Genomic DNA, 72,089 nt, shown 5'->3' on the forward strand with positions numbered 1-72,089 from the left:
TCCTTCCTTCCTTCCTTCCCTCCCTCCCTCCTTTCCTTCCTTCCCTTCCTTTCCTTCCTTCCTTCCTTCCTTCCTTCCTTCCTTCCTTCCTTCCTTCCTTCCTTCCTTCCTTCCTTCCTTCCTTCCTTCTCATCCATTCAGATTTCCACTGAAATCTAATCAGTTCTCTACATTTTTGTTATACATGTAATTTTTTTCTAGTGTTCTCACATATATTCTCTTTGTAGTATCATAGATTTCAGACTGGAGTGGAAGTTAGGAATCCAGTTATTTCCACCCTCTCATGAAGATCAGAGAAGGTCAGTAGTTTACCTAAAGTCACACAGGATAATGAGAGGAACTGATTTCTATCCCAGGTCTCTGACACCAAAACCATTGGGCTGCACTGCTATTCAATGTTTACTGAGATTTCATGAGTTGGTTTACAATAGGCTGTAATATACTTATTTTAATAATTGGGAAACATTAATAATCAGTCAAAAATCTATAAACTTTTATGAAGCAACCATGACATGCCGGCACTATGCTAAGCTCTCTTCCAGCAAAGGGAGTACAATAATTCATTCAAATGTCAGTTACTTGATACCAAGACTTGAACCTGGGGCTCTGGTCTCTAATTTATTGCTCTTTTCCCTTTTCCTTCTCTTCCACTCTCAGCCGTGTTAGGGATCAGACTTCTATAAATGACTGATGGAAGTTTTCCTGGGCTGTTATTGGGGAGGGGGTTGCAGGTTACTCTCACCAGTTCTATCATTCCGCTACCCTGAAGACAGGCACATATGGGCATTTTCCCCCTCCTTGGGTTCCCATTTCAATACTGAGTTGGGTTCAAGAGCAGTGTTAGGATAGCAATAAGCCTTTTCTGCAACTAAACCAACATGCTCTGGCTCAGATCTCTGAAGCTCCACGTGTTGGATATTCTACCGTAGCTTTTTTGGTTTTTTTTTTTGTTTAGGTTTTTCAAGGCAATGGGGTTAAGTGGCTTGCCCAAGGCCACACAGCTAGGTAGGTAATTATTAAGTGTCTGAGGTTGGATTTGAACCCAGGTGCTCCTGACTCCAAGGCCGTTGCTCTATTCACTGCACCCACCTAGCTTTTAGGGTAGTCATGGCAACTCATACCACACAGCTCCCCCGTCTAGCTTTGGATGACTCTCTTTGCAGACTGCCCAGACTCTATTTTCAGGAGCTATTGTGACAACTTCTGCCCAAGTCCCTGAGCCCTGAGGTTGCTTCTGAACTCTTTGAACCATCAAAGAAAAAGTCTTATTTCTGACAGCCCCATTTTGCTCATCCATTCTTTAAGGACCTCTGCTGAGGGGGCAGCTAGGTGGGGCCACTCCAAGTGGCCTTGGAGTCAGGGGGATTTGAGTTCAAATTTGACCTCAGACACTTAATAATTACCTATGTGAGTTTGGGCAAGTCACCTAACCTCATTGCCTTGTAAAAACGAACCTCTGCTGAAGTTGCCAATGCAAAGAATCAGGATATTTGCCCGTTAACATTTGGGGTCTGTGATATCTCTGGTGTGGAGCTTTCATTGCTGGTAGATTGGAATTCCCTTCTAACCCTCATACACACTTTTCTCAGTTGCTGGGGCTGAAATTCCCTCTTGATCAGTCTTTTGGTAAGGAACATCTCCAGATGAAATGAGAACTAAATGCAACCTTAAATGTTTCGCAGACCTTAAAATGGTGTATAAATGTATGGTGGCATTATTTTTTAGCTTGGGCAACAGACACAATTCATGGTCTATCACCGAAGCCTTTCTAGTTTGATTGTGTCTGCTAGAAATTGAATACTATGGCATAGCCTTGCAAAGCTCAGTGTCACAGTCCAATGGCAGAGAAACTTTATCATAGAAATAGGTGTAGAATGATGGATTAGAGCCCCGAGGATCGGGGGTTTCTGCTATTTACTTGTTGAAATTTGTACAAATCCGTTACCTATTAGTCTGTTTCCTTTCCTTTAAATTTAGGGTTTTGTACTGGAAGAATTTCTAATGTCTTTCCCCCAAATCCTTCTAGACTCCTTGAAATGAAACAGCACTTTAAATGACCGCTAGGTAACTTAGTAGTTAGAGAGGTGAGCTGAAGACCTGAGTTCAAATCCAGATTTAGACCTTACTTAGCATTGTTACATTGGATTTAAATTACTTCTATTTGTTTCACCTTTACCTATCTGTTGAATGGGCTTAATAATAGCATCTATCTCCCAGGGTTTTTGTGAGGATCAAATGACTCGCACATTCAGCACAGTGTTATACAGAGAATACACACTATAGAGATGTATATGTGTTTTCACAAATGTGAATTTTTTAACGAATGTATTTTAATGAATATTCTGTCACCTTCTAAGACTGGAGATAGTGAGTCTGGGTATTTGAATGTCATGCCATTGGGATGGGAAGTGGTGAGGAGGAACTGACCTTTAAAATAAAGATCCAGGTGAGGGAGGTTGTTATAGTGGTTAGAGCTCTGCAGTCAGGAAGAGGTGAGTTCAACTAGAGCCTCAGTTTCTTAACTAGCTATGTGAACCTCAGCAAGTCATGTATCCTATGCCAGCCTCAGTTTCCTAGAGTACAATGAAGATGATAATGCCACCTCTCTCATACTTCTTCCACACTTCTTAATATACTTGATACACAGTAGAACTTATTCCTACTTCTTCCTTATTGAATTTGAATCCTGCCCCTGATACTTCCCAGGTTGGTGAATTTAGATAAGCCATTTAACCTACATGGGCCTCAGTTTCTTCATCTGTAAATGAAGTGATGACACTGAATAACTTTTAAGATTTAAGGTTCTTTCTTTCTCAAAATCTGAGATTGGATGTCTAAGAGCTAAACCTCTCTTGAGACCTTTCCACAAGTAAAGGTATCTAGGAAGGTAGTCAGGATATAAAAAAGGGTCTTTTGTTCTAGGATCACCATGAAGCTTCAGAGAAGCTCCATTGCTGTTTGAGCACAGAAGAAAACATTTTATAGCCATAACAATTTCTTTAGACCAAATCCTATTTGTACAGGGGTGGGGGTTGTCATTTAGACTAATAAAACCATAGATGCTTGAGACATTTAAATAATGGAGTTGGAATCAGGAAGACCTGACTTGGAAAACCACTGCTATAATCCTGAGCAAGCCATTTAATCTCTCTGTCTCAGTTTCTTCATCTGCAAAATGAGAATAATAATAGGACCTACCTCTTCGGTTTGTTGAGAGAGTCAAATAAGGTATTATTTGTAAAGTGCCTTGCAACATTAAAACACTATATAAATGTTATCTTTATTATGATCGTTTCCATTGTTCTAACTGTACAGCATCTTCAGCGATAGAACAGATTCAGATTAGCCAACTGACCTCGTTCATCAGACAGCTATGTTCAGCTACTCATAGCCGGCCATCATGTTGACCTCTCTCCCAGCCTGGTCGGACCGATCTTGTCTATTAGGCAGCTCTTTTGAGCCAGGGCAGGGAGGAGCAACTCCAGAGTACAGAGTAGCAATTAGAGCAGGCCTGCAGGCTCCCTGGTGCGATGAGCTGGGACAAAGGGTAGCCTGGGTAGGAGGGCACTTAGGGCTTAACCCACAGGGGGCTCACCAATGGAAATTTCTTTTTTTTCCTTTAGGTTTCTTTTTTTCAAGGTATTGGGTTTAAGTGGCTTGCCCAAGACCACACAGCTAGGTAATTATTAAGTGTCTGAGGCTGGATTTGAACTCAGGTACTCCTGACTCCAGGGCCACCACTGTGCCACCTAGTCACCCCACCAATGGAAATTTCTTAATGAGTTTTTATGTTTACATTTAATAATGACAAAAAATTCAGCTCAACCCTCTAATGGGATTCAATTTTGATAAATCAAATTATATTTGAAGGCTCAAACCTTTTTTATAAATAGAAATACATAAGATACCATTTTCAGTGACTGATATTTTGTTAATAAATTAAAATTATAAGAACCTAAAAATTTTACTTTATCAAGAACTGGGTAGGGACATTAGAGTCCATCTAGATGAACCTCCTCATTTCACATGAAGAAACTGAGACTTGGAGAAGTTAGTGAGCTTGCCCAAAGTCACGTAGATGACTGGTATCACAAGAATTGGAAATCAAGTCTTTTTCACTAAAAGGGTATCACTCTCTGCCACACCATGTAATAACTATTTCCCTTAATTAAGGGGAGGGGGAGGATATTGTTCTTAATCATCCACCAAAACAGGGAGATTTGTAACTGGAAAAACAGGATATTTTGACTTAGAAAAATAAAATTTTCATACAAATGAAAACAATCCATCCAGAGCTGAAAAAAATGTTGAATGTAAAAAAGTTTTTATTGTATCTCTTATAAAATTTTCATGTTGAACAAATGGATAAATTTCAGACTATCAAGAAATATCAATTTTCTCTTTTAATATTTTCCCAGTTGCATGTAAAAACAATTTTAAACTTTCTTTTTTAATGTTTGAATTCTGAAATTTTTCCCTTCCTTCCTCTTTCCCCCCTATTGAGAAGGCAAGTCATTTGGGTTTAGGTTATACATGAATAGTCATACTATACATATTTCCGTGTTAATCATGTTGTAAAAGAAAACAGCCAAAAATATACTAAGAAAAAAAAAGAAAAAGCATATTTCTATCTGTAGTCAGACTCTGTCACTTTTTTCACTGTAGATGGGTAGCATTTTTCATCATAAGTCCTTCAGAACTGTCTTGGATCATTGGATTGCTGGGAATTTTTAAGTCATGAACAGTTATCTTACAGAATAGCTATTAATGTCAATAATAAATTCCTGGAAACAGGGAAACTTAAAAGAAAAAGTTTGGTTCATTCTTGTCCTTTGTTATCAAAGAAGACCAAAATGGCACCACTATGGTTGAGATAAATAACAGTATGTCTGACTATGGCTGATCAGAGCAGTACAAGTTCTAAATGCTCTACCCACAGTTTGGGCACACATAGTCCATGTGAACACCTGAGGTGGGTACTCTAAACTTATATACGTCATTTCCATTGAGCTGCTTCAATTCTGCCTTCCTCATGGAGTGCAGTCCCGTCACTGATGAAGGCATGCCATTCTGGTGGCGCTATGCCAGTGTCTCCCAAGCTGTACAATCAACTCTAAATTTCTTCAATGAGACCTTCAGGGTGTCTTGGTATCGCATCTTCTGACTTGTGTGAGTTCTCCATAAAATAGTTTTTCTGACAAATGTGCATCTGGCATGCCAACAACATGACCAGCCTGTTGTAGTGGCATTCTCTGTAGTGATGTTGGAACGTTCGGCAGTTTAGCTCGAGAAAGGAACTGAGTGTTTGGTGCCTTTTGGCTTGTGATCTTCAGAATCTTTCTAAGACAATTTAAATGAAACTGATTTAGTTTCCTGACATGACACTGGTAGACTGTCCATGTTTCACCGGTAAATAGCAATGAAGCCAATACAACGGCTCTGTAGACCTTCAGTTTGGTAGTTAGTGTCATATTTCTTCTCTCGCATGCTTTCTTTTGGAACCTCCAAAATCCTGAGCTAACTCTGGCAATGTGTGTGTCAACCTCATTGTCAATGTGTACCTCCTTGGAAAGGACACTGCCAAGGTAAATGAACTTGTCCACAGTCATCAAAACTTCTCAATTTGCTGTAATTGATGGTTCCACTTTTGGATGATGTGGTGTTGGCTGATGGAACACCCGTATTTTCTTGGTGTTAATTGCTAGACAAAATTAGCACAAGGAGCAAAGAATTGATCCATACTTTGTTGTATCTCAGCTTCAGAGGCTGCATTGATGCACAATCATCTGCAAACAGAAGATCCTGTTCCAACACTCCCTCCACTTTGGTCCTGGCTCGTAGCCTTTTCAACTTAAAGAATTTGCCTTCAGTGCAGTAGCTGACCTTGAGGCCATATTCATCCTCATGGAAGGTTTTTGATAACATGCCTGAAATCATCATGCTAAAAAGTATTGGAACAAGGACACACCTTGTTTTACTCCATCAGTGACAGGGAAATCTTGAGAGTATCATCCACTATACAGACCCCAAGCATGCATGCCATCATGAAATTGATGAACAATACTGATGATCTTCTCCAGGCAACCAAATTTTGACATAATTTCTCGTAAAACCTCATGACTGACAGTATCACGGGCCTTGGTCAGATATACAAATGTTGTATACAGATATCTGTTCTGTTCTGGGCAATTTTCTTGGACTTTTTGGGCAGCAAACACCACATCGACAGTTCCTCTATGCTTTCTGAAGCTACGCTGGTTCCCAGGAAGGTAACCAAAATACAGGTGAAGGATCAGCCTATTGAGATGGACTCTGACAAGAATCTTACCAGCAATGACTAAAAGAGAAATACCTCTGTGATTGTCACAGGAGAATCTATTCCTTTTACCTTTATAGAGATGGAGGATGCAGGCATCCTTTAATTCTTGGGGGATAGCTTCTTCATGCCATATAACCTGGAAAATTTCAGTCAGTTTTTGGATGAGGAATTGACCCCCCCCCATCTTATCGATCTCAGCTGGAATAGAATCAGCATCAGGTGTTTTGCCACTTGAAAAGAGCCTTAATATCTGATATTTTCTCTATTTGAGGACAACATATTAAATGGAGTTTTGAAGCCAGAGCTTGCTTCCTCCACTTCACGCCTCAACCCAGTACTGCAGTAACTCTGGGAACAAAAAAGGTAAGCTGTCAATGACTATTCAAAAATGTCAGAAAAATAAATTTGAACTAACTCCAGTATTATTATGTCTATATAACTGAAAGAAAATGTAAGAGGTAGCAAAGCTGATTGCTTACTGGAGATTTGAGAAAGTAGACAAGGAAACTGACTCCACCAGCAGGTGGAGATATTAACTTATTTTGTCATTTTAAAGAATATTAGGCAATATTCTCCAAATCTAAATATCCAAAAGATTAAAAAAATATCAAGATTTATACCCTTTGGGTCAATAATTCTTATTTAAATTTTGTTCTCAAAAGGTTATTGAAAGGTAGAAAAGTTTTTTTATCGCGTAAAAATGTTTGTACCAGGTCCTGTCATAACACAATTCAAACATCAAGTAAAGACAATACATTAGATGTCGTTTAATGTGTTGGAAATTTCTTGTGCTGTAAGGAATTCCAAATATTAAAGATTGCAAAAAAGGGCCAAGCATGGGGAGAAATAAGATGTGATACAGTGAAAAAAAAGAAAAGCAGAAATTACTTTGACTAAAGCTATGCAGAGAAAGCTAACATCCACAAGAAAAAACAGACAAAACCCAGAATGAATATCGTGAACAAAAGTGGTGCTACCTTGTAAAAAATCAAGACAAATAGATTTCCTATATGTCTTCCAAATCACCACTACATTTGATATTGTCTTCCTTTATTGTTCCAGAAGGATTTATTTTATTTTATTTTTGTTAAGACTTTTTTTTTTGATTGGGAGGTTTTGTTGCTGTGTTTTGATTTTATGTAAGCTATCTTCCTACACTGTTGGACTTATTTATTTGCTTTTTTTGTTATTCAGTTGTTTTTTAATTGCATCTGAATTTTAATGAGCCTATTTGGGATTTTCTTGGCAATGATATTAGAGTGTTTTTACCATTTTCATCTTCAGGCCATTTTAGAGTACTTGGACCATTTCCATCTTCAGTTCATTTTACATCTGAGGAAGCTGAGGCAAACGGTGATTTAAGGACCAAAAAATTGTTACTTCATGCAGGATTTTAATTCATGAAGATGCACATTTTTGAGTCCAAGGGCAGTGTGCTATCCACTGTGCTGCCTAGCTGTTTCATTTATTTGACTGCCTAATTGTATTAATTTATCAATAATAAAAGGAAAAAAGAGTTCAACAGAGGCAGAAATGTAAGCAAACTTGTCACTGGTGTATACTTCAGACAAAATGAGGATATATGTGAGGAGTTATCGAAACACATCAGAAACCTTGGAATTTAGATATAAAGTAGTGACTACAAGAGAAGGAGACAATGCTCACTTATCCTGATATCTCCTGGAATTCTTTATTTGCTCAAATAAGAATCGCTAATAATTGATTGCTTGCCATTAATGAAAAAAATTCATTCTTTGAAAGGTAGAAAAATTAACAATGGGGCTCAAAAGTCAAATATAAAATAGGTTTTCCTCTAAATGATCTTTCATTATGCTAGGACATATAATATGTAAAAAGATAGTTTTTCATAATTCAAAGAAGAAGGAGAGAAAACTCATATAACCCTTGAGGACATTGCTGGCCATTAATCTGATCCAGTTACTCATAAAATTTAGGCACACTCAGAAATATACAAAAATTGAACGAGGTCTCTGGGGTCTCTTCCAAACACACTTATTAACAATATGAAAATAGAGTCAGTGAGTAGAAATATTTGGGGAGTGGAGGAAGCCTTGCTGTGAAATCCAAAAGCATAACATTGAGGCTGCCATACACATCTCCCTGCAATCTGGTCCATCCACTCTATTGATGATTTTCCGACAAATGACTCTACTCCAATTCTTCCCTCATTGGTCACTCTCCTTGAATTCTGTATTACTTGACACCCTCTTTCCTTTTGAATTCTCTTTCTTTCTCCTATGCTTAAACACAGAGGGCTGATTTCCCATTATTATATTGGTTGAAAGGGATTTTCTGATTATGGAACACAGTGGAGAATCATGTCCAGCCAAAATATGAATGCTAGATAGAAGAATAAGGATCAAAGTTACAGAATCATAGAATGTTGGAGATCGAAGAGATCTTAGAAAACAGAATGGAGAACATCAGAGTTTAAAAGGGTGTCTTTGAAAGTAGAAAGAGCCTGAGAAGAGAGATTGGCAGGATTAAAAGGGGTCAGCTTCTTCTCATGCAGCTCTCTGAGTTTACGTCTCCTCATTTCTAAAGCAAGGGTCTTGAACTGGATGGCTTTTAAGCTCCCCTTCCATTTTTAGATCTGTGATCCCATGGTCCTAAGTGAACAAAGATAAATCCGAGAATGTGGAATCTTTGAATTAGAAGGGGCCATGGCTCACAGAGTCCTAGATCTTGGAGAAACTTTAAAACAGAGAATGTTAGAGCCAGAGAGGATCTTAGCAAAGAGAACTCTAGAATGTTGTAGCTCAAAGAACCTTCGAATAAGACATTTATGGTCAAAGGATAAGATCTTGAAAGGCATCTTGTCTAACCCTTTTCTTTTCAAACGAGGAGCTGTGACTGCTCTAGCCTGAGTGACTGTCTTAGTATAGCACAGCCAGTAAATTCCTGAGATTGATTTAAACCCAGGTCCTCCTGATGCCAAGTCCAGTGCTCCATCCTATACAACATTATATAACATTAAGAGCAGTGAAGCATGCTGGTAAATATTTAACATCTGGTTCTCTGAAGAATTAGAAAAAATTATATACACAACATTTAAAATTTAGTCTGAGTTATTCCTTTTAAAATGAAGTGTGGTACACTTGGGAAAATAATGGCAAAAAATGCAAGAGATAGAGGAGATTTTAGAGACCTTATCCCATTTTCAGATGACATTAGACTAATAGGGACAGTTTAGGTACAGTTTAGATAGAATGATAATAAAAACAATCAAAATAATTAACAAAAACAGTAGCAGTGGCATCAACAATAATGAACATTTAGATAGTCCTTACTATATTACTGGAAGCCCTAAGCTAATTGCTTTCTAATTATTATCTCATTTCATGCCTAAAACAACATTGTGAGGTAGGTATTATCATCATTTTATAGATGAGTAAACAAGCAAATAGAGTTTGAACGATTTGCTCAGGGTCATATAGTAATAAATGTTGGAAATTTATTTGAACTCAGATTGAAGTCCAGATACTGGCTTATGGTTAGGGTCCCAAAATCAATTCACCATTTAGAAAATAAGATGAAATTGGGTGACAAATTAGCTTCACAAGTTTAAGGTGGGGAGAGAGGACTAGATTTCAGTATATCTGAAAAAAGATTTGAGGGGGAGGAGTTAAATTGTGATCTCAATATGTGTCAAAAATATGACACAATAGTTAAAAACCCCAAGTACTTACAGATTTAATTCTGAGAGATACAGTGTCCAAAACCAGGTGATCCTTTTGCAGTCTGTTGTAAATATAATTCACTTTAATCTCAAGCCCCATATTTTAGGAAGTGTGTTGATAAGCTCAAGAGTGCCTAGTGGAGGACAATTAAGATAGCTATGAGGTTGGTTCAGGGAGTCAGTGAGATTTCTTTTTCCTTCAGATTTCTTGATTTTGATAAATGGATAGAATAATGGATGAACATGGCAGTAGGATTGTTGGTAGAAGAGGGTTTGGATCCAATCTTTCATGTTGACTGCATGGTTTTGGACAAATGGAAACTCAGAAGAAACAAATTGAGATTTTTGAAAAATTTCCTAATGATCATGGAAGGTGTTCTTAAGAAGGCTTTCTAGTCCCTAAGTGTCTAAGTATAAAAATCGGGTAGTTCTTTAACTTGGAACCTTTATAATCTTGATAATTGAATTTCAAAATAACTAGTTTCAATTGGAAATCCTATTTTTATAATTAATTTTAATTATGTAGACATAATATAATATAATGTAGACATAATTATAATCAATAGACATTCCTTTGAATAGGGATCTACCAATGAGGTCCAGGACACAAAAATGATTAAGAATCCTGAATTAGAGATGTCTTATAAAGGACTGGTTTTCTTAGGGAGGTAATAATTTGCCCTCTTGAAGGTCTTCAAGCACAGACTGGATATGTAGATTTTCTGTTGAGAGGATTCTGGTTTGAGTGATGCTTGGATTAGATGACCTCTAGGATCCCACCCAACTCTGAAATTCTGTTATCCCATACTTAGGAAGTTGTCTAATTTCTCTGAGAGTAAATTTTCTTTTATCATTTGCCTTAGGTCACACAGGGAGTGGGTGGTATGATCACGTCTCCTGATTCCCATGGCATAGTCTTTTCTATTTTTTGATTGTTGTGTTTAATATAGATATTCTTTGAATGGAGGAGGACCTTGCGTGCCTTTTCATCATTTTATGTACCTTGATTTTTTTTTTATTTTTGCAAGGCAATGCGGTTAAGTGGCTTGCTCAAGGCCACACAGCTAGGTAATTATTAAGTGTCTGATTCCAGATTTGAACTCGGGTCCTCCTGACTCTGGGGCATCACTTAGCCGCCCCTGTACCTTGCTTTTTGATGCTTCTTTCACCTAAAAGATCTAGCAAAACTTTTGCTGTAATGATGGAGGAGAAGTAAATGTCTGCAATGGATAGATTTCAGAACAGGAAATCAATTGGTATGGGGTGAGACTCACATGTCACAGTGAGCATGATAAGACAATTTCTCAGCACAATTATTATATATAATAGGAATATATTATAAAGGAATATATGGGAATAAAAAAGAAACAAGATGTGGTTCAGTCTTGGAGACTGGGTAAGCCCCCCCCCCCCAAACCAAATTCCTTCACCCTGTTATGATTTCCTAGTTCTGTTTGCTCATGCTCTTTTTTCCTTGGCCTCATGTTTCATTTTCCTTTCTTCTTCCTTCTTTCTACCTTGGGAAAAATTAATTCATAAAGAACATACACATTTACTGTTCTTCAATTAAAGCCACCAGCTGCTATTTTCACTCCCACTTCTGTGCCGCTTGAGTGAAGGCAGAGAAAATCATAATACAATATTGACTGGACCTTCTCTAAATTTATATGATTTTATTCTGAACTGGACTCTTATTTAGGCAAAACAATACTAACCTTTCTAATTGATTGCTACTAACCACATCAGACTCCCCAATCTTTTCCTCAAACCTCCCATAGCTCTTCCTTCTTCCTACTTGTCAGATGAGAACTTTGCCTCATATTTCACTTTTACAAATGCTATCATTCACCAAGAGATCTCTCTTCTCCCCTCTTTCTTCTCTCACATCACTCAGAAGCCTCTTCCAATTCTATCTCAGATGATGAAAAGGTCCTTCTTCTTCTTCACAGGTCCGACCTTTCTCCATGCATATAATTCCATTCCATGATGACTTTTCTGCCAAATCGTCCACTTTATCATCCCTACTTTCACTTTTCTAAAGTCTTTCCATCTACTCACTCCTTCCCTACTGCCTACAAACATGATGAGAAGATTTTATATATATTTCTCCCTCATTGTCAGAAAATCCTTTTTGCCACCCTGTCAGGTCCATCGCCAGATAGAGCCAACCCTTGAGAGCAGGGCCCAATCTGTTAGACTATTTGAGTTGTTTTAGGAAGATTCTGAAGATCACCTGGCAGGAAAAAATACCAGATCCTGAGGTCATGTCTTGAACTAATCTCCCTAGTGTTCCAACATTACTAGAGAGAGTGAGACTATGATGGGTTGGACATGTTAGAATGTCAGAAACACGCTTGCCAAAAAAGTCCGTTTTTTAAAATGGAGAACTCACCCAGGCCAAGCACTCCCAAGAGGGTCAGAAGAAGTGATACCGAGATACCCTGAAGGTCTCATTGAAGAAATTTAGAATTGATTGTATAACATGGGAGAGACTGGCACAGGACCTGGTGTGCCTTCATCAGTGAGGGTGCAGCATTCTCTGAGGAAGACAGAATTGAAGCAGCTCAAAGGAAACATGACATCGGTAAATTTAGAGTCCTCACCCGAGGTGTTCGCATGGACTATTTGTGCTCGATCTATGGTAGAACATTCTAAGCTCATCTTGGTCTGATCTTTTAACATTCTGTTATTTATCTCAAAGAGAGTCAGGTCATTTTGCTCTTCTGTGTTGTATATTTCTCCTTATTTTGGCTAAACTTGTTAAGAAAGCAATCTACAATGGGATCCTCTACTTGCTATCCTTATCTTTGCTTCTTAACTCTCTATAGTCTGACTGCTAACCTCATCATTCAACTGAAATTGCTCTCCTCAGACTACAGGAGGGTTCTCATAAGTGCCAAATCTAATAGCTTTTTATCAGTTGTCATTCTTAACTTTTCTGCCACTAGTGATGCTATCAATCACTTTGTTTGAATTGCTATCTTTTTTAGCTTTTTGTGTTGCTGCTCTCTCTTGATTCTCTTACTTATCATGAGCTTTTCATTCTCCTTTACTGGATCTTTACTGAAAATTGCTGACTAATCCAGAGTGTTTTTTAAGGTTCTGTCTTGTGCCCTTTTTCCTTCTTTCTCAAGAAGAGCTCTTAGTGATTTCATTGGTTCCCAAGGATTCAGTTATCATCTTTGTAATTTCCTTATTATTGTTGCTGGTGTTACCATTTTTTCAAGTAGGGTCATCCTCACCATCTCTCATTGTCAGGAAACTGTCCCTAACTAACTTTCTGCAGATGATTCTCAGATTTATTTATCCAACCCTAACATTTATTCTAACCTTTAATTTCATATCTGTGACTGCTACTGAACATCGCAGACTGGTGCCCCATGAACATACTACATTTGAAATGTCCAAAATTGAACGCATTATTTTCCCCCAAAACTTCACCTCTTTGTAACTTTTTTTTTATTACTGTTGAGGATGTTCCTATTGTTCCAGTCAACACAGTTCTCAGGGTGGGAGTCATACTTAGCACCTCCCTTTCTCACCTGTAACAACTTTGTTTTGCTGAATCCTATTGAATTTATTTTTACATCTCTGATATATAGATATGTATATCTATATATCTATATATCTATATGTACATCTATATGTATATATCTCATTTTCTTCTCCTGACATTTCCACCAACCTTATGGAGATATTTATCACCTCAAATGTTGTCGTTTTCCCCTTGATTTTGGAGGATACTAATCATGGGGATTTAGCTAATGACTCATCATTCTTGATCTGAGTTTTGAAGGACCCTAGCGATTATAAAATGTAGACATGGCAGACTATACAACATAGGTAGGAGATGGAAATGCTAGTTATGAGGCAAACAATAGCACATTGGTCAATTTCTTGGCAAAGTCACTCAAATGGTTTGCCATTTCCTTTTTCCAATTCATTTTATAGATGTGGAATCTGAGGCAAACAGGATTACATCACTTCACTAGGGACTCGGAGTTATTAAGTATCTGAGGTTGAATTTGAACTCAAATCCTCCTGATTTCAAGGCAAGGACTATATGCAATGTACGACTTAGTTGGTCAAAGTGTAGGATACACCAGATTGTGAAGGCTTTTATATGCCAAAAGGTGGATTTTGTAATTTTTCTAGAAATAACATTTGGCAATTAGTTTTAGGACTTAGTTTGCAAGTTTCTTGGGGACACTGAGTGTCTAGATTTAGACTCTGTATATGTCAAACAGCAGGAGTTTAATCATTGCTCCATGACTGATTGATTGATTAGTCAAAATGCAATAGGCTTGGATCTTCTGAAATCAGGGAACTTTAAATCCAAGCTCTTTCCAATTTTATCCTTTATTTCCTGTCTCATATACTCAAGGTAGATATAATAGACCATGCCCCAGGACTTCTGTGTTGACCTCAGTCTCCATCAAAAGAGTCACTTCTGTTCAATGAACTGCACTTGGACAGGTGGCTTCAGAATGAATGTCAATTGGAAGAATTTTGGGTCTGACTTTGGGTTAATCCATTCCCCATCTCAGAAGAAACTGCACAAACTCTCTCTCTCTCTCTCTCTCTCTCTCTCTCTCTCTCTCTCTCTCTCTCTCTCTCTCTCACACACACACACACACACACACACACACACACACAAACAGATGCATGAATTCACAGGCACAAGTCTCCTTGCGTATAATGCCCATAATCTGCCCTAGTCTCAGATTCTGACTGATGTTACTTTGTATTTTCATTTGAGGGGACTTGGAGGAGGTTGAGGTAGGGCTTTGGAATGGAAGTTTTGGTTACAAGTGAGACTGGAAATAAGAGAAAAGGAGTGAAAAAAGAAGTAAAATAAAGAGTAAGAAAAAAGGATCATATGGAACTTCTGAAAGGCTTGCTCCTCTTCCTCTCCAGGCTTTTTCCAGCCTGATCTTCCTTTTGCTTGTATCCTCAAGAATATTTTGAGATCAGGAGGCATTTCCCCCCAAGTTGATAGTAGCACAATCATGGAAATTCTGCTGAAAGATTTACCATGTATCTGTCCATTTAGCAAGAGTAAAATAATCATTTTCTTTCGTCTTCATTTCTCTGCAACGTTTGGATATTTTGTAGAACCTCCTGTTCTTGGTCTTTAGAGATCATTTACCCCCCCCCCTTCCTTGCCCAGACATTTAGGAATCCATTCCATTATTTTGAGAAATCTTTCCTTTGTATCAAACTTCTCTAGGGATTGAGTCTGACAGTACTTTTCCTCTATCTCTAGTGTATTGTTTGTATTCAATAAATAGCTCATTATTCCTAGACTAAGAATGAGAGGGTTTCCTTTTAGATTTTGTGCTTGAATTAGATTTTGTGCTTGATCCTGGGGACAAGTCAATCAGTCTTTCTATTTTAGGATAATCCAATCTTCTGTTGTACCTGGTTATTCTTGTTATCATTTCCTCAGTCTTCTCCTTGCCACACTTACCTTTCTTTTTTCTTTTTTTCTTCCTTTTTCTTCTCTTTTCTTACTCATTATTTCCTACAGTCCCTTCATCATCATCTTTCTTCCCTTTTCATTCTGTCTTCTACATCTGTTCTAATAATTGTTATTCTGGTCATCATCAACTTCTTCATCTTTCATTATCTTTTCCTTCCGCTTATTTTATCCTTCTCTTTCTACTCTGCTTCTTTTTCCCATGTCCGACACTTTCTTTTTTTGTTTTATTTATTTTATGTTATTACAATAATTATGTTATAAGAGTAAACATAAACCCCGCCTCCTCTCCCCCAAGAAGATAAGAAACCTCAAGAATAGTGAGAGAAAATAATGTACTTCAGTCTGCATTCAGATTCCAATGGCTCTGCCTCAAGTTGTTTCAATATTTTTCCCACAGTTGCTATTACTAGCTGTATTTTCCTCCATTCTATTCCTCTCCACTCTTATTTATTCTATTTTCTCTCTCCTTTCACTCTGTCCCTGTTCAAAAGTGTGTTCTGAGTACCCTCTCCCACAATCTTCCCTCTCTTCTATCACCTATCCCCCCCCTTCCTTCCCTAATTCACCTTATTCCATCCCATTCTTTTCATTTTTTCTCTAGGGTAAGATAGGTTTCTATACCCTATTAAGTATGTATGTTATTTCTTCTATGAGCTATTTCTGATGAGAATGAAGGCTCACTCATTCCCCATGTCTTCCCCTGTTCCACTCCATTGAAAAAGCTTTTTCTTGACTCTTATGTGAAATATCTTAGTCCCTTCTTCATTTCCTTTCCCTTCCTCTCAGTACTTTCCTTTATTACCTACTGACTCCATCTTTTTACTATGTTATACCATTATATTCTGCTCCTTCCTGTGTCATGTCTATAGATGCTTCTTCTGACAGCTCTTATAAATGCAAAAGTTCATAGGAGTTATTAGCATCTTCTTCCCATGCAGTAATACAAACCATTCAATATCATTACATTTCTTATAGTTTGTCCTTCTCATCCACCCCCTCTATGGTTCACCAGAATCCCCTATTTTAAGATCCAACTTTCTGTTTAGCTCTGGTTGTTTCAATAGGAAAGTTTGAAAGTTCCCTGTTTCATTGAAAGTTCATCTTTTCTCCTGAAAGAGTTTTTTTTGCTGGGTAGTTGATTCTCAATTGTAAACCAAAATCTTTTGCCTTCTGGAATATCATTCCAATCCCTATGAGCCCTTAATGTAGATGCTGCCAGATCCTGTGTAATCCTGTCTATAGTGCCACGGTAGTTGAAATGTTTTTTTTTTCTGGAAGCTTTTAGTATTTTCACTTTGTCTTGGGAGCTTTGGAATTTGGCTATAATATTCCTGGAAGTTTTTCTTTTGGAATCTCTTTCAGGTGGTGATTGGTGAATTCCCATAATTTCTATTTTGCCCTCTGCTTCTAGGATCTCAGGGCAATTTGCTGCATTGTTTCTTGAAAAATGAAGTCTAGACTCATTTCATGGTCATGACTTTCAGGTAGCCCAATAATTTTTAAATTATTTCTCCTGGATCTCTTTTTGAGGTCAATTGTTTTTCCAATGAGATATTTCACATTTTCTTGTAATTTTTGTCTTTTTTTGGAAGATTTTTATTTCTTCCTGATTTCTCACATAGGCATTCACTTCCTTTAGTTCCAATCTGCATTTGAAGGAGTTATTTTCTTTGTTTTTTTTTTTTTTTAAGGCTTTTGCAAGGCAAATGGGGTTTAAGTGGCTTGCCCAAGGCCACACAGCTAGGTAATTATTAAGTGTCTGAGACCAGATTTGAACCCAGGTACTCCTGACTCCAGGGCCGGTGCTTTATCCACTCTGCCACCTAGCCGCCCCATTACACCACCTAGCCTCCACTACTATGCCACCTAGCTGCTCTTGAAGGAGTTATTTACTTCAGGGAGCTTTTTTATCTCCTTTTCCAGCTGGTCAGTTATGCTTTTTAAGGCATTCTTCTCCTCATTTGCCTTTTGTTTTACTTTTAACATTTGGCCTAAACTGATTTTTAACATTATTTTCTTCAATATTTTTTTGTATTTCTTTCATCAAGTTGTTGATTTGGTTTCCTTGATTTATCTATATTGCTCTCATTTCTCCTCCCAATTTTTCCTCCACCTCCCTTAATTGCTTTTCAAAGTCTTTTATGAGTTCATCCATAGCCTGGGCCCATTTTCTATTTCTCTTAGAGGTGTTGGATACAGAAGCTTTGAATTTGTCATCTTCTGAATCTTCCACGGAACCAAAGTAATCTTCTATGGTCAGATTCTTCTTTTCCTTTTGTTTGCTCATTTCATCAGCCTAAGACTAATTTACAGCACTTCCAAGGCTTTGGGGTTTTTTTGGGACACCCCACTGGGACCTTTATTCTTCCAAGGTCTTATGTTCTCTTGCCTTTGCTTTGATATGTAGATGACCACAGGTGCTCCACTCTGCCCTGGAGCTATGAAGAGGATCCCAGCTCTCTTAGTATGGAAAGTCAAACTGCAACCTAGATCTGCGTGTGGGCAAGGAGCATAGTCCTGTTCCAGAGAGAGCAGAGAGATTTCTGCAGTCTCTCCTGAACCCCTTACCATCTGTGGGTTGTGCTCTGGAGGTGCAGGCTGGTTTCCCCAATTCCCGCTGCAGTTTCTTGCTACTGGGCTGCTCTGAGGCCAGTGCTGCTCAAACTGCACTCATTCTGGTGCAGCAGAGTTCTCTTACCACCTCTTCAAGCTGTTCTTGGTGATCCCTGGACTGTCCTGTGCTGTGCTGTGGCCGCCTGTTTTTTTCTAAACCCCATCCCAGTGGAACAGACCTTTTCCACAGAACTTCTAAGTTATCTTGTCCTGGGAAATTGTGTCACTCAGTCTTTCTGTGGGTTCTGCCCCTCTAAATTTTGGCTAGAGTCATAATTTGATGGCTTTTGGAGTTTTTTGAGGAAGGGGTTTCTGGGAAATGCTGCCTTCACCCTGCCATCTTGGCTCTACCCCCTTACATGTATGACATTTTCAAGTTTCCATATTGATTTCACATACATGATTTTATTCCACCTTCATAACAACTCCATAAGGGAGATTATAATAAATCTTGAATCACTAAGTTTTACAAATGTGAGCAAACACAGTATATATATCTTAAGGTACTTTCGTTCAGTCAGAATCAAGAAAAAGGACATTTTTACTTGAAAGTTAACCAAGAGTAGAACTAAGAAACCATGTTGTTTAATCCACTATTTCTTTCCATGTGTCTCATTTCCAGAATATCTTTTGGAGATCAGACTCATATAAACATGAAAATTGATGCCCTCTCTGGAAGTATGTGGAAGAGGCCATTTTCTTCCCTTATCAACTATACAAATTTGTTTTAGGCAGTAAAACATATTAGTATAAGATTTTGTATGAATTAGTTTAAGTATTGGTTTAATCAATACCAATAGATAGAAAGATTAGGGTCCCCTCAGCATATGGCCTAACATTTGCTAACTCGATTCCAGGATTCCATTCCATTTATATTTTGTTCCCAAAATACAAGCCTTGGCCTATCCTTCTCAGTAGAATAGCTCCTAGTAAGGTCTTGTTGATAGACTGTCCCTCCATCACACCTCCCCTGCCCCCAACCCCTAAAGGATCAACCTAGCTATGTTTATTGAAGTTTTTCACTTTCCTGGGGATAGGAACTTCATTTTATGGTCTTAACTCTTAGAGACCAATTGCTAACACATAGAGAGGTTGTCATTTGTACGGAGGGAATACCCACAGCAGTGAAATTAGGAATCCTTGAAAGCATGTGTGTGCTTTTATGTTTGTTCATATGCAAGTATATACGAGTCAGTCAGATGGTTCAATGGATTGACTTCTTGGACTGGAGCTAGGAAGTTGTTCAATTGATTTGAATTGTGCTCATCTCTGTGTCACCACATTTAGGGTTTTCTTGGCTTGTCATTTCTCTAGTTCATTTTATAGATGAGGAACCTGAGGGTTAAAGGATGAAAATGAGTCTTCTTGACTTCAGGTAATCTAAGGAGCCAGGAAGACCTGAGTTCAAATTCAGTCTTAGACATTCATATTGTGAACAAGTCACTTAACCTTGTTTGCAGCATTTAGGAAATCTGTAAAATGATCTGGAGAAGTAAATGGCAAATCACTCTGTTACTGCCAATAAACCCTACACAGAGTCCTGAAGAATTGGGAATGACTGAACAAAGGATTATGTGTTATATGTGTACATATATATGTGTTTGTGTATATATATATATATATATATATATATATATGTGCATGTATTTTAGAATCTTTCAACAAATCTTTCAGTCATTCAGATAACAGTTTTTGGGGGACCCAGCCCTGGAAGATACTCACAGTCAACTGGTACACTGACAGTCTTCCCGGATTAGTTGGAGGCTGCTACCTCTTCTGCATTACAATTCTTCTGAATCAGGGCAGGAGAACTTCCACAGGGCCAAATCCCATATTGTTGGTAAGGTTACTAGGCAATTAGAGACTTTTGGTAGCATTCCTAGTGGATCTTTGTGCAGAGCTGAGACTGGGTGTAGGCTAAATTAGCAGATTTTTGGGCTTAAAACACAGGGGACACAATAACAACAATTTTTAATGACTTCTTAGAAACATACAAGTTAGTGCCAAGGAATTCTGCTCAATAGATCATAATGGGCTTTATTTTATAATTAGTCAATACTTTTACAATTCTGTGAAGACTTGATTTTTTCCTGGTTGGCTAGGAGCACTCAAGGAAACACTATTGATATGCTGATATTTTGTAAAACATTGGTAAAACATTTGTGAAACATTAGAATTGTAGACTCTGGAATTGGATGGGAAGACTGACACCTAAGCCAAGCCATTACTGAATCCATTGTATAACTTGGCTCTAAGTCCTTATTCAGTTTCAGCTTAATGACTTGGTGATGGGGAATTCATTTCCTCCTGAGGCAGGTTCTAACACTTCTAGGTAGTTCTAGGAGCTAGAATATTTTTCCTTGTATGAAACCCCAATATTTTCTTCTTAAATTTCAATCTATCTTTCCTAGTTTGTTATAGGGGTCCAAGCACAACGCATTGAATTCCTTTCCTGGATGACAGTACTTCAAATATCAGAACAGAGTTCTGCTTCCCCCCAACTCTTTTCTTCTGCAGGCTAAATATTCTCATAAATTCTAATTTAAATTAATTAATTAAATTTGAATTATTCAAATTAATTTTAGTTTTACAATTCTCACCATTCTAATTTGAGGGGATATTTTTTATTGTTGTCATTTTGAACTTGATAAGCAACACACATAATTATTTCAACAATCAGAAGGAGATTGAATATGGAACTGTAGTTTGCTTTTAAAAACATTATGCAAGCGTATTACATGAGTTTTAGGACTCCAACTTTCTCTTTGTCCTGAACTTTCCTGTTTTATCATGTTCACTAAAAAAAAATGAAAGGATCAACGACCCTATTTCTTTTCTTTTCTTCTTTTTCATTGATATCACAATTTCCCACATCCCCCTTCTCTCCAAAATGATGCTCGAAATACAGAAAAGGAAAAAAAAAAACTCTTGCAACAAGGAGGCATAGTTTCCCTTCTGCGTTTATTGTATTTTCATGTTAAATGCATTGGTATGTCTCTAAATTTATTCAGTCTTTCTTTGTCCAGATGTTAAGAGTGAAGTTTATGTTTTGGCTATTTCTCCAACTCTTTCATTCTCCTTCTCTCATTAGAAACAATTGGTTTAAGTGACTTGCTTAGGGTCACTTAGAAAGTATCTGAGACCAAATTTGTTCTCAGGAAGCTAGGACCATATAGCTCACCCACCTCATTCTTGCATAGCCCTTTCCATTTTCTCAAATGAATATTCTAGGTGATTCTTGTCACCTGTGAAATTTAAATTTAATTTTTTCAATTTCTATTTGGCTCTTGTTTTTCACCAGGAATACCATAAACTTAGAGTCCATTTGAATTTTTTGAATTTGATAATCCTGTCATTAGTTATAATTGATTTTAAGTCTTTATCTTTGACTTTTTAGAATAGAAAATTTTAAGATCTCTTATGTCAAATCAAATCTTTTAAAATCCAAATTGCAGTTATCTAAACTATTTATTTTGTAGCTACTTGCAGTATTTTTTCTTTGACTTTGAAGCTCTGGATTTTGGCCAAAGTATGACTCGGGAGTTTTTATTTGGGGTTTCTTTCAGAAAGTAATCAAAAGGGGACAGTTAGGTGGCACAGTAGATAAAACACCAGCCCTGGAGTCAGGAGGACCTGAGTTCAAATCTGGTAATTACCTAGCTGTGTGACCTTGGGCAAGTCACTTAATCCCATTGCCTTGATTAAAAACAAAGAAAGTGATCAAAAGGGTTATTGATTTTCACTTTGCCTTCTGTTCACTTAGGAGTTCTTGAAACTTTGTATGTATGATTTTTTTAGTAGGTATAATGCATCTGAGATTATCTCTCCTTGAACTGTTTTCTAGAAAAGTGTTTTGTATGAAAAGTATTTATAAATACAAATACCTTATATTTACATCTATTTTTATTACCATTTGATTTTGCTATAATCTTTCATTGAGTTTCATGGAGTCATTGTTTTCTTCTTTTTCCACTCAAATTTTTGGGGATTTGGCTACTTCGATAGGTTGAACAATTTCAGTTTTAACTGACTTTTTTCTTCTTTGACATCTTTTTTCCCCCAGAATTCTTCAGCATTTTTTATTTCTTGCTTCATTTCCCCAGGTATTCTTATCAATCTTGGGGTCAATATATTTTTCCTCAGAAGTTCTATTTATAGATATTGTAGAATTAGTTTGCTTTGGGTTTGACTATTGAGCTTGTCTCTGTCCATAATATTAAAAAAAAAGGTTTTGTATAACTAAAACCAATGTAACCAGATTAGAAGGAAAGCAGAAAATTTCGTGAGAAATTTAGTTTCTTAAATAAAAGTTTCATATCTAAAATATATAGAGAATTTTGCAAAATTTATAGGAATATGAATCATTGCCAATTGATAAAGGATCTCAGAGAAGGGACTGAGCCTGGTACCCTTGATGATTCATGTCACATACCCTGCTATGAGCTTCTTTCTTTGGTATCCCCCCCCCCATTTTCCACACATAATAACCCATTTCAGGTTTTAGCATTATGGCAATATTTAATCCTTTACACTTTCATAAGTTATAACCAACTAGTTGTAGATATTACTTCCTTTTAAGTTCAGGTAAAGGTGGAAATATCCAATTCCCTAAACGGCAAATGCAAAATACGTTAAAACACCTGGCCTTTGTGTTGGACTTTAAAGGAAGGGTCAGAATTTCAGAGAGGAAGTGGAAGTTGTTCATTTTTGGCATCTGGGACATCTTGAGAAGAGGGATAGAGGTAGGATAGTATATTGCACAGGAGCAGAAAATGGTTGAATTAAATCACAATATTTAAGTAATCAAAATTATTTAGGGGAGATTCATATTTATCCAGCATTTATATGAACTCCTACAATGTATCAGACATTGTATTCTGGTATGTGTTAGGCACTTCTCAGAAAGGGATGTGAAAAATCAATACCTTTGAGAATATTATTAATATTATTAAATAGGTTTTGCAATGCAATGGGGTTAAGTGGCTTGCCCAAGGCCATACAGCTAGGTCATTCTTAATGTCTGAGGCTGGATTTGAACTCAGGAACTCCTGACTTGAGGGCCATTACTCTGTCCACTGCACCACCTAGCCTCCCCTCCTTTGAGAATATTATTAAGGAAACAGCGGGAGCAGAGATAAAAAATGACAAATTTTATACAAGGAATTTTTTTGATGGGGTGTGGGCCACAAAGATTAAGGAAAGAGCTCTGTAACTGTTGAGTAAAGTCTTGAAGGATGGTAGGGATTGTGCAAGACAGATGTGAGGAAGAAGCTAGTTTTGGGCATGGTGGTGTACAAAAGAGATGGGAGATAGAGTACTGTATATTTTTGTTGTTTTGTTCAATCATTTTAGTTGTGTTTGACTCTATGACTCCAGTTGGGATTTTCTTGGCAAAGATAATAGAATGGTTTGGTATTTCCTTTAGCTCATTTTATAGATGAGGAACTTGAGGTTAAGTGACTTGTCCAGGGTTTAAGTGCTTGAGACCAGATTTGAACCAGAAAGATATCTTCCTGACTCTAGGCCTGTCGTTCTATCCATTGCACCATCTAGCTGCCCAATAAAATTCTATATAGGGTGACAATAAGCTGACAAGCTTGGTTGAGCAAAGAGCATAACAAATGGTGAAGGGCTTTGTATTCCAGAGAGAGGTATGTGTATTTATCTGAGAAGTCACGGTTGGTGACTGAGGTTGGGATCAAGGCAAACAAGCAGGAAGATAAAAGTTGAAGTCAGGTATTTATCATGCAAGTCCTTTGCAGACTAAGACTATCTTAAATTTTAAGTATATTGTTAACATATAACCCAGCATCTAGCTTAAGTATAGTTTAAAACAGGCAGATGATGGATTGTTTGAGTAGTCCAAAAATGGACCTCTTCTAGGATTCTGGGGACCAGCAATCTGCGATCTAAGTTTCTTTCCATTCTACTTCTATGTCTCTTGAGTTGTTTAGTGATGTGCAAATTTGTGATTTTCTTTTGTTATTTTGAACTCAACCCCATTTGTCTTATAAATTTTGCATATCTAAAAGTTTATCTTAATATTAACCCCACCTGGTCCAAATTGGTCTGTGGCATTTAAACATATACCTGGATCCTTTCCATGTGTTCCATTTCTTGCCCATGAATGGGAGAGCGTATTTATATATGCACAAAGACTTAGTACTCGTTTTTCTCCCTCCTTAATTCTTGGAACAACTTTGCTCCGACTCATCAGTACACTTCCAAGGTCTTGTGCAGTTGGTTCAAGACCAGTGACTAAGTAGAAGGGGCTCTATTTAGGGGAAAGAATTCTCTAGCTCAGTCCTGGGACCCTTTGAACTCACAATATGATTACTTTTGTGGTAGTTTAGAAGTTATTTTAGGAGCAAAGGCATCTGGTGCTGTGCCGCTCTCTTTTCCACGTTTGAATAATTTCTCTTTCACATGTATCAAACTCTGCTCCCAGGAGTTCCTATGATGGGGCAATTATGTCTCTTGGATAACTGAGATGAACAGTTTTAGTCCCAGGGTAAAAGTTAGTTTTCCCTTGTAGGCTTGATACTGCTCGTTAGTTGAAGGACCTCAAATGAAATACTTTTCTTAAATTAAGAAATCTGGAATTTCATGGGGAAGGATGTTACCTCAGCAAGCAAAGATTAAACTCCTTTATGTCGTAGCTATTGCCCTAGCTCCATGTGTTGTTGAAGCTTAAAATAATTATCCCTTGGTGGCAATTTTTATGGCAATGAAGTTGTCTGGGTTCAGTGCATTTGGTTTGTGGACAACAGCCATATGGTCTGCCAGATGCCCCAAATGAAAAGTCCCTTGACAGTATCTGAAAGGAGGTGTTTATAATATTTCTTGCATATTTTCAAATTATTTCCCAGGGCATTTGAACCATTTCCCATCTCCACTCACAGTGCATTAATGTGATTGCCTCCCAGAGTTCTTCCAATATTTTTTCCATCTTTATAATCAATATCAATTTGATGAAATAATACTTTCAGAGTTTATTTCCTATTTTCTTTAGGATTAGAGTTTTGGAGCAGTTTTCTCATAGAGGTGTTGTTAATTTGCTTTTCTTCTCTTAGGAAATTGTTTAATCAAATCCTTTGATTACTTCTTTTCAATCTTGTGAAAAATTGAGACCTGAAGAAGGTGACTCACTTTACACTCATGGATTGTGTCCCTAGGAGGATTAGGGATATAATTTCAATCTCCTTACTCCCAGACTACTATTTTTTTCCATATTTCATTTTGATTAGGATGTAGCCTGGATAATTATTAATATGTGTATGGGTGTGTATAAAACATTCCTTTATTATCCTTCTATACTTCTTATCAGCTAATATTAACTAAGAGTCCATTGTGGACAGAGAACAGTTCTGGGTCTGAAGAAGATATAATTGTGATAAAACAAGGTGCCTTTATGAAAATTGTAATTGATATCTGTGTTTGCTATCCTCCTAGATTTCTGTTTTTTCTTATTCCCTCACCAACGTTCTACTTTTATCCCTAGCCACCAGTGCTTTCTTCACTTAAACAGCAGAGATCTTTATTATTTTGGAAACAAATTTTATTGATCCCTCCCCCCGTTTTTATGTCACAATTATTTCTGGAAGCACTCTCCTCTGCTTTTAATACCTAATAATGAAAACCTGATTTGTAATTAAGAAAACCAAGATAATTAGTCATTTGATGATGGTCAGTCTGTAGAGGAGTACGTATAGTTCAATATTTGCTTCATTTTCTACTCTTGGGATAATGGCCTCGTGCCACTTCCATGGTACTTTATGGAATTACCCATTCTTAGAGTCAGTGATTTCTCTGCAAGACATCAACTTTGTCCCTTTGGGACATGCTGTCTTTGTACAGTGATGAACATTATAGAAATAATGGACATATGTTATTTTTGTCATTCCATTTTAGATTTTTAAACGTCACCTAATAAGGATATAATAATAATTCACATTTACATGGATCCTTAAGATATATAAAGTGCATTTGACAAGGATCCTTACCTCCTCTCTCTCTTCTCACTGTCTTGTATTGGTTTTGGGTGCTACCAATAACCTTGCTAATTAGACAAGGCAATACTAATTTAGGCAACAGGAGAGGAGGACCAACACTCATATAGTTTCAAGTCTTTTTAGTGGGTCCTACTTGTAATTACAACTTTGGATTCATAATTGACTTTCATTTTGGTCCCCTCAAAAGAAGTTTGGTGCAATAAAATTTATCTTTCCCGTTTCCCCATTATCACAGAACTAATTACCTTTCAGAAGGTACAAGCCTTCTATGCAGTCTTTTCATGGCTGACTTCATTTCCTGGTTTCTCAAAGTGTAAATCAAGGGATTCAAGAGAGGGGAGAGGACAGTCAGGATGACTGAGAAGACTTTGTCAGAGGGAAGTGTAATGAGGGGCCTGTCATATTCATAAATACCAGGGACAAAATGTAAGGTGATCACAGTGATGTGGGAGGAGCAGGTGGAGATGGCTTTCTTCTTGCCCTCTCCTGTGTAAGACCTCAACATCACCATGATGATGGTGTAGGAAATAAGGAGTAGAACAAACCAAAGAGTCATTATTAGGCCATTATTGGAAACTGTTAAAATATTCAGAACAAAGGTATCAGTGCTTGCGATTTTTAGGATTTGCCCAACATCACAATAGAAACTATCGATGATATTAGACCCATAGAAAGGAACTCGGATCAAGAAAGAGATCTGCACAATGGAATGTAGAAAACCCCCTATCCAGGAGGCCACCAAGAGCCCAAAGCACCTTCCTTTACTCATGAGGGTCACATAATGAAGGGGCTTTGAGATGGCCAAATAACGATCAAGAGCCATCACAGAGAGAGTAAAAACATCTACCCCACCAATGAAATGGAAGAAAAATATCTGAGTCATGCAGCCATTAAAAGAGATGGTCTTTCTCTCAGCTAGAAGATCCAGCAAAACCTTTGGAGTAGATATAGAGGCAAGGCAAATGTCCACAACGGCTAGATTTCGGAGCAGGAAGTACATAGGGATGTGAAGGTGAGATTCGAAGGTCACAGTGAGGATGATAAGGAGATTTCCCAGTAGAATTGTTATATACACTAGTTGTAGTAAAATAAATATGATGATACTCAGACCTAGAGACTGGGTAAGGCTCGTAAAAACAAATTCCTTCACTCTGGTGTGATTTCCCAGCTCCATTAGCTATTTTCACTTTCTTGGCCACCTCGAGAAAAAAGATGTAATGTTATAACTATGGAGAATGAGAGTGCACCCTATGTGTGACAGACTGTTGCAAGGCCGTGAGAAGTCCTGCAAAGTCCTTTTGTTCCTTACTCAATTTTGTGATCTTCCTATGTCTTTCTGTAAGCACAAAATTGTAAAATTCTCTTGTCTTTATCTACCCCCATCAGCCATTTTTATTATGGCATCTTTTATCTGATTATGAAGCCAGAGGCCAGTGGCCAGATACTTATTGGTGCTGATCACTTTCCCTACTTTTAGATTCTGAGGACAGAATGGAACTAGAATGAATCCCCAATATCTATCAAATTTATGTCAATTATGAACAGATAAGCTCCTCTTCCTTGGAGGCAACAATGGATTTAGGAATGCCAGTATTTTGAGGAAGAAGGGAACCACATTGTTCAGCAGGTCCTGCTGCTGATTTTGAGTCTGCTCTATCTTTGGGAGGGAATAAGCATTAATATAGCAATACGTGACAGCCACTCTGCTTTATGAATAATATTTTATTTGATCTTCAGAACAGTCCTGTGAGAGCAGTGTTGTTTTTAAAATATATATTTCAATTTTGTCAAAAAGGTTAAAATTATATTTAAAATTCTGTTTTAAACATTCATTTAAAAAACAGAATTCCAAATTTTCTCTTTCCTCCCTGTGCCTCCCTTATGCCTTGAAAAGTTAAGCAATCTAATATCTAATAAACATTTGAAGTCATGCAAAACGTATTCCATGTCACAAAGCAAAGCACAAGCACACAAACAAAAATGAAATGAAAAACTTTAGGTATTATTATTATCATCCCCCACTGTACAGCTGACAAAACTTAGGTAAGTAGAAGTTGATGTGACTTGTCCACCGTCATGCAACTGAAGTTGGATTTGAATTCAGGCTTTCCTACCTTCATATACAGTAGAACCACCCAGTGGCCAATGGTTTTGGTTACCATTGTTTATGCTAACTCCTCTTTCTACAGCCTGCATTGGAGCATACCTGAGGCTTTTGGAATTTGACACCTCCAGTTCCTGAGTCCAGGTTGCATCTTTTACCTCCTCTTTCCCTGCCTCAGCTCTCTTCTATTCTTGAGGCTTCACAGTTTGGTTTAGATCTCAAACTTCTCCTTTTTTGTTGACTTACTGCTTTGACCATCATTGGTTATTTTGAGTCTTTGGTAAAACTCCCTCACAGTTCCACCATTTCCTTTTTAGACTATATATGAACTTTATAGGGCAGAGGTTAAGTTAAATAAAAAGGAATGGGCACAATAACTCAGATTATTGTGAAGTCTGGAAATTCTGCTCTTGCCTTTGCTTCAGATCTCATCAGGAACATCCAAATTTCATCCAGCCGAGACTAGTAAAACCAGGAAGCTTAATCGATGAGAATGATTCTGGTCACTTCTTTTAAGGGATGTGGCAAATGACAACAAAAGATGCTTTATTTATGGGCCCTCCAATTACCTGTGAAGTCCATTGTGACATTTCCCTTATTTTCCTCCTTCTTAGAATTGTGAGAAATTTGACTGCTCTGTAGGCATTAAGCATCTTGGAGTAATGGGTAGAGCATGTGCTAAGCATTTTGTTGATTTGGATTCTAATCCTATCTTGTTCACTTATGGAATTCATGAGCATAAATAAATTTACTTCACCTACCCAAGGCTTATTGTCTTCATCTTTAAAATGAAGGAGTCCTACTGGGTATTCTTAAAGGTACTTGTCAACTTTAGATGATTATGAGCCTATTTTAGTGAGAAAATGGGACTGAGTTTCAGTCCAGGTTCAGCTCAGTTTCCTCTGTTTACTTGTCCATCTATCATATTGTAAAGTCATAATGGTTTCTGAGGATTCTGACTTGGAAGAACAAGAACAAAGTCTTTGATCTCCACAAATATACAGTTCTGTTCTTTCAGTTGTTTAGTGGCAAACCCTGGACTGGTAGATTTGAGGGAACTGTTTCTTAAGAAACTCCTAAGTTAGTGCCTATATAATCTTTTGGTAAATCACTTATTTTTTTCTGGGTCTCAGTTTGCTCATCTGTAAAATGAAGGGTTGGACTAAATGGTACCTACCTTTCCAATCTAAACTCTAAGGGTCTATATAGACAGAAGAATTTTTCTGACCCTGAATTGTTTTTTAGGATTTTTCAAGGCAAATGGGGTAAAGTGGCTTGCCCAAGGCCACACAGATAGGTAATTATTAAGTGTCTGAGACCAGATTTGATCTAACCCTGAATTGATCAGGAAATTTATTTAATCACAACACTAGTCTTTTCAAAATACTAGTGAATGAACTATGCCAGGTTGGCAGTGACAAATTATTTCCCTTAGATGACTTGATGATAACACACACACACACACACACACACACACACACACACACACAAACATACAGATATAGATGCAGACACACACTTCAAAGCTCTCTTGCCAACAATGGTCTGAACCTTATCCATTTCCTTGAGCTTTTGTGATTTTGGCAGGAGGCTGGAGAACTCTGTGTTCCTTTCTCTGTACTGTCAGGGAAGCTCAATCAGACATGAGATAACTCGGTCTTATGTTTTCTACCATTCCATGATATTTGTTTGACCTTTGCAAACCACAAGAAACTCAGTAGAATATTCAGAATCTCTGTCCTTGGTGCTTAAAACCATTCTTTTCTTTTATCCTTCCCTCTACATAGAAACGTTTTTTAGACTGTTTTTTCAGCCTCTGTTTTCTCCCAAGTCCGTGGGCCCTGAAGATGCTTCTGAATACTTTGAAGCATCGAGGAAAAACCTTTATTTCTGACAGTCCCCATTTTGCTCACCTGTTCCTTAAGAACCTTTGCTGAATTTGTCCGTGCAAAGACTGAGGACATTTTGCCTTTTTTTCCATTAGGGGATCTGTGGTTTTCCTGGTGTGGAGTTTTCATTGCTGATAGAGATTGGCATCCCTTCTTACCCTCATAATCAGTTTTCCTGAGTTGCTCTGGCAGAAATGCAACTTGGCTAACCTTTTGAATCAAATGAGAACTAAATGAGATCTAAAAGGTTCTGAAGACCTTAAAATACTGATCTGTAGCCATTAAGCAGCTTGGTGTAATGGGCAGAGCCTGTGCCCAGCATTTTGGTGACCTGGATTCTAAGCCCATCTTTTTCACTTAAGGAATTCATGAGCACGGATAAGTTCACTTCATCTACCCAAGGCTTAGTCTCTTCATCTTTAAAATGAAGAGTCCTACTGGGTATTCTCTATGGTACTTGGCAACTCTAGATATTAATGAGCCTGTTTTAGTGAGAAAATAAGACTGAGTTTCAGTCCAGGTTCAGCTCAATTTCCTCTGTTTCCTTGTCCATACAATTACACAGCTGCTATTTTTTTAGATCAGGCAAAAAGACACAGAATACAGTCTGCCATGGAGTCTTTTCTAGTTTGGTTGCATCCACTAGAAATCTCGTAGGGTGGTCCAGCCTTTCAAAATTCACTTTGCCATAAAAAAGGGAGAAACAGAGTGGTGGGTTAGAGCCCAGAGGATGAGGGGTTCTGCTTCTAACTTGTAATTTGTATAAGTTGTTACCTCTTGGTCTGTTTCCTTATCTATAAAATGAGGGTTTTGGACTCAAGAATTTCTAAAGTTCCTTCTAGGAAACTCTTCTGGAACCCTTGAAACAAACTTAGCACTTTTAATGACAGCTTGGTAACTCAGAAGAGAAAGAGCTGAGCCTGGAATAAGGAAGACCTGAGTTCAAATCCAGTTTCATCACTGTGTTATCTTGGACGCAAATGAATTAACTTCTGTTTGCTTCACTTTTTTTTATCTGTTAAATGGGAATAATTATAGACCTACTTTCCAGGGTTGTTGTGAGGATCAAATTAGATAATATTTGTAGCATTCTTATCACTTTGTGAGACAGAGATAAAGCACTATAGAGATGTCAACCAATAGCATTATTTAAAAATTTTTCAATGCAAGTATTTTAATATATGAAAATTCTGTCACTAAAGTCAGTCAGAACCTTTGACCTTATGTAACTAGACCTACTAAGTGTAGGTTCCTGAAGGTCATACCAATAGAATGGGAGGGAGGTGAAGAGAACTCAATTTTAAATAAGGAACCAGGTGAGAGAGGTTGGTGTAATGGACAGAGCTCTGTGCCTGCAGTTACCAAGCTGAGCATTTCAATTTGGCCTTATCACTTAAGTTATGTGACTCTCAAGAAGTCATATGGCCTAGGCCAATCTCATTTTCCTAAAAAGTAAAATGGAGATAATAATGGTACCTTTCCCATACACTTCTACACTGCACTCTTATGTTTGGCTGATGGTAGGAGCTTAAAACATGCTTATTCCTATCTCTTCCCTGGTGATTTGAATCGTTCTCTGTCACTTGCTACCCTGCTGGCTTTGGAGAAATCATTGAACCTACATAGGCCTCAGTTTCCTTACCTGTAAATGAAGGGATGGTACGAAATAACTTTAAGGCTCTTTCTCTCAATCTGGGATTGGATGAATAAGAGAGCTAAAATTCTCATGATCATGTCACAAACAAAAGTATCTTGTAAGGGACTCAGGACATTAAAAAGTATCTTTTGTTTTAGGATCACCCTGTTTTAGGATCATTCCATAGCTGTATGAACACAAAGGGTCTATTCCCATAACAGTTCCTACAGACCAAGACCTATTTTAGGGGAGGGGTATCACTTACATTATAAAAATCATAGATATCTTAGACATTCAAATAAAGGAGTTGAAGTCAGAAAGACGTGATTTGGAAATCTGATTTAGACACCTGCACTGTGGTCCTGAGCAAACTACTTAACCTCCCTCATTCAGTTTCCCCTTATGCAAAATGAGAATAATGGGCACTTACCTCGTAAGTTTGTTGAGAGGATCAATATGATAGTTTAAAAATGATTTGAAAAACATTTAAACATTATATCTATGCTATTATCATTATGGTTATGATCATTTTCCCATTGTTCTTTCTGTACACAAACTTCAGCAATAGAACAGATCTAGATAAGCCAAATGATCTAGTTCATCAGACAGCTATGTTCAGTGTCCCAGACCCTGACACCACTCACAGTTGGCCATCATGCTGGCCGCCTTCCCACGTTAGGAGGATGGGTCTTGTCTATTATGCAGCTCTTTTGAGCCAGGGCAGGTAGGAGCACCTCCAGAGAGAGGTACAGAGTACAGAGCAATTAGAGCAGGCATGCAGGTCCCTGGTGGGATGAGCTGGGACAAAGGGTACCCTGGGTAGGAGGGCACTTAGGGCTTAACACACAGGGGGCCTAGCAAAGGATACTTCTTAATGACTTTTTGCGTGTATACTTAGTAATGCCAAGAAATTCAACTCAACTCTCTAGTGGATTTCAATTTTTGATAAGTCAAACTCAATTTGAATCAAACTTTCTGATAAAAAGAAACATAGAAGAGATATAATTTTCAGTGACTGATATTTTCTGGATACATTTAAATGGAAAGTACATTAAAGTCTTACATTCTTAAGAACTGGTAGGAAAATTCAGAGACCATCTAGTTCGACTTTCTCATTTCACTTGAAAAACGGGGGCTCAGAGAATTTAGTTACCTTGCCCAAGTCACACCGATTTTTGGCATCGGAAGAATTTGAAATCAAATCTTCTTGAATGAAAGTGTGCAACTCTCTCTGCTACACCAGTGTACTATTATCTGTCTCCTTTAATTATGAATGGGACATTGTTCTCAGTCACAATAAAAGAAAAGTATAACTGGAAAAACAGAACATTTTGAATGTGTAAAAATGAAGCTTTTTTTTTTTTTTTTTTTTTTTTTTTTTTTTTTTTTTTTTTTTTTACAAATGAAAACAATCCATCCAGAGTTTAAAAATATTCAACAGGAAATACTTTCTTTGAATCACTGATAAAATTTTGATGTTGGCCATATGGGTAAATTTCAGACTACAAGAACAGCCAGTTTTATGTTTTAATGTTTCCCCCCAATTGCATATAAAAATAATTTCATAATTTCTTTTACAAAAATTTTGGCTTCTGGGGCAGCTCGGTGGTGTAGTGGATGCAGCACCAGCCCTGGAGTCAGGAGTGCCTGAGTTCAAAGCTGGACTTAGACACTTAATATTTACCTAGCTGAGTGGCCTTGGTCATGTCACTTAACACTATTTGCCCTGCAAAAACCTAAAATAAAAAAATTTTGGCTTCCAAATTCTCTGCTTCCTTCTTGTACCATTCCCATGCCTTGAGAAGGCTATTTATATGATATCAATAACTATTGGTAGTCATGAAAAACACATTTTCTTATTATCTATGTCTCAAAACAAAGCAAACACTCATAAACAATAAAAATAAAATGAAAATGTATAAGTACTATCATTATCCCCACTTTATAGTTGAGGAAACTGAGTTATACAGAAATCAAGTGATTTGTCCAGGTTGATATAAACTAGTAAGTATTTGAAATTGGATTTGAATTCGGGCTTCCCTTCCCTTCCCTTCCCTTCCCTTCCCTTCCCTTCCCTTCCCTTCCCTTTTTTGATAGGGTGTGGGCCACAATGATTAAGGAAAGAGCCCTGTAGCTCTTGAGTAAAGTCTTGAAGGATGGTAGGGATTGTGCAAGATAGATGTGAGGAAGAAGCTTGTTTGAGCATGGTGGTGTGCAAAAGAGATGGGAGATAGAGTATTGTATATTTTTTGTTGTTTTGGTCAATCATTTTAGTTGTGTTTGAGTCTGAGACTGGAGTTGGTATTTTCTTGGCAAAGCTAATGGAATGGTCTGGAATTTCCGTTAGCTCATTTTATAGATGAGGAACTTGAGGTTAAGTGAGTTGTCCAGGGTTTAAGTACCTGGGATCAGATTTGAACCAGAAATATATCTTCCTGACTCTAGGCCTCTCATTGTATCCATTGCACCATCTAGCTGCCCAATAAAATTCTACATAGGGTGACAAGAAGCTGATGAGCTTGGTTGAGCAAAGAGCATAACAAATGGTGAAGGGCTTTGTATTCCAGAGAGAGGTATGTATACTTTATCTGAGAAGTCACAATTGGTGACTGAGGTTGGGATCAAGGCAAACAAGCAGGAAGATAAAAGCTGAAGTCAGGTACTTATCATGCAAGTCCTTTGCCGCCTAGGACTGTCTTAAATTTTAATTATATTAACGTATAACCCAGCATCTAGCTTAAGTATAGTTTAAAACAGGTGGATGATGGATTGTTTGTGTAGTCCAAAATGGACCTCTTCTAGGATTCTTGGGACCAGCAATCTAAGTTTCTTTCCATTCTAATTCCAGAGAATTCTTTCCCCTAAGTAGAACCCATTCCACTTAGTCACTGGTCCTGAACCAACTGGACAAGAGCTTGGAACTACACAAATGAGTCGATCTTTAACAGAGCAAAGTTGTTCCAAGAATTAAGGAGGAAGAAAAACGAGTACTAAGTCTTTGTGCATATAGAAATATGCTCTCCCATTCCTGGGCAAGAAATGGAACACATGGAAAAGAACAGTGGATGAAGTAAAGATCCTGGATTATGGTCTTTTTTTTTTTTTAGGTTTTTACAAGGCAATGGTGTTAAGTGGTTTTCCTAAGGTCACACAGCCAGGTAATTATTAAGTGTCTGAGGTTGGATTTGAACTCAGATACTCCTGACTCCAGAGCCAGTGCACTGCACCCCCTAGCTTCCCCAGATTATGGTCTTTTGCAAAGAAATCACTGATTGTGAGAATGAGTAATTCCATAAAGCACCATAGAAATTGCACAATGCTATTACCCCAAAGTAGAAAATAAAGTATATATTGAACTGTATCTATTTTACAGACTGACCATCATCAAATGACTAATTATCTTGGTTTGTGTGGAAATTTTTGATTTCCTTTTGTAATTTTGGACTCAACCCCATTCTTTCTACAAATTTTGCATATCTAAGAGTTTATCTTATTAACCTCACCTGACAAACATTGGTCTGGTGGCATTTGAACATATACCTAGAATCTTAAACACTTTTAGATAAGAAATGAGAATAAAGAGCTAAAGTCCTTGATTTCTTAGTGATCTGTACAGCCCCCGCAATCAGCCTATTTGTGAACCCTTTAAATGTAATTTAATTTATAAGGTGATGTCATTTCCTTACTGTTTGGCAAAGGTTTTTCTTTAAGGGCTAGATCAAATTAAAATTCTGAGTGTGTTGAAATGTTTTGGAAATTGAAGGAAGTAAGTACTTCTTCAGCGCAACATATACAGTCGCTTGTGACCGATCTTTTCTTAGAAATATCGAAATTGGAAAGCATAAAGTAGAACAAATAGTTTTTTTTCTTAAGCTTTTAGCAATAAAATCTTGGAACTTCTCCTCACTGTTTTCCATCTTTCCTTGGTCATTAACCCTGACCTGGTCATTAATTCTCCTTCCTCCTATACTGGAGAAATTGGATCCCGATAAAGCTCTGAATCAGTCTTTGATAGTTTGGAATCATGTCCCAAAAGCAAAATCTTTTCTTCTGCTTTTCTTCTTGTTTTCATCCTCCTTTTCCTCCTCTCCCTCTTCAGTCTTCTTCATCTTGTTTTCTTCCTCCTCATTCTGCTTTTTCTCATTGTGGATGTTTTTCTTCTTCATTCTTCCTTCCTTCCTTTCTTTCTTTCTTTTTTCTTTCTTTCTTTCTTTCTTTCTTTCTTTCTTTCTTTCTTTCTTTCTTTCTTTCTTTCTTTCTTTCTCTTTCTCAACTCTCCACCTCCCTCCCTCCCTCCCTCCCTCCCTCCCTCCCTCCCTTCCTTCCTTCCTTCCTTTCTTTCTTTCTTTCTTTCTTTCTTTCTTTCTTTCTTTCTTTCTTTCTTTCTTTCTTTCTTTCTTTCTTTCTCAACTCTCCACCTCCCTCCCTCCCTCCCTCCCTTCCTCCCTCCCTCCCTCCCTCCCTCCCTCCCTCCCTCCCTTCCTTCCTTCCTTCCTTCCTTCCTTCCTTCCTTCCTTCCTTCCTTCCTTCCTTCCTTCCTTCCTCCCTCCCTCCCTTCCTTCTTTCCTTCCTCCCTCCCTCCCTCCCTCCCTTCCTTCCTTCCTTCCTTCCTTCCTTCCTTCCTTCCTTCCTTCCTTCCTTCCTTCCTTCCTTCCTTCCTTCCTTCCTTCCTTCCTCTCAGCCAACATAAACAGAAAAACAACTTGTTTAGAGGTCAAACAACTATTCATGACTAAGCTGTAACTGTAATCCATGATCTTTGCTTCATCCACTGTTCCTTTCTGTATTTTGCATTTCTTGCCCATGAATGGGAGAGCATATATATATATTTACAAAGACATAGTACTCATTTTTCTTCTTCCTCAAATCTTGGAACAACTTTGTTCTGTTGAAGGTGGACTCACTGGTATAGTTCCAAGGTCTTGTCCAGTTGGTTCAGGACCAGTGACTAAGTAGAAGGGGCTCTATTTAGGGGGAAGAATTCTCTAGCTCAGTCCTGGGACCCTTTGAACTCACAATATGATTACTTTTGTGGTAGTTTAGAAAGTTATGTTAGAAGCAAAGGCATCTGGTGCTGTGCCGCTCTCTTTTCCATGTTTGAATAATTTCTCTTTCACATGTATCAAACTCTGCTCCCAGGAGTTCCTATGATGGGGCAATTATGTCTCTTGGATCACTGAGATTGACAGTTTTTAGTCCCAGGGTAAAAGTTAGTTTTCCCTTGTAGGCTTGATACCGCTCATTAGTTGAAGGACCTCAAATGAAATACTCGTTCTTAAATTAAGAAATCTGGAATTTTACAGGGATGGATGTTACCTCAGCAAGCAAAGATTAAAGTCCTTTATCTCCTAGCTATTGCCCTAGCTCCACGTGCTGTTGAAGATTAAAATAATTATCCCTTGGTGGCAATTTTTATGGCAATGAAGTTGTCTGGGTTCAGTTCAATTGGTTCGTCGACAATAGTCATACAGTCTGCCAGATGAAAGGTCCTTTGATTGTCTCTGAATGGGGGTGTTTATAATTTTTTTTCATATTTCAAACATTTTCCATGGTGTTTGAACCATTTCCCAACCCCATTGTGCATTAATATGATTCCCTTCTTAGAGTTCTACCAATATTTTTTCCATCTTTATCATCAATATCAATTTGATGAAATAATACTTCAGAGTTTATTTCCTATTTTCTTTAGGATTAGAGTTTTGGAGCAGTTTCCTCATAGAGGTGTTGATTTGCTTTTCTTCTCTTAGAAATTGTTTAATCAAATCCTTTGATTACGTCTTTTCAGTTTTGTGAAAAACAGAGACCTGAAGAAGGTGACTCACTTTACAGGCATGGATTGTGTCTCTAGGAGGATTAGGGATATAACTTCAATCTCCTTACTCCCAGACTACTGTTTTTTCCATATCTCATCTTGATTAGAATGTAGCCTGGATAATTATTTATATGTGTATGCATGTGTATAAAACATTCCTTTATTATCCTTCCATCTTTCTTATCAGCTAATATTAACTAAGAGTCCATTGTGGACAGAGAACAGTGCTGGGTCTGAAGAAGATATAATTGTGGTAAAGCAAGGTGCCTTTATGAAAATTGTAGTCGATATCTGTATTTGCTATCCTCCTAGATTTCCATTTTTACTTATTCCTTCACCAACATTCTACTTTTATCCCTAGCCACCAGTGTTTTCTTTCTTTCTTTCTTTTTTTGGCTAGGCAATGGGGTTAAGTGACTTGCCCAAGGTCACACAGCTAAGTAATTATTAAGTGTCTGAGACTGGATTTGTCAAGTACTCCTGACTCCAGGGCTGGTGTTCTGTCCACTGTGCCACCTAGATGCCCCCACCAGTGCTTTCTTGACTTAAACAGCGGAGATCTTAATGAAATTATTTTGGAAACAAATTTTATTGATCCTTCCCCCTGTTTTTATGTCACAATCATTTCTGGAAACACTCTCCTGTCCCTTTTAATACCTAATAATGACAACCTGATTTGTATTTAAGAAAACCAAGATAATTAGTCATTTGATGATGGTCAGTCTGTTCAATATATACTTTATTTTCTACTCTTGGAATAATGGCCTCGTGCCACTTCCATGGTACTTTATGGAATTACCCATTCTTAGAGTCAGTGATTTCTCTGCAAGACATCACTTTGTCCCTTTGGGACATGCTGTCTTTGTACAGTGATGAACCTTGTAGAAATAATGGACATATGTTATTTTTGTCATTCCATTTTAGATTTTTAAACGTCACCTAATAAGGATATAATAATAATTCACATTTACATGGATCCTTAAGATATATAAAGTGCATTTGACAAGGGTCATTATTTCCCCTCTGCTCTCACTGTCCTGTATTGGTTTTGGGTGCTACCAATAACCTTGCTAATTAGACAAGGCAATACTAATTTAGGCAATAGGAGAGGAGGACCAACACTCATATAGTTTCAAGTCTTTTTAGTGGGTCCTACTTGTAATTACAACTTTGGATTCGTAATTGACTTTCATTTTGGTCCCCTGAAAAGAAGTTTGGTGCATTAAAATTTATCTTTCCTGTTTCCCCATTATCACAGAGCTAATTTCCTTTCAGGAGGTACAAGCCTTCTGTATAGTCTTTTCATGGCTGACTTCATCTCCTGGTTTCTCAAAGTGTAAATCAAGGGATTCAAGAGAGGGGAAATGACAGTGAAGATGACTGAGATGACTTTGTCAGAGGGAAGGGTAATGAGGGGCCTGTCATATTCATAAATACCAGGGACAAAATGCAAGGTGACTACTGTGATGTGGGAGGAGCATGTGGAGATGGCTTTCTTCTTGCCCTCTCCTGAGTGAGACCTCAACATCACCATGATGATGGTGTAGGACACAATGAGTAAAAAGAACCAAAGAGTTATGATTAGGCCATTATTGGAAATCATTAGGATGTCCAGAACAAAGGTATCAGTGTTGGCAAGTTTTAGGACTTGGGGGACATCACAGTAGAAGCTATCAATGATATTAGGCCCAGAGAAGGGGAGTGGGAGCAATAGAGAGATCTGTACAATGGAGTGTAGAAAACCCCCTATCCAGGAGGCCACCAAGAGCCCAAAGCACCTTCTATTACTCATGAGGGTCACATAATGAAGGGGCTTTGAGATGGCCAAATAACGATCAAGAGCCATTAAAGAAAGAGTAAAAATATCAGTCCCACCAATGAAATGAAAGAAAAATATTTGAGTCATGCAGCCATTGAAAGAGATGGTCTTTCTCTCAGCTAGAAGATCCAGCAAAAACTTTGGAGTGGTTATGGAGGCAAGGCAAATGTCCAAAATGGCTAGATTTCGGAGCAGGAAGTACATAGGGTTGTGAAGTTGGGACTCGAAGGTCACAGTGAGCATGATAAGGAGATTTCCCAGTAGAGTTGTTATATACACCAGGTACAGAAAAATAAATATGATGATACTTAGACCTGGAGACTGAGTAAGTCCCTTAAAAACAAATTCCTTCACTCTGGTGTGATTTTCCAGTTCCATTAGCTGTTTCCACTTTCTTTGCCACCTCGAGAAAAAAAAGATGCAATGTTATAAATAGGGCGAGTGAGAGTGAACCTTATGTGTGAATGTGGCAAGGCAGTGAGAAGTCCTGCAAAGTCCTTTTGTTCCTTACTCAATTTTGTCACCTCCCTATGTCCTTTTGTAAGCACAGAATTTTAAGATACTCTCTTCTATTTCTATCCCCATCAGCTATTTTTATTATGGCATCTTTTATCTGATTATGAAGTCAGAGGCCAGTGGCCAGATACTTAATGATTCTGGTCATTTTCTTTACTATTTAATTCTGAGGACAGAATGGAAATACAAATGCTCATTATATTTAAAAATTCATGTCACTTATCAACAGATAAGCTCCTCTCCTATGGAGGAGGCAATGGATCTAGGAATACCAGTGTATTGAGGAAGAAGGAGACCATATTGCTCAGAAGGTCCTTGTGCTGATGTTGAGTCTGCTCTATCTTTGGGAAGGGAATATGAATTAATATAGTACATACATATCAGGCACTCTGCTGTACGAATATCATTTCATTTATTCTTCACCACAACTCTGTGTTGGACGTGTCGTTTTTAGAAAATATATTTTAATTTTGTTAAAAATTTTCAAATTATATTTAAAGTTCTGTTTTAAACATTCATTTTAAAAATTGAATTCCAAATTCTCTCCTTCCTTTCTGTGCCTCCCCTATGCCTTGGAAAGGTAAGCGATATAATATCTAATAAATATTTGAAGTCAGGTAAAACATATTCCATGTCACAAAGCAAAGCACAAAAACACAAACAATAAAAATGAAATGAAAAAATTTAGGTACTACTATTATCCCCCACTGTACAGTTGAGAAAACTGAGGCAAACAGAGGTTAATGTAATTTGTCCAGGGCCATGTAACTATTAAGTGCCTGAAGTTGGATTTCAATTCAGGCTTTCCTGACTTTATGTACAACAGTCTCCCCATTGAACCACCCAGTTGCCAATGGTCTTGGACACCATTATATGCCATTGTCTATAGACAATGGCACATAAGAAATGACGCCATTATTTACATGAACTCTTCTTCCTGCTGCAGCCTGCATTCTAGTACACCTGAGTCCAGGTTACATCATTTACCTCTTCTCTCCCTGCCTCCGCTCTCTTCTATTCTTGAAGCTTCACAGTTTGGTTTAGATCTCAAACTTCTCCTTTTTTGTTGACTTACTGCTTTGACCATCATTGGCCAATTTGAGTCTTTGGTAAAACTCCCTCTCAGTTCCACCACTTCCTTTTTAGACTATATATGGACTTTATAGGGCAGAGATTAAGTTAAATAAAAAGGAATGGGCACAATAACTCAGATTGTTGTGAAGTCTGCTCTCGCCTTTGCTTCAGATCTTGTCAGGAACATTCAAATTTCATCCAGCTGAGACTAGTAAAACCAGGAAGTTCAATGGATGAGAATGATTCTGGGCACTTTTAAGGGATGTGGCAAATGACAAGAAAAGATACTTTAATTATGGACCCTCTAATTACCTATGAAGTTCATTGTGACATTTCCCTTATTTTCCTCCTTCTCAGAATTTTGTGAGACATTTGACTGATCTGTAGACATTAAGCAGCTTGGAGCAATGGGCAGAGCATGCTCCAAGCATTTTGGTGATCTGGATTCTAATGCCATCTTTTTCACTTATGGAATTCATGAGCGCAGATAAGTTCACTTCATCTACCCAAGGCTTAGCGTCTTCATCTTTAAAATGAAAGAGTCCTACTCGGTATTCTCAAAGGTACGTGTCTACTCTAGATGATTATGAGCCTATTTTAGTGAGAAAATGGGACTGAGTTTCAGTCCAGGTTCAGCTCAGTTTCCTCTGTTTACTTGGCCATTTTTCATATTATACATTCGTAATGGTTTCTGAGGATTCTGACTTGGAAGAACAACAAGGTCTTTGATGTCCACAAATATACAGTTCTGTTCTCTCAGTTGTTAAGTGGCAAAACACGGACCGGTAGATTTGAGTGAACTTTTCCTTAACAAACTCCTACTATGTCACTGCCCATCTAATCTTTGGTAAGTCACTTATTTTCTCTGGGTCTCATGTTGCTCATTTGTAAAATGAAGGGTTGGACAAGATGGTTCCTTTCCAGTCTAAATGCTAAGGGTCTATTTAGCCAGAAGAATTTTTCTAATACTGAACTGATCAGGAAATTAATTTAATCAGAGAACTAGTCTTTTAACAATATTTTGTGTAATTGAGGTTTTCCTGAAATATGTTTGGTCACACACACACACACACACACACACACACCCATACCTATCCTGGGGATAGTGATTTGAATTTTCTCCATTTCCCTGACCTTTTATCCTTTTGGCAGGAGATGGGAGAGCTCTTTGTGTTTGTTTCTCTGTACTGGCAGGGAAGCTCATTCAGACATGAGATTCCTTGATCTTACATCTTCTAACATTCCGTGCTATTTGGTCTTTGCAAACCACAAGAAATTCAGTGGAATAGTGAGGATCTCTGTCCTTGGTGCTTAAACCCATCCCTTTCTTTCATACTATACATACTTAGTATACTTTCTGTATAGAGACTTTTTGTGGCCTGTTTTTTCAGCCTCTATTTTCAGGAGCTACTGTGGCAGTTTCCTCTATTCTGGGGCAGTTTCTCCCATGTCCCTGAGCCCTGAGGATCTTTTGACCATCCTCATTTGGCTCACCTGTTCTTTAGGAACATTTGCTGAATTTGTCAGTGCAAAGGCTCAGGATATTTTGCCCTTTTCCATCAGGGGTCTGTGTGGACTTTTCCTTGCTGATAGAGATTGGGATCCCTTCTAACCCTAACATTCAGTTTTCCTGACTTGCTGTGGCTAAAATTCCATCTTGCCTAACCATTTGTTAATGAGCACACCTGCATCAAATTAGAATTAAATGAGCTCTAAAAGGTTCTGAAGACCTTAAAATACTAAAATACTATTTTTTAGGTCAGGCAAGAGACATACACACTGTCATGAAGTCTTTTCTAGTTTGGTTGCATCCACTAGAAATCTAGCAGCATGGTACAGTCTTGCAAAGTTCAGTGTCACATTCCACTGGTAAAAAAACTTTGCCATAAAAAAGGGAGAAACAGTGTGGTGGATTAGAGCCTTGAAGATGAGGGGGTTCTGCTTCTTGTAATTTGTACAAGTCAGTTACCTTTTGGTCTGTTTCCTTATCTATAAATTGAGGATTTTGGACTGAAGAATTTCTTTTTTTTTTTTTTAAGGTTTTTGCAAGGCAAATGGGACTAAGTGGCTTGCCCAAAGTTACACATCTAGGTCATTATTAAGTGTGTGAGGCTGGATTTAAACTCAGGTCCTCCTGACTCCAGGGTCAGTGCTCTATCCACTGCACCACCTAGCTGCCCCTTGGACTCAAGAATTTCTAAAGTTTCTTCTAGAAACCCTTCTAGACCTCTTGAAACAAACCAGCACTTTAAGTGATAGTTGCGTAATTCAGGCAATAAAGAACTGAGCCTGGAATGAGGAAGACCTGAGTTTGAGTCCAGATTTCATTACTGACTGTGTTATCTTGGACTTAAATTACTTAACTTCTGTTTGCTGCACTTTTTCTTTTCTGTTAAATATAAATAATAACAGACCTACTTTCCAGGATTTTTGTGAGGTTCAATTAGGTATTATTTGTAACATTCTTATCACTCTGTCAGACAGAGATAAAACTTATAAATTATCCAAAATTATTATTTTTCATAAATGAATTTTTCAATGTATGTATTTTAATATGTGAATATTGTCACTAAAGTCAGAAACTTTGACCTTCTGTGACTAGACCTAGTAAGGGTAGGTTCCTGAAGGTCATGCCAATAGAATGGGAGTGAGAGGAAGAGAACTCAAGTTTAAATAAGGAACCAGGTGAGAGAGGCTGGTGTAATGGACAGAGCTCTGGGTCTGCCGTTACCAAGCTGAGCATTTCAATTTGGCCTTAACACTTAACAAATTATGTGGCTCTCAACAATTCAAATATCCTAGGGCAATCTCATTTTCCTAAAAAGTAAAATGGAGATAATAATGGTACATTTCCCATACACTTCTACACTGTACTGTTATGTTTGACTGATGGTAGGAGCTTAATACACACTCATTCCTATCTCTTCCTTGGTAACTTTGAATCCTGTCTCTGTCACCTGCCACTTTGGTGGCTTTGGATAAATCATTCAACCTTCATGAGCTCAATTTCTTCATCTGTAAATGAAGGCATGGTACTAAATGACTTTAAGGTTCTTTCCCTAAATTTAGCATTGGATGACTAAGAGAGCTAAAACTCCCATGATCATGTCACAAGCAAAAGTATCTTGTAAGGGACTCAGGATACGAAAAGTGTCTTTTGTTCTAGGTTCACCCTGTTCTAGGATCACTCCATAACTGTCTGAGCACAGAGGGTTGTATTTTACTTCCATTACAATTCCTACAGACAAAATGCTATTTTAATGGATGGCTGTCGCTTACACCGATGAAATCATAAATGCTTGAGACATTCAAATAAAGGATGTAGAGTCAGACAGATGTGATCTGGAATCCTGATTCAGACACCTGCACTGTGATCCTGAGCAAACCACTTACTCTCTGTTTCAGTTCCCTCTTATGCAAAATAAGAATAATCAGAGTACCTACCTTGTAGGTTTGTTGAGAGGATCAATATGATATTTTAACAAGGATTTGTAAACATTAAAATGCTATTATCATTATGGTTATGATCATTTCCCCATTGTTCTTTCTGTATACAAACTTCAGCAAAAGAACAGATCTAGATAAGCCAAATGATCTAGTTCATCAGACAGCTATGTTCAGTGTCCCAGACCCTGACACCACTCACAGTTGGCCATCATGCTGGCCGCCTTCCCACGTTAGGAGGATGGGTCTTGTCTATTATGCAGCTCTTTTGAGCCAGGGCAGGTAGGAGCACCTCCAGAGAGAGGTACAGAGTACAGAGCAATTAGAGCAGGCATGCAGGTCCCTGGTGGGATGAGCTGGGCCAAAGGGTACCCTGGGTAGGAGGGCACTTAGGGTTTAACCCACAAGGGGCCCAGCAAAGGACACTTCTTAATGACTTTTTGTTACATACTTAGTAATGCCAAGAAATTCAACTGAGCACTCTAATGGATTTCCATTTTTGATAAATCAAACTAAATTTGAATCAAACTTTCTGATAAACAGAAACATAGAAGAGATATAATTTTCAGTGACTGATATTTTCTTGATGCATTTAAATTGTAAGCACATTAAAATCTTACTTTCTCAAGAACTAGTAGGAAAATTTAGAGTCCATCTAATTCAACTTTCTCATTTCACCTGAAGACTCTGAGGCTTGGTGAATTTAGTTAGCTTGCCCAAGTCACACAGATTTTTGGCATCAGAAGGAGAATTTGAAATCATACACTTTCAGTGTATGATTCTCTCTACTACACCGGTGTTATAGCCATCTCCCTTAACTATGAATGGAACATTGTTCTCAATCAGTCACAATAAAGGGAAAATTATAACTGGAAAAACAGAACATTTTGAATGTGAAAAAATTAAAACTTTTTTACAAATGAAAAGAATCCATCCAAAATTTAAAAATATTAATAGGAAAAATTTTCTTTGAATCAGTGATAAAATTTTGAGGTTGGCCAAATGGATAAATTTCAGACTGCTAAGAATAGCCAATTTTTTTGTTTTAATAATTCCCCCTAAGTGTATATAAAAACAATGACATACTTTCTTTTTAAAAAAATTTTGACTTTTGGGGCAGCAGCCTGGCCTAGTGGATAGAGCACCAGCCCTGGAGTCAGGAAGACCTGAGTGACCTAGGGCAAGTCACTTAACCCCCATTGCTTTTTTTTTAGTTTTTGCAAGGCAATGGGGTTAAGTGACTTGCCCAAGGCCACACAACTAGGTAATTATTAAATGTCTGAGGCTGGATTTGAATTCAGGTACTCCTGACTCCAGGGCCGGTGTTCTATCCATTGCATCACCTAGCCGCCCCTACCCCCATTGCTTTGAAAAAATTTTTTTTTGACTTCCAAATTCTCTGCTTCCTTCTTATATCTTTCCCATGCCTTGAGAAGGCTACTTATATGATATTTGAAGTCATGAAAAACATATTTCCATATTATCCATGTCTCAAAACAAAGCCCACATTCATAAACAATAAAAATAAAATCAAAATGTATAGGTACTGTTATTATCCCTTCTTTATAGTTGAGGGAACTGAGGCAAACAGAAGTTAAGTGACTTGTCCAGGTTGATACCACTAATAAACATTTGAAATTGGATTTGAATTCAGGCTTTCCTGAATGTACCCATTGAACCACCCAGTTACCAACAGTCTTAGACACCACTGTTTCGCTTATCCCTCTTCCTGCTGTAGTCTGCATCCTAGCACACCTGAGAATTTTGGAATTTGACACCTACAGCTACTGAGTCCAGGTTACATATTTTGCCTCTTCATTCCCTGCCTCAGGTCTCTTCTGTTCCTGGGACTTTGCAGTTTGGTTTACACCTCAAACTTCTCCTTTTATGTCAGCTTCCTGCTTTGACCATCATTGGTCATTTTGATTCTTTGATAAAACTCCCTCTCATTCCTATCACTTCCTTTATAGACTATACACAGACATTTACAGGGCAGAGAATAAGTTAAATAAGAAGGAATGTACACAATAACTCAAATTGTTGTGATGCCTACAAATTCTGCTCTCTCCTTTGCTTCAGATCCTATTAGAAACATCAAACACCCATCCAACTGAGACTAATAAAATCAGGAAGTTCAAAGAATGAGAATTATTCTGGGCATTTCATTTTAGGGATGTGGAAAATGACAAGAAAAGGGGCTTTAATTATGGATGCCCTTGTTGCCTTACTGTAAAGGCCATTGTTGCCTTTCTCTGATTCTCTTCCTCCTAAGAACATTGTGAGAAACTTTCTTGATATATAGGTATTTAAGTTCCTTGGTACAAGGGGCAGAGCATGTGCCAATTAATATGAAGACTGGATTCTAATACTAGCTTTTCCACTTTTGGGCTTCATGACCAAGGGTTAAGTTTACTTCACCAATGGGAGGCTTACTTTCTGAAGTAATCATTAAAAGGAAGCAGTCACGCTGGGTCTTCTCTAAGATACTTACCAGGTCTCATTATTGATGAGCCTACTTTACTGAGGAAAAAAGAGCAAGTTTCAGTCCAGATACAGATCAATTTCCTGGGACTACTTGTTCATCTATCATCTCGTACAGTAAGAATGGCTTCTGAGGGTGCTGACTTGGAAGTACAACCTAGTCTTTGATCTCTACAAAATATACGGTTCTGTTCTTTCAGTATTACCAAAGGCATAAGATTGGATTGAGAAATTTGAGGTAGCTTTTCCTTAATAAGCTTCTACTTAGTCGCTGGCTATGTAATCTTCTTTAAGTCACTTATTCTTTCTGAGTCTGAATTTACTCATCTCTAAAAGAAAGAGTTGGACTAGATGGTTTCTAACTGGACTAGATGGTTTCTTTTCGATCTAAATTCTAAGGGCCTATAAAACCAGAAAAAGTTTTCTAATCCTGAACTAATCAGGAAATTCATTTAATCAGAATGCTGTTTTTTTCAATGTACTTTGGCTAATTGAGGTTTTCCTAAAATTTGTTTGGTCATTAGTATCTTTGATGAATGAACTATGTCAGGGTGGCAGTGATAAATTATTTCCCCTACATGATCTGATAATAACACACACACACACACATCAAACCATCAGACATCTCTTGGGGATAGTAGTCCGAAACTTCTTCTCCATTTCCCTTTTTTTTTTGCAAGGCAATGGGGTTAAGTGGCTTGCCCAAGGTCACACAGCTAGATAATTAAGTGTCTGAGTCTGGATTTGAACTCAGGTACTCCTGACTCCAAGGCCAGGGTTGTTCCACCTAGCCACCCCAGTGCCATCCAGCTGCCCCTACTTCTCCATTTCCAATTCCTGATCCTTGACTTTTTGTACTTTTGGTAGGAGGTCAGAGAGTTCTTTGTGTTCACTTCTCTGTACTGGCAGGCAAGCTCAACCAGACATGAGATATCTGTCTTACATTTTCTACCAGTCCATGGTATTTGTTTGACCTTTGCAAATCACGAGCAATCCAGTAGAGTATTGAGAATCTCTGTCCTTGGTGCTTAAAACCATTCCTTCCTTTCATCCTTCCCTTATGTATGAAACTCAGTAGAGTCTTAGCACTCAAAAGAGTGCACATTATATCCATAACTAGGGATGAGTCAGGGAGGTGGTGGTGGAGGGGTAGAGGCAGAGTAGCTGGACAAACTGCTCTGCCTTTCATTGTCCTCAATCCTCTTAGCTGTTACTGAAGTTCCTTTTTTCCTCCCTCCTCTCCTCTTCCCCTCCTCCTCTCCCCCTTCTCCCCTTCTCCCTCGCTTCCTTCCCTCCCTCACTTCCTTCCTTCCCTCCCTCCTTCCCTCCCTCCCTCCCTACTTCCCTCCTTCCCTCCTTCCTTCCTTCCTTCCTTCCATCCATCCATCCATCCTTCTTTCTCAACCATTCAGATTTCCACTGAAATCTACTCAGTTCTTTACATTTTTGTTATAGATGTAATTTTTTTCTAAAGTGTTCTCACATATATTCTCTTTGTAGTATCATAGATTTCAGACTGGAGTGGAAGTTAGGAGTCCAGTTATTCCCACCCTCTCATGAAGATCAGAGAAGGTCAGTAGTTTACCTAAAGTCACACAGGATAATGAGAGGAACTGATTTCCATCCCAGGTCTCTGACACCAAAACCATTGGGCTGCACTGCTATTCAATGTTTACCAAGATTTCAAGAGGTGGTTTATAATAGGCTGTAATATACTTATTTTAATAACTGGGAAACACATTAATAATGAAACATCCATAGACTTTTATGAAGCAACCATGATATGCTGGCTCTATGCTAAGCTCTCTACCAGCAAAGGGAGTACAATAATTCATTCAAATGGCAGTTACTTGATACCAAGACTTGAACCTGGGGCTCTGGTTTCTAATTTATTGCTCTTTTCCCTGTTCCTTCTCTGCCACTCTCAGCCGTGTTAGGGATCAGACTTCTATAAATGACTGATGGAAGTTTTCCTGGGCTGTTATTGGGGAGGGGGTTGCAGGTTACTCTCACCAGTTCTATCATTCTGCTACCCTGAAGACAGGCACATCTGGGCATTTCCCCCCTCCTCCTCGGGTTCCCATTTCAATACTGAGTTGGGTTCAAGAGCAGTGTTAGGATAGTGATAGGCCTTTTCTGCAACTAAACCAGCATGCTCTGGCTCAGATCTCTGAAACTCCATGTGCTGGATATTCTACTGTAGCTTTCAGGGAAGTCATGGCAACTCATACCACACAGCTACCCTGTCTAGGTTTGGATGACTCTCCTTGCAGACTGCCCAGCCTCTATTTTCAGGAGCTATTGTGACAACTTCTGCCTGAGTCCCTGAGCCCTGAGGTTGCTTCTGAACTCTTTGAAGCATCAGAGAAAAAGTCTTTTTTCTGACAAGAAAAGTTCACCTATTCTTTAAGGACCTCAGCTGAGGGGGCAACTAGGTGGGGCACTCCAAGTGGCCTTGAAGTCAGGAGGACCTGAGTTCAAATGTGACCTCAGACAGTTAATAGTTACCTAGCTGTGTGAGCTTGGGCAAGTCACTTAACCCCATTGCCTTGTGCAAAGGAACCTCTGCTGAAGTTGCCAGTGCAAAGAATCAGGACATTTGCTCTTTAAAATTTGGGGTGATTTGACTGGATTGGGAACCCTTCTAACCTCATACACACTTTTCTCAATTGCTGGCACTGAAATTCCCTCTTGATCAGTCTTTTGGTAAGGAACATCTCCAGATGAAATGAGAACTAAATGCAATCTTAAATGTTTTGCAGACTTAAAATAGTACATAAATGTATGGTGGTATGATTTTTTAGCTTGGGCAACAGACACAATTCATGGTCTATCATCGAAGCCTTTCTAGTTTGATTGCATCTACTAGAAATTGAATACTATGGTATAGCCTTGCTCTATCCAGTGCGCCACCTAGCTGCCCCCAGAAATTTCTTAATGACTTTTTAATATTTAATTTAATTTAATTTTAACATTTAGTAATGCCAAGACATTCAGATTAGTCCTCCAATGAGATTCAATTTTTTTATATATCAAATTATATTTGAAGGCTCAAACTTTCTGATAAACAGAAATACTGATATTTTGTTAATAAATTAAAATTATAAGAACATAAAAATTTTACTTTATCAAGAACTGGGTAGGGACCTTAGAATCCATCGAGTTTAGCCTCCTCATTTCACATGAGGAAACTAAGACATGGAGAAATCAGTGAGCTTGCCCAATGTCACAGCTGATTGGCATCAGAAGAATTTGAAATCAAATCTTCCTGACTAAAAGGTTATACTCTCTTTGCTATACCAATGTCATAATTATTTTCCTTATCTATGAGGGGGAATATTTTTATTAATCAGCCAAAAAAAGGGAGAATTATAACTGGAAAAACAGGACATTTTGACTGTAAAAAGTAAACCTTTTATGTAAATGAAATAAATCCATCCAGAATTGAAAAGGTATTGAAGGTAAAGTTTTCATTGTATTTCTTATCAAATTTCCATGTTGGCCAAATGGATAAATTTCAGACTATTAAGAAGAGTCAATTTTCTCTTTTTTATATTTTCCTCCAATTGCATGTAAAAGCAATTTTAAACTTTTAATTTATAATTTAATTTAATTTTAAACTTTTTTAATGTTTGAGTTCCAATTTTTTCCCTTTCTTTCTTCTTTCCTCCTATTGAGAAGACAAGTCATTTGAATGTAAGTTATACATGTATAGTCATGCTATACATATTTCCATGTTAGTCATGCTATAAAAGAAAACACAGTCAAAAATATCCTAAAAATATAAAGAAAATGTATATTTATATCTGCAGTCAGATTCCATCATTTCTTTTACTGTAGATGGATAACATTTTTCATCATAAGTCCTTCAGAACTGTCTTGGATCATTGGATTGCTGAGAATTTTAAAGTCATGCACAGTTATCCTACAGAATTGCTATTAATGTCAATAATGTATTCCTGGGAACAGGCAAATTTAAAAGACAAATTTCAGTTCAGTTCTTGTCCTTTGTATCAAAGAAGACCAAAATGACATCACTATATTTGAAATAAATAACAGTGTCTCTGACTATGGCTGATCAGTTCAGTGTGAACTTGGAATGCTCTACCCACAGGTTGGGCATGAGTAATCCATGTGAGCACCTGAGTTGGGTACTTTAAACTTATGTATGTCGTGTTTCCTTTGAGCTGCTTCAATTCTGCCTTCCTCATGGAGTGCAGCCCCCTCACTGATGAGGCCTCACCATTCTGGTGGTCCTATACCAATTCTTCCAAACTGTACAATTAATTTTAAATTTCTTCAATAAGATCTTCAGGGTGTCTTGGTATCGCTTCTTCTGACCTGTGTGAGTTCTCCATAAAATAGTTTTTTTGGCAAGTGTGCATCTGGCATGCCAACCACATGACCAGCCTATCGTAGTGGCATTCTCTATAGTGATGTTGGAATGCTCGGCGTTTAGCTCGAGTAAGGAACTGAGTGTTAGGTATCTTCTCCTGCCTTGTGATCTTCAGAATCTTTCTAAGACAATTTAAATGAAAATGATTCCATTTCCTGACATGATACTGGTAGACTGTTCATGTTTCACAGGCAAATAGCAATGAGGCCAATACAATGGCTCTGTAGACCTTCAGTTGGGTAGTCAGTGTCATATTTCTTCTCTCGCATGCTTTCTTTTGGAACCTCTAAAATCCTGAGCTAACTCTGGCAATGTGTGTGTCAACCTCATTGTCAATGTGTACCTCCTTGGAAAGGACACTGCCAAGATAAATGAACTTGTCCACAGTCAAGTCATCAAAACTTCATTTGCTGTAATAGATGGTTCTACTTATGGATGTGGTGCTGGCAGATGGAGCACCTGGATTTTCTTGGTGTTCATTGTTAGACCAAAATGAGTACAAGCAGCAGAGAATTGAGCCATACTTTGTTGCATTTCAGCTTCAGAGGCTGCATTCAGTGAACAATCATCTGCAAACAGAAGATCATGCACCAACACTCCCTCCACTTTGGTCTTGGCTTGTAGCCTTTTTAAGTTAAAGAATTTGCCATCAATACAGTCGCTGACCTCAAGTCTGAAAACATCATACTAAAAAGTATGGCAGTAAGGACACACCCTTGTTTTTCTTCATTGGTGACTGGGAAATCTTGAGAGCATTGTCAACTAACAGAACCCGGGCATGTGTGCCATCATGAAATTGATGTACAATACTGATGAACTTCTCCAGGTAACCAAATGTTGACATAATTTCCCATAAACCCTCATGACTGATAGTATTAGTGAACTTGATCAGATCTACAAATTTTGCATACAAACTTCTGTTCTGTTTCTGGCATTTTTCCTGTAGTTTCCAGGCAGCAAACACCATATTGGCATGAAACTGAATCCACCAGCAGGTGGAGATATGAACTCATTTCATCATTTTAAAGAACATTAGACAGTATTCTCCAAATCTAAATATCCAAAAGATACGAAAATAAACAAGATTTATACCATTTGGGTCAATAATTCTTATTTAAATTTTGTACTCAAAAAGTTATTGAAATGTAGAAAAGATTTTTCTATCATACAAAAATGTTTGTAGCAGGTCCTGTTATAACACAATTCAAACAGCAAGTCAAGACAATACATTAGATGTCATTTACTGTGTGTGGAATTTTCTTTTGCTATAAGGAATTCCAAATATTAAAGATTTCCAAAAAAGGGTCAAGCATGGGGAGAAATAAGATGTGGTACAGTGAAAAAAAAAAGAAAAGCAGAAACTACTCTGACTAAAGATCTGCAAAGAAAGCTAACATTCACAAGAAAAAACAGACAAAACCCAGGATGAATATCAGGAACAAAAGTCATTATACCTTATAAAAAATCAAGACAAATGGTTTTTGTTGCTTTAGTGAGATTAGAAGTAATAAAAGAATTCAGTTATGTCTTCAAAATCACAACTACATTTGATATTATTTCCCTCTATTGTTCCAGAAGGCTATTTTTTTTTATTTATTTTTTGTTAAGACTTTTTTTGATTGGGAGGTTTTGTTGCTGTCTTTTGATTTTTTTGCATGCTATCTTCCTTTGCTGTTTGACTTATTTATTTGCTTTTAGCTATTCAGTTGTTTTTAGGTTTTTGCAAGACAATGGGGTTAAGTGGCTTGCCCAAGGCCACACAGCTAGGTAATTATTAAATGTCTGAGGTCGAATTTGAACCCAGGTACTCCTGACGCCAGGGCCGGTGCTCCATCCACTGCACCACCTAGCCGCCCCTTATTCAGTTGTTTTTTTAATTGTATCTGACTCTTCATGAACCCATTTGTGATTTTCCTGGCAAAGATATTAGAATGGATTACAATTTTCATCTTCAGGTCATTTTACACTGAGGAAACTGAGGCAAACACTCAAGTTATTTAAAGCCCACATAGTTGGAACTTGAGGCCAGATTTGAATTCATGAAGATAAATATTTATGAGTTCAAGTCCAGTGCATTATCCACCGTGCTACCTAGCTGCTTCATCTATTTGACTACCCAATTGTATTAATGAAAGTTAAAACATTTAGACATAATAAAAGGAAGAAAAATTTCAACAGAGGCAGAAATGTAAGCAAACTTGTCACTGGAGTATACTTCAGACAGAAAGAGAAAATGCATGAGGAGTTATCAAAACACATCAGAAACCTTGTCATTTAGATATAAAATAGTGACTACAGGAGAAAAGGATAATGCTCAGTTATACTGCTATCTACTGGAATTCTTTATTTGCTCAAATAATAATTGCTAATAATTGATTACTTGACATTAATGAAAAAGAATTCATTCTTTGAAAGTTAGAAAAACTAACAATGGGGATCAAAAGTCAAAAATAATATAGGTTCTCTCCTAAAAGAGCTTTCATTTTGCTAGGACATACAATATGTAAAAAGATAGTTCTTTCATAATTCAAAGAAGGAAAGAAAACTCATTTAGCTTTTGAGGACATTTGTCTATTAATCCGATTCAGTTACTCATAAAATTTAGGCACACTCAGAAGTAAACAAAAATTGAACGAGGTCTCTGGGGTCTCTTCCAACACACTTATTAGTAATATGAAAACAGAGTCAGTGTGGAGAAATATTTGTAGAGTGGAGGAAACCTTGCTGTGAATTCCCAAAGCATAACATTGAGGCTGCCATACACATCTCCCTGCAATCTGGTCCATCCACTCTGTTGATGATTTTCCTACAAATGACTCCCTCCTCCAGTGGTTTTTTTCTTCCCTCAGTGGTCACTCTCCTTGAATTCTGTATTACTTGACACCCTCTTTCCTTTTGAATTCTCTTTCTTTCTCCTATGCTTAAACACAGAGGGCTGATTTCCCATTATTATATATGTTGAAAGGGATTTTCTGATTATGCAACAAAGTGGAGAATCACGTCCAGCCAAAATATGAATCCTAGATAGAGGAATAAGGATCAAAGTTACAGAATAATAGAATGTTGGAGATTGAAGAGATCTTAGAAAACAGAATGGAGAACATCAGAGTTTAAAAGGAAATATTTGAATGTGAAGAATCCTTAGACAAGAGATTGACAGAATTGAAAGCAGCCAACTACTTCTCATTCAGCTGGAGCCTAGAAGTTAACATCAGACTGAGGACCTGGTTCTAATCTTGTTTTCGTATAGTCAATTTTAAGCTCTCTGAGTTTGTCTCCTCATTTCTAAAGTGAGGGTCTTGAACTGGATGGCTTTTAAGTTTCCTTTCCATTCCTAGATCTGTGATCCCATGGTCCTAAGTGAACAAAGATAAATCCGAGAATGCGGAGTGTTTGAATTGGAAGGGGCCATGGCTCACAGAGTCCTAGATCTTGGAGAAACTTTAAAACACAGAATGTTAGAGCCAGAGAGGATCTTAGCAAAGAGAACTCCAGAATGTTGTAGCTCAAAGAACCTTCAAATAAGGCATTAGGATGAAAGGATGAAATCCTGAAAAGCATCTTGTCTAACCCCTTTGCTTTAAAATGTGGTACTGTGGCTGCTCTAGAGTGAGTGACTTGCTCCATGTAACACAGGTAATAAATTCCTGAGATTGATTTTAGACCCACGTCCTCCTGATGCCAAGTCCAGTGCTCCATCCTGTACAACATTATAGAACATGAAGAGCAGTGCAATGTGCTGGTAAGTATTTAACATCTGGTTCTCTGAAGAATTAAACAAAATTTTATATGTGACATTTTAAATTTAATCTGAATTATTCCTTTTAAAATGAAGTGAGATACACATGGGCAAACAAAGGCCAAGACAGAAGAGAGAAGAGATTTTAGAGACATTCCAATGTAACTCCTTCTGTATTGACGTATCCCATTTTCAGATGACATTAGATTAATAGGTATAGTTTAGATGCAAAGATAATAAAAACAATCAAAATAATTAACCAACGCAGTAGCAGTGACAACAGCAATAATTGACATTTAGATAGTGCTTACTATGTGACTGGAGGCCCTAAGCTAATTGCTTTCCAATTATTATCTCATTTGATGCATGAAACAACACTGGGAGGCAGGTGCTATTATCATTTTATAGTTGAGGAAACCAGCAAATAGAGTTTGAAGGATTTGCTCAGTCATATAGGTCATAAATGTTGGAAATTGTATTGGAACTCAGATTGAAGTCCAGATACTGGCTTATGGTCAGGATCCCCAAATCAGTTCACCATTTAGAACATAAGATGAAATTGGGTGAAAAATTCACTTCACAAGTTTAAGATGGGGGGAGAGAGAGGACTAGATTTCAGTTTATCTGAAAAAGATTTGAAGGGGAGGAGTTAAATTGTGATCTCAATATGTGTCAAAAATATGACATAATAGTCAAAAAACCTGAGAACTTATAGCGCAGAGTTATAGTGTGCAAGACCAGGTGATGCTTTTGCAGTCTGCTGTAGATTGAATTCCCTTTAGTCCCAAGCCCTATAGTTTAGGAAGTGTGTTGATAAGCTCAAGAATGCCCAGTGGAAGACAATTAGGATAGCTAAGAGGTTGGATCAGGGAGTCACTAAGATTTCATTTTCTCTAAGATTTCTTGATTTTGATAAATGGATGGAACAAGAACATGGCAGTTAGTGTTAGAAGAGGGTTTGAATCCTATCTTTCATATTGACTGTATGGTTTTAGACAAATGGTAACTCAGAAGAAATATACTTAGATTTTTGAAAAATTTCCTAATGATCGTGGAAGGTATGCCGAAGAGGGCTTTCCAGTCCCTAAGGGTCTAAGTATAAATATCAAGGAATTCTTTTTTTTTTAATTCTTTTTTTAGGGAAGGGATTCTTTAACTTGGAATTTTTAAAATCTTGTTTACTGAATTTCAATGTAACTGGTTTCAATTCAAAATTCTCTTTTTATAGTTAATTATAATTATGAAGACATAATATAATGTAGACATAATAAACATTCCTTTGAATAGGGATCTGCCAAAGAGATACAGGACGCAAAAATGATTAAGAATCCTGTATTAGAGAGGTCTCATAGAGGACTGGTCTGCTTAAGGAGGTAATGATTTGTACTCTTGAAGGTCTTTAATCACTGACAAGACCTCAGCAACATGAGTAGTAAGAACCAAAACATGGGAAGACCATTGATGGAAATCATAAGGAGCTCCAGAGCAAAGAGTAGATTTTCTGTTGAGGAGATTCTGGTTTGAGTGTTGGTTGGACTAGATGACCCCTAGGATCCTACCCAACTCTGAAATTTTGTTACCTCATACTTAGGAAGTTTCTAATTTCTCTATTATCCATCCCATACTTTGGCAACTTTAATTTCTCTGAGAGTAAATTTTCTTGCATCGTTTGCCTTAGGTTGCACAGGGAGTAAGTGGTATGATCAAGTTTCTTGATTTCCATGGCACTGATTTTTCCATTTTTGATTGTTGTGTTTAATATAGATATTCCTTGAATGGAGGAGGATTTGGTGTGTCTTTCTATCGTTTTTAAAAGCACCTTGATTTTTCTTCTGTATTGTTCTATATCTCTCCTTCATCTCAAAGATCTAGCAAAACTTTTGCAGTAATGATGGAGGAGAAGTCAATGTCTGTAATGGATAGATTTTGGAACAGGAAATCAAGGTATGAGGTGAGACTCACATGTCACAGTGAGCATGATAAGACAATTTCCCAGCACAGTTATTATATCTATATCTATATCCACATATACATATATATACATATATATACATATATACATATATACATATATATAATACATATATATAATACATATATAATACATACATACATATATATATATATATATATATATATATATATATATATATATATATATATACCAGGAATAAAAAAGAATCAGGTTGAGGATCAGTCTTGGAGACTTGGGTAAGCCCCATAAAACCAAATTCCTTCACCCTGTAATGATATGCTAGTTCCATTTGCTCATGCTCCTTTTCTTTGGCCTCACGTTTCCTTTTCCTTTCTTCTTCCTTCTTTCTACCTTGGGAAAAATTAATTCCTAAAGAACATACACATTTACTCTTCTTCAATTAAAGCCACCAGCTGCTATTTTCACTCCCACTTCTGTGCTGCTGAGTGAAGGCAGAGAAAATCATAATACAATATTGACTGGACCTTCTCTAAATTTATATGATTTATTCTGAACTGGACTCTCATTTAGGCAAAACAATACTTTTAATCCTTCTAATTGATTGCTACTAACCACATCAGTCTCCCCAACCTTTTCCTCAAACCTCCCATAGCTCTTCCTTCTCCCTACCTGTCAGTTGAGAACTTTGCCTCATATTTCACTTTTACAAATGCTATCATTCACCAAGAGATCTCTCTTCTCCCCTCTTTCTTCTGTCACATCACTCAGAAGCCTCCTCAAATTCTATCTCAGATGATGAAAAGGCTCTTCTTCACAGGTCCAACCTTTCTCCATGCATATAATTCCATTTCATGACTTTTCTGCCAAATCATCCTCTTTATCATCCCTACTTTCACTTATCTAAAGTCTTTCCATCTACTCACTAAGGGATGAGTAAATCCATACTGTTGATAATCTTATCAAAGAAACAACAGGAACAGAGATAAATAATTGCAAATTCCATACAAGTAATTTTTATGTAGGAGTATAGTTATAATAACTGAGGAAAAGCCCTGTGGATCTTGACTAAAGTCTTGAAGTAAGGTAGGTAGGGCTTGTGTAGGAGGGAGGTGAGGAAGAAACTTGTTTCAGGCATGAAAGGATGCAAGGTTTGGGAGAGGTACTATTGTATATTTTTGATTTGTTCAGTCTTTTCAGTTGTGTCTCCATTTTGGGTTTTCTAGACAAAGACAGTGAAATGATTGCAATTTCCTTTATCTGCTCATTTTATAGATGAGGAACTTCCAGTTTAAGTAAGTTGCCCAGGTTTAAGTGATTCTGAGATTGGAACTCAGAAAGATTGTCTTCCTGACTCTAGGCCTGGCATTCCATCTATTGCATCATCTAGTTGCCCAATACAATTGTATATAGGACGACAATAAAGCTGTCCAGTTTGGTGGAACAAAGAGGAAACCAGATTGTGAAGGGCTTTCTGTTACAAAGAGGGCATTTGTAGTTTAATCTGAGGAGTGGCAGTTGGTGATGGGCTTTGGGATCAAGCCAAACAATTAGGAGGACAAAAGCCTAGGCAGATACTTACCTTGCTGGCTCTTTGGGGACTGGGACTATCTCACAATTTTAGTTGTATTCCTAGCATTTAGCCCAAAGTCTAGATTATGTGAAGTTTAAAACCCATTGATGATGGATTGTTTGAGTAGTCAGAAATGGAACACTTTTAGGCTTCTTGAGACCAACAATCTTCAGTCTAAATTTCTTTTTATTTCACTTAAGATATCTCTTGAATTTTTCAAGTGATGTGGAAAATTTTGATTTTCTTTTTGTTAATTTGGAGTCTGGCCCATTTCTACTGCAAATTTTGGACAATTAAAAGTTCATCTTAATATTAATCTCATCTGACCAAAATTGGTCTTGTGGGATGTGAAAACATATTTAGAACCTTAAACATTCTTTAGATAAGAAACCAGAGTAAAAAGCTTATGTCTTGAATTTCTTGGTGACATGTAAAATCCTCCTCATCAGTCAGCCCATTTGTGAATTCTTTAAATGTAATTTAATTTGCATTCTGTTTTCATTTGCCTCTAAAGTTTGTTTCATTGGGGTTTATATGAAATTATAATTCTGAGTGTGTTGATCCATTATAATAACTGAAGGAATTATGAAATTATGGAACCCCACCTATCCCACTGATTTGTCTTTCTTAGTAATATCTTAATTTGAGAACATAAAGTAGATCAAGTAACTTTACCCTTAAATTATTAGTAATAAAATCTGGGAAATTCTGCTCATTGTTTTCCACCTTTTGCTGGTCATTAACCCCAAATAGATGTTCTCTTTTGTTTAATTCTCCTCCCCCCTCCCCCTCCCCTACATTGCCAGGAAATCTTAGCCTGATAAGTCTTTGGAATCAAGTCTTAAATGCAAAGTCCTTCATCATCATCATCATCATCATCATTATCATCATCATCATCTTCTTCTTCTTCTTCTTCCTTCCTCCATTGATTTTTGTACTTCATCTTTTTTCTTCATTCTTTTCTTCGTCTATTCTTCTTCATTTCTTCTTCTCATCTTCTTTTCATTCTCCTTTTCTTTCTCTCTCTCCTCTGCCTTCTTCACTTTCTTTTTCTTCTTTTCCTCCTCCTTGTTCTAACTGTGGATTGTTTTTCTTCTATTTCTTCTTCCTTCCTTCCTTCCTTCCTTCCTTCCTTCCTTCCTTCCTTCCCTCCTTCCTTCCTTCCTTCCTTCCTTCCTTCCTTCCTTCCTTCCTTCCTTCCTTCCTTCTTTCCTTCCTTCTCTCTGTGTCTTTCTCTCTCTGTCTCTCTTCTTGTTATTTTACTTGTTCTGTTCTTATACTTCTCGTTTGTCTTCACATTTGCTGGCCGTATTTTCATTCTCTATGTTGCTGTCACATATAGGATTTAATCCAACCTTCACAACAACTCTGTGCAAAAGGCTACAGTTAGTTCTATACTCATTTTGCATATTAAGAAACTGAGAAGAGAGAGGCTGAGGGGATTGCTCTCAACTAACATAGGCAGAAAAGAAAGTGTTTAGAGGCCAATTACTTAATGACTAAGCCTCCCATCTGAAACCCATGATCTTAGCTTAATCCACTGTTCCTTTCATCATGCCCAATTTCTTGCCTATAAGTTGGAGATCATACTTATGTACAGATATATACAGATATATACAAAGAATGCAGATCCCATTTGTTTTCCTCCTTCACTCTTCCAACAACATTGTTTGTCTAAAGATGGACACATTGGTGTAGCTCCCAACTCTTGTCCAGTTGGCTCAAGACCAGTGGCTGCAAGTAGAAGTGGCTGTAGAGCCATAGGTAGCTATGGCAAAGAATTCTGTCACTCAGTCCTAGGATTCTTTGTGCTCATAATATGCTTATTTTGTGGTAGCTTGGAAAGTTATTTTAGAAGCAAAGGCATCTGGTGCTGTGTAGGTAGCTCTCTTTCCCGTGTTTGAATGATTTCCTTTTCAGATTGATTAGTCTCTTCTCCCAGGGATATTGGGACAATTATGTCTTTTGGATCATACAGTTTGACAGTTTTAACCCCAGGGAAAAAAGTATTTCTCCCTGGTAGGCTTGATCCTGCTCATTAACTTTTGAGGAACTTCAAATAAAATACCGGTTCTTAAATCCGCGTATCTGGGATTTGGGTGCAGATGCTTCCTCAGTGAACAAAGATTAAACCGCTTTAGGTCTCAACTCTTGCCTTACCTCCACGTGCTGCTGAAGCTTCCAATAATCATCCCTTGGTGACAGTTATTTTGGCAATGAAGTTGTCTGAGTTCAGCTCAACTGGTTCTTGGACAGCAGCCGTACAGTGCGCCGGAGGTCCCAAGTGCAAAGTTCTATTTGGAGATCTGAAGGAAGTACTGTGTAATAGTTCTTGCATTTTCCAATTATTTTCCAGAATGGTTGGGCCATTTCCCAACTTGACCCACAGTCCATTAATGTGATTGCTCTTCCAATATTTCCATCTTCATCATCAGTTCCAATTTGATTTGTATGAGATAATACAGCAATTTATTTCATATTTTCCTTATTGTAAGCGTTTTGGAATATTTTCCTCATATGAGGCTTGTTAATTTGCTTTTCTCCTCTTGGAAACTGTTTATTAATAACCCTTGATTGTTTCTTTTCCAACTTGTGAAAAATGGAAAGCTGAAGATGGTCAGTCACTTTACCTTCATAGATTGTGTCAATAGGAGGATTAGGAATAAAACTTAGATCTCCTTACTCCCAGACTATTTTTTTTTTCATTTTTCTTCTTGATTAGTATACAATCTGGATAATTAATTATGTGTGTATGGGACTATTTAAAAACACTCCTTTATTTTTCTTTCACCTCTTTCTTAGCAAATATTAACTAAGAACCTACTGTGGACAGAGAACAGTTCTGGGCCTGAAGAATATACTATAGAGATAAAACAAGGTCCAATTGTAAAAACTATAATTGATTTCTGTGTTTCCTAACTTCCTTGTTTTATGTTATCCTTGTCCCCATATCACCTTTCCATTTTTATCTATAAGCCCCAGTGCTTTCTTGCCTTAAACCACAGAGACCTTAACTAAATTACTTTGGAAAAAAAATTTATTGATTCTTTCCCCCAGTTCTATGTCACAATCATTTCTGGAAACCTCTTCTCCCTTTTATCCGCATGATAATTAAATTATGTTTTCTAAGTAAGAAAACCAAGATCTTTAGTCACTTGATGGTGGGTCCAGAGAGTAGATGCATCTCCTTATGTATTTTGCTTTCTATACTTGAGATAATGGTCTTGTGCCCATTTTATGGTTATCTGAGGCATTACTCATTGTTAAATTCATTAATTTCTTAACAAAAGACCACTTTTCCCTTTTGGACAAGAACTGTCTTCCTATAGTAGTTAGCTCCTAAGTAATGGGCATATGGTATTTCATTCATTTCTTTATAAATTTTAAACAACACATAATTGTGATAAAATAATAATTTACAATGAAACTTTAAGATACATAAACTGTTAATTTCATACAATCTGGGGTGAGTTTGACAAGGATAATTACCTCCTCTCTTTTCTCACTGTCTTGTATTGGTTCTGGGTGCTATCATACTCCTTGCCAATTTAGCCAGGCAACCATTATTTAGGTTCTAGGAGAAGAGGAACACTCATAAATTCAAGCCTTTAGTAGGTCCTCATTGCTATCACAATTGTGGCTTCACAATTTTCTTTTATACTGCTCCCCTCAAAAGAAGCTTGAAGGAATGAAACTTTCCCATTAGCACAGAACTAATTACCTTTTAGAAGACACAATCCGTCTGTGTAATCTTTTCATGGCTGACTTCATCTCCTGGTTTCTCAAAGTGTAAATCATGGGGTTCAAGACAGGGGAGATGAAAGGCAAGATGACAAAGATGATTTTGTCAGAGGGCAGGGTAATGAGGGGCCTGGCATATTCATAGATGCCTGGCACAAAATGCAGGGTGATCACAGTGATGTGGGAGGAGCAGGTGGAGATGGCTTTTTTCCTTTCCTCTCCTGTGTGAGACCTCAACATCACCATGATGATGGTGTAGGATACAAAGAGTAGAAAGAACCAAAGTGTCGTGATTAGACCATTATTGGAAATCATTAGGATATCCAGAACAAAAGTATCTGTGCTGGCGAGTTTTAGGACTTGTGGGACATCACAGTAGAAACCATCAATGATATTAGACCCAGAGAAGGGGAGTGGGAACAAGAGAACAATCTGTACAATAGAGTGTATGAAACCCCCTACCCAGGAGGCCACCATGAGTCCAAGGCATCTTCCTTTACTCATGAGGGTCATATAATGAAGGGGCTTTGAGATGGCCAAATAACGATCAAAAGCCATCACAGAGAGAGTAAAAACATCAGCCCCACCAATGAAGTGGAAGAAAAATATCTGTGTCATGCAGCCATTGAAAGAGATAGTCTTCCTCTCAGCTAGAAGATCCAGCAAAACCTTTGGAGTAGTTATGGAGGCAAAGAAAATGTCCGCAATAGATAGATTTTGGAGCAGGAAGTACATAGGTATGTGAAGGCGGGATTCAAAGGTCACAGTGAGCATAATAAGGAGATTTCCCAGTAGAGTTGTTATATACACCAGGTATAATAAGATAAATATGATTATACTTAGACCAGGAGACTGTGTAAGTCCTATAAAAACAAATTCCTTCACTCTGGTGTGATTTCCCAGTTCCATTAGTTCATCTTTTCTCTTCCTTGGTCACCTTGAGAAAAAAGATGTAATGTTATAATTGGGAGGAATGAAGGCATACCCCTAAGTGGTGACAGAAAGTTGAAAGGTAGCCAGAACTCCTGTATAGTCCTCTTTTGCCTTACTCGATTTAGTGGCCTCCTCAAGTCCTTGTATATGTAAACAATTTTAAAGTACTTTCTTCTAGATTTATCCCCATCATCTATTTTTGTTTATAAAAACTTTTACTGGTTTACGAAGTCAGAGACTATTAAGCAGATTCTTATTCAATCCTCCGTCACTTTCCATAGTCTTTAAACCTGAGGAAAGAATGGAAACACAACTGGTCCTCAATATCCACAAAAATTCATGTCCATTATGAACAATTGAGCCCCTCAGCTGAGAAGGAGACAATGATCTAGAAATGCTAGTATGTTGAGGAAGAAGTGAACTATATTTCTCAGGGTGTGCTGATTTTGAATCTACTTACTTTGGGAAGGGAATAATCATAAATATATCCTATACATGTCAGGTACTCTGTTGTATGAATATTGTGGGAAAGAATCAAATGTTTTCCTTTCACAAAGGTGAGAAATGGTATTGCCAGAGTCTCACTGATGTCTGTGAGGATAATATATTAGAATGGATGAGAGAGAGTTAGATAAAAGGAAAAGGTAAAATTACTTTGCAGGGGTTGAATGGAAGTCTGTGCTATCGTCCTTTGCACCTGCTCAAGGAGGTAGCTGTTCTTGCTCATTAGTATAATGAGCAGGGTGAGGAAAACATATGGGGATGAATGTATCAGTTAGATTTCTGACCACAGCCAGTGATTGGTGTGAAGGGATAGGAACAAAAACTTTCAAAATGCACACATGGTCTAACATTTCTGGGGTTCGAGTCCCTCTTCCACTTTAGAGAGGTGTGTCATTTATTAAGATGTCCATAAAAAACATTTGAATCCCTCTGCATAAGTATTCATGAGCCATTTATAACAAATATAATTTAATGTAATCTTTAAAACACCCCCATGAGAGATGGGCTGCTTTTTAAAAAATATATTGGTTTTGTTAAATATTTTCCAATTATATTAAAATAATATTTAAACATTCATCTAAAACATTAATTACAAATTCTTTCCTTCCTTCCTGTGCCTTCTGTATCCCTTGAGAAGGTAAGCCATATGAAATGAAATGAACATTTGAAGTCACAGAAAACATTTTCCATGTCACAAAGCAATGCACAAACACATCAACAATAAAAATAAAATGAAAAAGCATAGACACTATTATTATCCTGACATCATAATTGAGAAAACTGAGGCAAGCAGAAGTTAAGTGATTTGTCCAGGATCATGCAAGTAGTAAGTGTCTGAGGTTGGATTTGAATTCAGATCTTCCTGCCTTTATGCCTAGCCCTCTATTTATTGAACCACCCAGCTGCCAATGATCTTGTACACCATTACTTATACCTATCCCTCTTGCAGTAGCCTGCATTGAACTATACTTGAAGCTTTGAGAACTTGACACCTTTGACTACTGAAGCCTGGTTACATCTCTTACCTCTTCTCTCCCTGTCTCAGCTCTTTCTTGTGTCTCAAGTTCCATTTAGACCTCAAACTTCTCATTTTTTATTGGCCTATTGATTTGACCATCACTGGTCATTTTATTTCTTTGGCAAAACTCCCTCTCAGACCTGTCACTTTCTATATAGTCTATATATAGATATTATAGGGCAGAGAGTAAGTTAAATAAAAAGGAATGGGCACAATAACTCAGATGGTTGTGAAGCTTGGAAATTCCACTCTCTCCTTTACTTCAGATCCTATGAGGAACATTGAAGATTCATCCAGCTGAGACTAGTAAAACCAAGAAGTTCAATGAATGAGAATTATTCTGGGTGTTTTATTTTTGGGATGTCCCAAAAGACACGAAAAGGTGCTTTAATTATGGACCTCTTTGTTTTCTGTGAAGGTCATTGTTGCCTTTCCCTTATTTTGCCCCTCCTCAAAATTTTGTGAGATATTTGATGATATGTAGACAGTAAGTATTTAGTATAGTGGGCAGAGCAGGTGCCAAGTAATTTGAAGGCCTCTATTGTAATCAGAGCATTTCCACTTGTGGTATTCACGATCACAGGTGAGTTCACTTCACCTAACTAAGGTTTGGTCTCTTCATGTTTCCAAGGGAGGCATCATAATGGGTACTGTCTAAGGTACTTGCCAGTTATCCTTGAGTCTACTTTAGTGAGAAAATCAGACTGAGGTTTAGCCCAGGTTCAGGTTCATTTTCTTTGCCTATGTATCCATCTACCATCTAGTATAGTAAGAATGGTTTCTGCCGATGCTGAAGTGGAAGTACTCCATAGTTTTTGATCTCCACAAAATATAAAGTACTGTTCCTTCAGAAAGGCAAAACACTACACTGGTAGATATGAGGATGCTTTTCCACAATAAGTTTCTACTATCTTATTGGCTGTATAATCTTTTGTAAGCCATTTATTTTCCCTGGGCCTTACTTTACTCATCAGTAAAATGAAGGGTTGGACTTTTTTTTTTTATCTCATGGACTAGATGGTCCCCTTCCAATCTAAATTCTAAGCACCTAAAAAGTCAATAGAATTTTTCTAAACCTGAACTAATGAGGAAATTTATTTACTCAAAGCACTAGTCTTTTCAAAATATTTTGGCTAATTGAGGTTTTCCTGAAATATATTTGTGCATTAACCTCTTTAGTGAATGAACTATGTTATTGTCACTGCGGCAAATTTTTTCCCTTAGGTGATCTGATGATCTCTCTCTCTCTCTCTCTCTCTCTCTCTCTCTCTCTCTCTCTCACACACACACACACACAAACACACACAAAGTCACAAGCACAGTCACTCACAGTGACACAATGACACATCAGACTTCTGTAGGGTAGGATGTTCTAAGCCTTCTCCATTTTCAAGTACTGATCCTTGACTTTTTGTGCTTTTGATAGGTCAGAGAGGTCTTTGGGTTCATTTTTCTCTAATGACAGGAATGTTCAACTAAACATGAGATATCTTTGTCTTCCATTTTCTACCAGTCCACACAATTTGTGTGACCTTTGTAAACCAGAAATTCAGTAGAATACGGCCGATCTCTGTCCTTGGTGCTGAAAACAATTCTTTTCCTTATCCTCCCCTCTCTATAGAAAATTTTTGGATGACTGTCCTTGCAGGCTGGCCAACTTCTATTTTCAGGAACTATTGTGGCAATTTCCCCCAAGACTCTGAACCATGAAGATGCTTCAGAATACTTGGAAGCATCAGGGGGAAAAACCTTTATTTCTGACAACCCCCATTTTGTTTATCATTTTTTAAAGAACCTTTGCTGAACTTGTTAGGGCTAAGGTTGAGGATATTTTGTCCTTTTCCACTGGGGGTCTGTGATTTTACTGGTATGAAGTTTTCATTGCTGTTAGAGATTAGGATCCCTTCTACCCCAATATTCCCTTTTACTGAGTTGCTGTGGCTGAAATTCCATTTTTGCTAGCTTTTTGGTAATGACCATACCTGGATCAAATGAGAACTAACATAGTATATAATGTAGCAGTTACTATTTTTATCTCACACAACAGACCACTCCCCATTCTGTCAAGGAGGCCCTTCTGGTGTGGTTGCATCTGCTGGAAACCTAGGACTGTGGTATGGCCTTGTAGATCTCAGTGTCCCATTTCACTGGTAGAAAAGCATTGCCATGCAGAAAGGAGAAACAGAAAGGCGGATTCGAACCTTGAGGCTCAGGGGATGCTGCTACTTGTTGGAGTTTGTACAAGCCAACTCTCTCTTGGTCTGTTTCCTTATCTATACGTTGAACTTTCGAAGTCAAGAATTTCTAAAGTCCTTCTAGAAACCCTTCTAAAGCCCTTGAGATGAACTAGAATGGTAAATGCAAGCCAAGCAGCCCAGCACAAGTAGAGTTGACCTGGAACAAAGAAGACCTGAGTTCAAATCCTGATTTCATCACTAGCTGTGCTACCTTGGACTTAAATTACTTAACTTGTATTTGTTTTCCTTTTTCTTATCTGTAAAATGGGAACAACCATAGCCCTACCTCCCGCGGTTGTTGTGAGGATCTAATGACATCATATCGCTATCATACTTAGCACTGTGTCTGGCAGAGATTCAGTTCTATAGAGATGCTATCTAATAGTTTTCATTAATGTCCATTTTTCCAGAATGTATTTTAATAAATGTATCCTCTGTCTCTAAAGTCAGAAACCTGAACCTTCTGTGAGTGGAGATAGTGTGCCTGGGTTCTTAAAGGTCATGCCAATAGGATAGGAGTGTGTTAAAGAGAAACTGATAAGGGTCCAAGTGAGGGAGGCTGGTGTGTAATGGGCAGAGCTTTGGGCCTGCAGGCAGGATGATGAGTTCTAATTTAGCATTAGCACTTGACAAGCTACGTGAGCCTCAACAAGATATGAATCCTATGGCAACCTTCGTTTCTTAAAAAGTAAAATGAAGATTATAATGGCACCTCTCCCATACACTTCTTCACTATTCTGTCATGTTTGGCTGAAAATAGGAAGCTTAATACATGTTTGTTCCTATCTCTTCCCTAGTGAGACTTGGAGAAGTCATTCAACCATCATGGACTTCAATTTCTTCATCTGTAAATGAAAGGATGGCAGCTAAATGAACTTCAAGTATCTTTTCTTGCACTCAATTGTGATAGGATGTCTAAGAAAGCTATGAACAAGAAAAGATATCTAGTAAGGGACTCAGTATACAAAAAGTGCCTTTTGTCCTAGGATCACCCTGACTAGCCTCAGAGAAGATCTATACTTATCTGAGCCCAGAGGATTATAATTTACACCTGTACCAATTCCTATAGACAAAGTCCTATTTTAGTGGAGGGGTCCCACTTACACTAATCAAACCATAGTTGTCAGAGACATTCAAATAAAGGAGATGGAGTCCAGAAGACCTGAATTGAAATCTTGATTGAGAGCTGCACTGCGATCCTGAGAAACCACTTAACCTCTCTGTCTTAATTTCCTCTTCTGCAAAATAAGAAATAATAGTTGTACCTAACTCATAGGTTTGTTGAGAGAATCAAATATGCTATTTTACAAGTACTTGGCAAATATTAAAACTCTAGACAAATCTTATTATCATTATTGTGATAGTCACCCTTCCATTTATCTATCAGTACCCGAATTCAACAATAAAACAGATCTAGATAAGCTAAATGATCTCGTTGATCAGACAATGATTTTCAGGTGTCGCAGACCCTAAAGCTACTCACAGTTGCCCATCATCCTGGCCGCCTTCCCAGGTCAGTAGGTTTGATCTTTGCTATTATGCAGCTCTATTAATCCAGGGTAGGTAGGAACCCCACCACAGTAGGCAATTAGAATAGGCAATTAGAGTAGGCATACAGGTCTCTGGTGGTATGAACTGGGACAAAGGATAGACTGGGCAGGAAGGCACTTAGGGCTTAACCCATGGGGAGCCCAACAAGGGATATTTCTTAATGACTTTTTGTTTGTATACTTAGTAATGCCAAGAAATTTATCTCAGCATCTCAATGGGATTCAGTTTTTGATACATCAAATAATAGTTGAAGGCTCAGACTTTCTGATAAAGAGAAACACAGAAGAGATATAATTTGTAGTGACTAATATTTTCTTGATACATTAAAACTTACTTTCTCAAGAATTGGTACAGCTTTTAGAGTACATCTAGTTTAACTTTCTCTTTTTACTTGAAGAAACTGAGGTTTGGAGAAGTTAGTTGCTCAAAATCATACAGATTCTTGGCATCAGATGAAGAATTTGAAATCAAATCTTGCTTGAAAGGATTTCACTCTCTTTGCTACACCAGTGTCATAACTCTGTTACTTAACTATGAATATGAAATTTTTCTCAAAAAGTCACAATAGAGGTGGAATTATAACTGGGAAAATAGAACATTTTGATTTTTCTTCAACAATTGAAAACAAGCCATCCAGAATTTAAAAAATATTAAAAAGGAGAAAGTTTTCATTGAATCACTGATAAAATTTTTATGTTGTCCAAATGGATAAATTTCAGAGTACTAAGGGCAGCCAATTTTATGTTTTAATATTTTATCTCAATTGCATGAAAAATAATTTTATATTTTCTTTTTTAATAAATTTTTGGCTTCCAAATTCTCTTCTTCCTTCCTGTACCTTTTCAATGCCTTGAGGAGGCAAGTCATGTGATATCAATAAATATTTGAAGTTATAAAAAACATTGCCTTATTAGTTATGTCTCACACCAAAGTACACAAATATAAACAATGAAAATAAAATGGAAATGTATAGGGACTGTCATTATCCCCACTTTATAGTTGAGGAAACTGAGGCAAACAGAATTTAAGTGACTTGTTCTGTTTCCTACCACTAGGAAATGTCTGAAGGTGAATTTAAATTGAAGTTTTCCTTACTTCATGTACAGCAATCTCCCTGTTGCACCACCCCAGCTGCCAATAGTCTTGGACACCATTGGTTTTTTTTTTTTTTTTTTTAGTTTTTGCAAGGCTAATGGGGTTAAATGGCTTGCCCAAGGCCACACACAACTAGGTAATTATTAAGTGTCTGAGGCTGGATTTGAACTCAGGTTCTTCTGACTCTTGAGCTGGTGCTCTATCTACTGCGCCACCTAGCTGCCCCCATTGAACACCATTCTTGATGCCTCCCCCTCTTTCTGCTATAACCTGCATTCTAGTACACCTGAGACTTTAGGAAATTTGACACCTACAGCTACTGAGTTCAGATTGCATCTTTTACCTCTTCTCTCCCTGTCTCAGCTCTCTTTTATTCTTGGGAGTTTATGGTTTAGTTTAGACCTCACATTTCTCCTTTATGTTGCCTTACTTTTGATTTGAAACTTTGGTAAAACTGCAGTCCTATCACTTCCTTTGTAGACTCTACATCGAAATTATGGGACAGAGATAGATTAGTAGGAGGGAATGTGCACAATAATTCAAATTGTTGTGAAGCCTGGACATTCTGCCCTCTCCTTTGCTACCAAACCTGTCAGGAACACGGAAGACTCATCCAGCTGTGACTAGCAAAATCACAACGTTCCATGAATGAGAATTATTTTGGGCACTTCCTTTAAGGGATGTGACAAATGACAAGAACAGATGCTTTAATGATGGAACCCACTGTTACCTATAAAGGCTGTTGTGAATTTCCCTTATTTTCCTCCTCAGAATATTGTCGGGAAATTTGCCTGATGTGTTACCAGGTAAGCAGTATGGTGTAGTGAGCAGAGCATGTGCCATGTAATTTGAAGACCTGGAGTCTGATCCTAGCTTTTCTACTTATGGGCTTCATCACCAAGGGTTAAGTTCACTTCACCTACAAAATGTTTAGTTTCCTTATCATTAGAAGGAACCATTTACGCTGCATATTGTCTAAGGTACACTCCACTTTTAGTTATTGATAAACCTACTTGAGTGCGAAAATGAGACAGGGCTCCCGCACAGTTTTAGGTCAATTGCCCAGGCCTACTTGTGCATCTGTCATGTACAGTAAGAATGGTTTCTGAGGATGCTGACTTGGAAGTACAACATTGACTTTGATCTCCACAAAATATATAGTTCTGTTCTTTCAGTGTTGTTAGAGGCAACACATTGGACTGAGAGATTTGAAGAAGCTTTTCCTTAATAAGCTCTTACTAACTCCCTGTATAATCCTTTATGTCACTTCATGTTTTTGGGTCTCAGTTTGTTCATGTGAAAAATGAAGAGTTGAGCCAGAGGGTCTCTAACTGCACTAGATGTTCCCTTTCTAATCTAGATTCTAAGGGTCTATGAAACCAGAATAATTTTTCTAACCCTGAATTAATCAGGAAATTTATTTAATCACTGGTCTTTTCAATGTATTTTGACTAAAATTTTCTTGAAATATGTGTGGTCATTGATCTCTTTTGTGAATTAACTATGTCAGCGTGGTCGTTACAAATTACACACACACACACACACACACACACATATGTATGTACACACATCCACAGACACCCTAGACTTCTCTTGGATAGAATGGTCTAAACCTTTTTTAATTTGAATTTCTGCTCCTTGACCTTTTGTGCTTTCGATAGGAGGTTGGAGAGCTCTTTGTGTTCATTTCTCTCTCCTGACAGGGAAGCTCAATCAGATATGAGATTCCTTGGTCTTCCATTTTCTGCCAGTCCATGCTATTATTTTGATCTTTGCGAACCACAAACATTCCAGTAGAATACTGAGGATCTCTGACCTTGGTGCTTTAAACCCTCCTTTTCTTTCATCTTTCTCCTTTTATCCTTCCCATGTATTAGATTTGATAATTCTTATGAATGAACCTGAGTATGGTTTTAGCATTCAGTAGACACACATTATATTCCTGACTAGGGGGTGAAGCAGGGATGGTGCTGGTAGTGGCGTAGGATCTCTGATCATTGCTTTGTTTTTGATGCTGGACAAGCTCCTCTGCCTTTCATTGCCCTCAATCCTCTTATCTGTTACTGATGTTCCTTCTCCTCCCTCCCTCCCTCCCTCCCTCCTTCCTTCCTTCCTTCCTTCCTTCCTTCCTTCCTTCCTTCCTTCCTTCCTTCCTTCCTTCCTTCCTTCCCTCCCTCCCTCCCTCCCTCCCTCCCTCCCTCCCTCCTTCCTTCCTTCCTTCCTTCCTTCCTTCCTTCCTTCCTTCCTTCCTTCCTTCCTTCCTTCCTTCCTGTGTGACCGTCAACAAGTCATGTGTCCTATGCCAGACTTAATTTTCTAAAAACTAAAATGGAGATAATAATGGCATTTCTCTCATATTTCTTCCACACTTCTTGACATATGCTTATACATTAACCTTATTACATGCTTATTCCTATGTCTTCCCTAGTGAATTTGAATCCTGTGTCTGCCTCTTCCTAGCTTGGTGA

General features: G+C 37.7%; 3 protein-coding genes across 3 annotated transcripts; all 3 read right to left on the minus strand.

The window, feature by feature from the left end:
- Window positions 1–26,367: 26,367 nt before the first annotated feature.
- Window positions 26,368–27,354, minus strand: LOC141518993 (olfactory receptor 4D11-like). The gene has a single exon (XM_074231418.1). The coding sequence runs from the start codon at window positions 27,298–27,300 to the stop codon at window positions 26,368–26,370; it is 933 nt and encodes a 310-aa protein (XP_074087519.1). The 5' UTR covers window positions 27,301–27,354.
- An 11,465-nt stretch (window positions 27,355–38,819) lies between these two features.
- Window positions 38,820–39,764, minus strand: LOC141519479 (olfactory receptor 4D10-like). Its single transcript, XM_074231715.1, has one exon. It carries the CDS (start codon window positions 39,762–39,764, stop codon window positions 38,820–38,822), a length of 945 nt encoding a protein of 314 aa, XP_074087816.1.
- A 22,495-nt stretch (window positions 39,765–62,259) lies between these two features.
- LOC141518995 (olfactory receptor 4D9-like) lies at window positions 62,260–63,192 on the minus strand. Its single transcript, XM_074231419.1, has one exon. It carries the CDS (start codon window positions 63,190–63,192, stop codon window positions 62,260–62,262), a length of 933 nt encoding a protein of 310 aa, XP_074087520.1.
- Window positions 63,193–72,089: the final 8,897 nt, after the last annotated feature.

The sequence above is a fragment of the Macrotis lagotis genome, chromosome 3 (genome assembly GCF_037893015.1).
Source record: "Macrotis lagotis isolate mMagLag1 chromosome 3, bilby.v1.9.chrom.fasta, whole genome shotgun sequence".
Classification (NCBI taxonomy): domain Eukaryota; kingdom Metazoa; phylum Chordata; class Mammalia; order Peramelemorphia; family Peramelidae; genus Macrotis; species Macrotis lagotis.

Excerpts from the sequence above, each read along its gene's own strand:
- LOC141518993 (XM_074231418.1), bottom strand. The coding sequence starts at position 27,300 with ATGGAGCTGGGAAATCACACCAGAGTGAAGGAATTTGTTTTTACGAGC.
- LOC141519479 (XM_074231715.1), bottom strand. The coding sequence starts at position 39,764 with ATGGAACTGGAAAATCACACCAGAGTGAAGGAATTTGTTTTTAAGGGA.
- LOC141518995 (XM_074231419.1), bottom strand. The coding sequence starts at position 63,192 with ATGGAACTGGGAAATCACACCAGAGTGAAGGAATTTGTTTTTATAGGA.